Genomic DNA, 60,948 nt, shown 5'->3' on the forward strand with positions numbered 1-60,948 from the left:
ATGCTCCAGGGTTTCCCACTGCGATGGAAAAATATTGTTCCATCTCTAGTTCCTACAGTGTGTCTGATACTTCACTGTTGTGGAAATGTCCAAATGTTGTAAAATACCATCCACCATCACATATAATTTCTATGTTTCATCCAATCATGCCCTGCATCACCCAACATGCTGTGAAAACATTGAAATTCTAAGATTTAGATTTACTGCCCTGGTAATTATTTTCCATTTAACAGTCGTGAATCACTCGGTGTACATTTGAAATAGTCAACCAGTCATACAGCTGGATATTTACTGAAGCAAACCAGGTTACAAGGCCTTTTCAAAGTGCACAACAGCTGTATGGCTAGAGATGCATTCACAGTCCACCAGCAAGCCTCCAGTAGTCTCTGGTCTACATTTCAAACACTGAGGTAATATTACCATAATATTAAGTCAATCCATATTCCGTGATGTTTTTGATGGGAAATTCATCGAGCCTCAATTTCTCAAACATTCATAGATGAAGAAAATAATTTGCTTCGCGGGACAAAGGACTTGATCTTAAGGAATTGTGACGGGTTGTTTCCTGCACACACATTGATGCTGATATATTCATTTGATCATAAGCACACTGCACTGACATAATTGGGCAAACATACACTTGATAGATGAGATACTGTGATATCAGGCATGATGAATGCTGCCTGTCAATCACAGTCTCCTCCTGTTACGGATATTAGCCTCTGCTGAGAGAGCGTAACTGAAGAGGATCTAACACTTGATATGTAGACGGCTGCTATCCGTCCGAGTCAATTTGCCCTACTATTTCCCATCCTTTGACCATCTTGCTCATGTAACAGAGTTAAGAATGGAGGGGAGAGTGAGGTGTTCACAATGTTTTTACATTCAGTATCACTACATCAAGGAAAATATAGTATTATTTCTAACAAAGATATCTACATATATTTCTGGATGTTTTGTATCCCTGGAAATAATCCGAATGAATTAAACAGTATTGAAAACATAGCTTTTCAAAAAAGTGGTCTCGGCACAACTTACCCCCGGGTAAGTTGAGCATAGGGACAGGGTAAGTTGAGCCGCCTTGGGGTAAGTAGGCGATGGTGTCCTGTGACAGTGGGTGCTGGTAGGTCAAAGATTAATTCATGGAACGGGGTTGTGGTATATTGTATATCTTAAATGTACGTCTACATTTAGATATAGATCTCTCTGTTCAATATTACTTACCCTTCCATTTCTTGACCAGTTGTCTGGGACAAGGATGTTGTTTCGATGTACCAAATCGTTGAGGAACGTTTTCCACATTTGAAGTACAAAAGCTGAAGAACAAATGCACATTCAGGTACTTTTAGCAGGTTCTGGAGTTATGGGTGAATGCATGAAAAATTAAAAGGAAAACTTTGCACTGCCCCTATATATAGGACCTTCCACCCCCATCTGAGATATGGATGCCTGATGAAGACCTAAGGGGCAAAATGTAGTTATAATGAAATCACCTAGGAGCATGAGCAGCAGCGTGTTGCGTTTTTTTGGGGGGGGAGGGGGTTGAGATTATTCATATGTTTAACAAGCTCAGACTCCGTAGCCGTAGTTACGCCTTGCATTAACATGTGGTTGTCATCATCCAGTCAAGATGATCCGATCACTATGCGATCGAGATTTGTTGCGTCTACTCATGGTAACAAAATGTGTCTCTTATCTGCCCACATCATCTGTATTGTGACCAAATTACCTGGTCCCTCCCTGTATGCTAATGAACCCAACCTGCCTTGCACCTCCCCTTGTGGCACAAGCTGTATAAATCGACAGACAACAGCACACTTCCATAGTCAATAGTTCTATACTCTCATCCTTAGAGCCCACTTTTGTTATCCAATGATTTAAGACTGGGCGTCCACAGCAATGCAAATAAATATTCTGAGAATCTCTCCCATCCCTAAAACATTCAACACACAAATGAGCTGAGTATCTGGATGTGTAGCAACTGATATAGCAACTCAATTAGACTATACACCACCCTCCCACAGTTAATTTTAGATCTAACTTTAGTCATTTAGCAGATGCTGTTATCTAGAGCAACTTACAGGAGCAATTAGAGTTAAGTGCCTTGCTCATGGGCACGTCGGCAGATTTTTCACCTAGTCAGCTCGGGGATTCGAACCAACTGACTTTTCGGTTACTGGCCCAACGCTATTAAACGCTTGGCTAAAATTAGGCCTACACATTATTCCTTGTTATGCACTTGTCATTCAATGTGCTCTTCTACTGCAACTCCATCATTGTCCGTCCCATGCATCCCCAATACATTTCCAGTTCAGTTTATATTCTGCTATTACACTCCTTGGCCATTCTGTATGATGTTTTTAAATATTCGATTTTGCGCTGGCATTGGACGTGGGAATGCGAGAACCCTATTTATCTCTACGTAAATATATTTTTCTATATGCCCATTTTATTAAGAGCTGGACACGGTATTGGACTGTGGCATCCGTTCAAAGTGCCAGATGGTTTCTAATGAAGACTATGAACTTAATTCAACTGACCGATGGGATTTTTTTTTAGGGCAGGACAAATGTATGCGATCATAACCATGTCATAATATGTCATAAAAGCTAATATGGTCATAACACTTTCGTGACACTTACAGTCCATTCAATGGATTTTCTTTATTTGTACTATTTTCTACATTGTAGAACAATAGTGAAGACATCAAAACTGTGAAATAACACATATGGGATCATGTAGTAACCAAAAATAGTGTTGAACAAATCAAAATATATGTTATATTTGACATTCTTCAAAGTAGACACCCTTTGCCTTGATGAAAGCTTTGCACATTCTTAGCATATATGATTATGATGGTCATAATGCTTCTTGACAGTGTCGTGAAGTGTATTTTCTTAGTCCAAGTAAAGTGACACAGGATGGTCATAATGCTTCATGACAGTTATTTAAAATGTGATTTAAAAAAAAGCATGACTGTAAAGAGTTCATTACAACAACAAAGGATTTAAGGGTCCCGCTTTAAATGATGTCCAGCTTAGGCTTAATAAAACCTTCATAATGCCTTCATTAGCACTACATAAATGTCTTACAAAGCATCTATAACCATATGTCATGCTTTATAAAGGGTTCATCAATGCTGCGTAACTGTGTTACATAATCAACAATGTCAAATGTGACCTAACCCACTATGTCGAATATGACATAAAAATGTGCTTTATAAAAGTGTGACATGTTGTGCTGAAGGATGGCATATGCTCTAAAGGGATGTGATGTTAGTCATATTACACCTAATCTTGTTCCCAGACAGTGGACCAACGCATCAAACCTGACATTCATTAGTTAGGGTTAGGTTTAAAATCTGATTTCAGAAGATAAATTGTGGAAATGGGCAGGGTTTAGCAATCATTTTGACTTTATGACTGTGTTAAGTAGTGAAGATGACAAATACTATACTCAGTAAGGTCACTCCTATATAATTTTATGGTCACTCCCACTAAGGCCAATTTTGAATGGTTGATATCATAGGCTTATTCATTATGCGCTGTGTGTGCAAGAGCCTTGGGACGGTGTTACGTCATGAAACACTTTACCTTGATGAAAGCCCCCAAACCTAAAGAAATGTAAAGTGCCTTCTGGAAGCAAGTTACAAGTTCCTCAGTACACAAACATGCACACACCAAAAACAAGCCCTACCATAGGGTGCTGTTGGCACCATTGTAACAGATTGTAATCAAGCCCTGGTCTCCAGCATGGGAACAGAAGAGAATACCTGGTGCGGTAGTCTCAGGTTGGACTACTCTAAATCATCTTGGTTCTAACCAGTGGCGTAAAGTACTTAACTAGAAATACTTGAAAGTAATACTTAAGTCGTTTTTTGGGGTATCTGTACTTTACTTTACTATTTATATTTTTTGACAACTTTTACTTTTACTTCATTACATTCCTAAAGAAAATAATGTACTTTTTACTCCCTACATTTTTCTTGATACCCAAAAGTACTCGTTGCATTTTGAATGCTTAGCAGCATAGGAAAATGGTCCAATTCTCGCACTTATCAAGAGAATACGTGGTCATCTCTACTGCCTCTGATCTGGCGGAATCACTAAACACATGCATCGTTTGTCAATTTTGTTGGAGTGTGCCCCTGGCTATCCATACATTTTAAAAACAAGAAACTGGTGCCGTCTGCTTTGCTTAATATAAGGAATTTGAAATTACTTTTACTTTTGATACTTAAATACATTTGATCAATTACATTTACTCTTGATAGATAAGTATATTTAGAACCAAACACTTTACTCAAGTAGTATTTTACTTTTACTTGAGTAACTTTCTATTAAGGTATCTATACTTTTACTCAAGTATGACACTTGTGTACTTTTTCCACCACTGGTTCTGACACACACACACACACACACACACACACACACACATGTTTTACAGGTCCATCGACCCATTTAAATACCTCGAACACCCTACAATAACCTGTGGATTGCTCATGAGATCACCTTCATAAATCAGCAGAATGTTAATAACCTATTCATTGACACTTTATGTAGTGTCCTGTAATACTTTGTTTGAAGTGAGACACCTTCGGTCATTCATAACAAATCTATAAAGACTTAATGACACAAATGTATTTCTCTCATGACCCTGTACTTAATTTAAAGTCAGACCCCCTTGGTCATTTATAACACATACATAAATGCCTTGTATCATATGACTCTGTACTTTCTATAAATTCACACACCTTCCATAACACATACATAAAGGCTTAATGACGTAAACACAAATGCATTAACACTTAGGGAATTATTACTAACAGTCAAAACAAATAAACATTAAAGACATGTTTAAACTATACATTTCCTTTTATCTGTACATTTTTAAACAACACAAAACGTCCAGCAATGCAATTGCATTGAACATTACACAGGGCTGTGAATAGTGGAGGAATGGTTCTTGCCTCTCTTCCTGCTGGAGGTACTACATGTTGATTCCAACCTTAAAAGTAACAACAACGAAAGTTAGCAGGTCTGTTAGGAAATGCCTTTGTCACACTATTTGGATAAGGGTATTCTGTGCTGCGCCAGAAACTCAAAATGGGAAGATGGGAAACTTCATTCAATTCGTATGATTATATTCCTCTTTCATTGCCAAATCTCATGATGTGACTATGAGACGTGGCTGTATCTAGGGGGATTTGTATTTAGCTGAGCTTGATAGCGAGCAAAATTTCGGCTAGCTAGCAATTGCTGTGAAGTCACACGGAATTATTTGAAATAATGATTGAGTTAGCTACAGTATGTAATCTAACTCAACACTTAACTACTACAAACACATTTAAATGACAATAAATAAAGGTTAACTTACTTGCTTTTTGCTGTCCAGTGGCAGCCCAAGTGGGCATTTGATTTGCGAACTCATCACATGATCAGCGTCTCAACGGCAACACTAAAAAAGTACTTCTGGGTCATAGGATTTCAGAAAAGTGCCCCACATAATAGCAGAAAAGTGTCAATATTCATGAAATATTCATGAAATATAAAAAATAATTGTCTTACAATAACAATGATTCATATTTGCTCCTATTTAAGTGACATTTGCATTAAACGTGGGTTTTAAAACATGTTCCAAGATCAAATAAATGCCTCGCTGTGTATGTGTCACGTTCTGTCCATTGTTCGTATGTGTTTTAGTGTTGGTCAGGACGTGAGCTGGGTGGGCATTCTATGTTGTGTGTCTGGTTTGTCTAGTTCTATGTTTGGCCTGATATGGTTCTCAATCAGAGGCAGGTGTTAGTCATGGTCTCTGATTGGGAACCATATTTAGGTAGCCTGTTTTGTGTTGGGTTTTGTGGGTGATTGTTCCTGTCTCTGTGTTTTGCACCAGATAGGGCTGTTTTTGGTTTTTCCACGTTTATTGTTTTGTAGTGTTCATGTTTATCCGTTTTATTAAACATGAGTCAATATAACCACGCTGCGTTTTGGTCCTCCTCTACTTCACCACAGGAAAACCCTGACAGTATGGAATACATATTGGCTTAGAGCAATCACTATTCTGGATGCAGTAAAAGTATTGCAGGGAATACTCAGAAGGGTCTGTAGAATTGATTTATGGTGTCATTTCATGGGGCTCTGAATAATATGGAGTGTTGCTGGCCTTTTACTCCACCCATTCCATTGGTGGCCGAATCACATGTGCACTTACTGCACTACAGAGAACTCTTTAACCAGACAACAGTGCAGGTCATGCTCACTTAATTAAAGGGCAACTACACTCAAAACTACACTCCCAGTGTCAAAGGTGTGTACGGGAGGCGAAGTCAGGTGTAGGAGAGCAGAGTGTAGTGCTTTAATTCCGTTCCAAAATACACAGCACATAAAAACAATAACGTGCCAAAAACACGGAACATCAAATTTATTTATACAGTCCTTCTTACATCAGCTGATATATCAAAGTGCTGTACAGAAACCCAGCCTAAAACCCCAAACAGCAAGCAATGCAGGTGTAGAAGCACGGCGGCTAGGAAAAACTCCCTAGAAAGGCCAAAACCTAGGAAGAAACCTAGAGAGGAACCAGGCTATGAGGGGTGGCCAGTCCTCTTCTGGCTGTGCCGGGTGGAGATTATAACAGAACATGGCCAAGATGTTCAAATGTTCATAAATGACCAGCATGGTCAAATAATAATAATCACAGCAGTTGTCAAGGGTGCAACAAGTCAGCACCTCAGGAGTAAATGTCAGTTGGCTTTTCATAGCCGATCAGTAAGAGTATCTCTACCGCTCCTGCTGTCTCTAAAGAGTTGAAAACAGCAGGTCTGGGACAGGTAGCACGTCCGGTGAACAGGTCAGGGTTCCATAGCCGCAGGCAGGACAGTTGAAACTGGAGCAGCAGCACGGCCAGGTGGACTGGGGACAGCAAGGAGTCATCATGCCAGGTAGTCCTGAGGCATGGTCCTAGGGCTCAGGTCCTCCGAGAGAGAGAAAGAGAGAATTAGAGAGAGCATACTTAAATTCACACAGGACACCAGATAAGACAGGAGAAGTACTCCAGATATACTCCCGACACATAAACTACTGCAGCATAAATACTGGAGGCTGAGACAGGAGGGGTCAGGAGACACTGTGGTCCCGTCTGATGATACCACCGGACAGGGCCAAAACAGGCAGGATATAACCCCACCCACTTTGCCAAAGCACAGCCCCCACACCACTGGAGGGATATCTTCAACCACCAACTTACCTTCCTGAGATAAGGCCGAGTATAGCCCGCAAAGATCTCCACCACAGGGGGGGGGGGGGTGATCCACAATACCAAACAAACAATTACACACAAAGACATGATGGGAAACAGAGGGCTAAATACATGTAGAATGATTAGGGAATGAAAACCAGGTGTGTATGGGACAAGACAAAACAAATGGATATATGAAAAATGGAGCGGCGATAGCTAGAAAGCCGGTGACGTCGATCGCCGAACGCCGCCCGAAAAAGGAGAGGAGCCGACTTCGGTGACACCCAGACCCCAAAAGTCATCCCCTGAAGTGGTATAAGTGTTGTTGTGATCACAGAAACTTTTTTTTTCTATTAAAAATGTGTGAAAAAAACTGGGGGAAACAAGAAAAAAATGGGGGAAATTCGAAACCTGGAAAAACAAAACCGAGAAAATGGAATTTGGCAACAAAAAAACAGAAGTAGGCAAAACATACAAATTGATTTTAAAAGGCCCTACCAACTTTTGAGTGTGTGTCATCCTGCAGCACAGCATTTTGGGGGAAGTTGAGGTCAGGTCCAATGTTGACTATGCACCCAAGAGGGAAAGAGGTTGGGTCATCCTAGAAATGTTTTCGTGAAATCTAATATATAATATTTAGTAGATGCTTTTATCCAAAGCTTGAGTCATGCGTGAATACATTTTTACATATAGGTGGTCCCAAGAATCTAACCCAATATCCTGGCATTGCAATTGTCTAACAAGATGCATGACAGGGTTATAAATGCTTTGTGAAGCCTCCATTTAATATGATTTATAAGGCCTTTATTAAGCGGTGCTTATGACACTTTATAAAGCAGAGGTTTATTTGCCCTATAGGGCGGCGCACAATTAGCCCAGCGTCGTCTGGGTTTGGCCGGTGTAGGCCATCATTGTAAATAATAATTTGTTCTTAACCGACTTGCCTAGTTAAATAAAGGTTAAATAAAACGTTTTCTTTTAAATGTCATATTTGACAGTGAGTTATGTCACATTTGACATTGTTTGTTATGTCACACAGTTATGCCACATTGATGAACCCTTTATAAAGCATGTCATATGATTATAGATGCTTTGTAAGACATTTATGTAGTTCTTATCAAGGCATTATGAATTCTTTACAAGCTGGACGTAATTTAAGAGGGACCGATTTAAGAAACATACTTTCAAACTAAAGGAAACTTCTTGGCAGCCATAAAATAACGCAATATATGTCACGACAGGTATAAATATATAGGTCGTGACAGTGTTATGACAAGTTGTGTCAGCTGTCATGACCTATTATGACACGGTTATGATCATGTTATGACACTGGGTGTCAAGTAAAATGCTACTCTTTTTTTGTCAGGATTTGTTCACACTTCAAGGATATCCATACAAGATGTGTTTTCGACGACCTCCGGAAGTGGTCAGGAAGATCTAATCACGATCAGATCACAATTTATCTTTTGATTGTCTACACCTGTGTGCCTCTGCTACATAGCCTCTCTTTCTGACAGGTACATGTTATTTTCTTTTATTGTCAATGTAGCTCTTCAATGTAATTCAGTCTATTTTTTCATCCCTTGCTGTTACTCGAATGGACTTCTTCTCTTCTCTCACTTCCTTGGCTGCTATCTCAACAATCTCAAGGGGGGCCGGACCCCTGCTTGTTTAACCTTTCTAGCGACAACATTCCACTGAAAAGGCAGCGCGCGAAATTCAAAAATAATTTTCAGAAATATGTAACTTTCACACATTAAGTCCAATACAGCAAATGAAAATATAAACCTCTTGTTAATCTACCCATCGTGTCCAATTTAAAAAATGCTTTACAGCTAAAGCACAACATATGATTATGTTAGGTCATAGCCAAGTTGAAAAAACACAGCCATTTTTCCAGCCAAAGATAGGAGTCACAAAAAGCAGAAATATAGATACAAATTAATCACTAACCTTTGATGATCTTCATCAGATGACACTCATAGGACATCATGTTACACAATACATGTATGTTTTGTTCGATAATGTGCATATTTATATCCAAAAATCTCAGTTTACATTGGCACCTTACGGGCAGTAATGTTTTGATTCCAAAACATCCGGTGATTTTGCAGAAATACTCATAATAAACATTGATAAAAGATACAAGTGTTTTTCACATAATTAAAGATAGACTTCTCTTTAATGCAACCGCTGTGTCAGATTTTACATTTTTTTTACTGTCACGTCCTGACCGTAGTTCCTTTTTTATGTCTTTTATGTGAGTTGGGGTGGGCATTCTATGTTTTGTTCTGTTTTGTATTTCTGTGTTTGGCCTGGTATGGTTCCCAATCAGAGGCAACTGTCTATTGTTGTCTCTGATTGAGAACCATACTTAGGTAGCCTGTTCCCACCTGTGTTTGTGGGTAGTTGTTTTCTGTCTCTGTGTCTGCACCAGACAGAACTGTTTCGTGTTGGTCTATTTTGTTATTTTGAGTTAAAATAAATATTAACATGGACACTTACCACGCTGCGTTTTGCTCCCATCTTGACTATTCTTCCTCAGACGAAGAGGAGATTCGTTACACTAACGGAAAAAGCATAATCTGAGAACGGCGCTCAGAACCCAAAACAGCCAGAGGAATATCCGCCATTTTGGAATAAACAAAGTTAGAAACAACACCATAAATATTCACTTACCTTTGATGATCCTCATCTGAAGGCACTCCCAGGAATCCCAGTTCGACAATAAATGACTGATTTGTTCCATAAAGTTCCATCATTTATGTCCAAATAGCCACTTGTTGTTAGCGTGTTCAGCCCAGTAATCCATCTTCATGAGGAGCGAGCATTTCGTCCAGACAAAAACTCAAAAAGTTCCGTTACAGTCCTTTAGAAACATGTCAAACGATGTATGGAATCAATCTTTAGGATGTTTTTAACATAAAACATCAATAATGTTCCAACTGGAGAATTCCTTTGTCTTCAGAGAAGCACTGGAATGAGAAGTAACTCTGTTGGGAGCGCGCGTCATGAGACCAAGGCTCTCTGCCAGACCACTGACTCAGAGGTCTCATGAGCCCCTCCTTTATAGTAGAATCCTCAAACCAGTTTCTAAAGACGGTTGACATCTAGTGGAAGCCCTAGGAAGTGCAAACTCATCCATATCTCAATGTGTATTCGGTAGGCCAAGCTTTGAAAAACAACGAACCTCAGATGTCCCACTTCCTGGTTGGATTTTCTCAGGTTTTCGCCTGCCATAGGAGTTCTGTTATACTCACAGACATCATTCAAAGAAAAGAGTGTTTTCTATCAAATACTAATAATAATATGCATATATTAGCATCTATTCATCCAAAAGTGAAAATGCTGCCCCCTATCCCAAAAAGGTTCACGTTTGTAACACGGGGAATGATGATATCTGCTCTGTAAAAATACAAATGCACATCTTGAGTTCATATCTATGACACGTTACAAAAATACTATGCATATTATGCATAAAACTGACCAAATCCACTTGGTTTAGACACAAGCAATTTGAAACCTATAACACAATAAATTAATTTGGCGTCCTAGAAAATCAGTTTTGGACATAACTTGCTTACCACTTTTTCCATGTGGTTTCTTCCTTGACAAACTCCATGAAATTATGACCTCATCCTAAATATTTGGTCACATGATTAATTTTGTATATGGTTTCCTAGAAATAAGATGTGGCTCAACTAACCCTTTGGCTCAACTAACCCCACTCTCCCATACCATAAGCTCATGCCACAGCTAGCTTTAAAATGTCGCCGATGGAGCTATTGAATTAGATTTGATAGCTCAAATGGTTGGCATGTTACCAAAGAGGGCAGTCACATGTGCTAGCAAAGCAGAGGTCCTGGGTTCGAGCCTCGGTGTCAGCCGAATCAGGAGGAGGAGGCACTCGTTAAGCAAGCAGTATGATGTCTGTAACACTCACAAACCAGTCTTCAATTTCTGCTAACTGCCTTGCCTCCTAACAATTAAATGTAGCATAGCCTAGCATCTCCCCATAGCCTGGGCTTAACAACTCAGCACCTCTACTGAGCTTGACAACTCCATCCACCCATGAAACATCTTGGCTCCATCCATCCTTGCCTATCAGCTCCACACAGCTTGTATTTAGAGACCCTATTCCTCTCCGGCAAGATCCGAGGTATAGGCTGCTGGAGTGGTTAATGCTAACTCAATTAGTCTGCAGTTCAGTCGTTATGCTACTGTAGCTAGCTAGCTACCTCAGGTCACCTGCCCTTCAAAGAGCGGGAGAACATTCTATTGCACATTACAAGATTCCACACGCTAACTTCGGCACTCTCTCTGCCACATTGACCTTTCCGGAGCTTTTGTATTGTGTGACCTAATTAGCTTAGTGCAGCAGCTGCTTACAACCCACCATTTCCCAATCATCCAACTCAGCCCCATTATGAATATACCACTAATGCCTCAGATCAAAGAAGGCAACATTAGCACGTGCTAAAGGGTGGCGGCTGATAATTATTTTCGTCCACCGTGGCATATACCAATTGCTCTCGACCTCTTTGAGGTCCGCCAGATAACTCCTATCTACCGATGTGTTAATTGGTCTTTCAGCAGGAAGTCGGCTTATTAAAGCAGTCTGAGGGGCTAGTGTACACACCAGACCAAAGCCTCGGGAAATGAGACGTGCTTTGAGCTGACCTTCAGCTAATGTGCAGTCGAAAGGACAGTCTAGGACTGGATTTGCATACACAGATAGACCGAGTGGAATTAAATGCAGGGAAGAAGGAGGATAAACTAAGACATTCAGCCATTTGTAGATGTTAATGCAAATTGTCATTTTAACATTATATAAAAAGTTGGCATCAGTGGTGTACAGAGTTTTATTTTAGCTCGATATTAAACATTTTTATTTGTTTGCATGTTAAAGACATTATACATTTGTACATTTACATAATTCAACTGGCTGGTGAAGACCAGTGTAGGATCAGGACGTAACTGGGGTAAACAGTAGGCTACTCAGTACAGAGCTAAAATCAACACTACACAATGTGATCATAATGCCTACACAACCTAATAACAGTCTGTGACAACTGACTTGACACTTATGACAACTGACATGACACTGTTCTGATGTATAATGTTGTGCGATGTTGAACGAAACTATAAATATTCACCATATCACACAGCAAAACAGTGTATGTCATAAGTGTAAGGCTACACATAAGCAAGTTATGCAAGCATTGGGACCGCCATTTCAAGTGTCTCTAGACTACCCCTGTCATTATCTACATTATTGCACAGACAGACAGTGGGACCTAAGGCAGAGCTATTAAGCGTTCTTACAACCAATGGGAGACTGATGATTCACCCTTTGAGTGATCACAGAAAAGCTGCGCCCAGATTGAGGTCTATGAACCATCGATCTCTGACTATGGTCACCCTTAAATTGTGACATCTGACCAGGGCACTGCAGGACTAGCAGGTAGGTGTTCGAGAGACAATGAAGGACTAATTAAGATGAATTGGACATATTTTGACAATGTAATTAGTACAACAGATGTATTTACATAGCATATGTGATGGAATGAGACCGACTTTGATGAGATAGAGATAGTAGAACAGACGTACTGTATAATACGTAGTGACTTCAGAAAGTATTCATACCCCTTGATTTATTCCACATTTTTCTTTGTTAGAGCATGATTTCATATAGAATGAAATATTTGTTCCTCTTCTCTCCTACACAATACCCCATAATGACAAAGTGAAAACATATTTCTAGAAATTCGTGCTAATTTATTGAAAATGAAATACAGAAATGTCTCTTTTAAGTATTCACGCCCCTGAGTCAATACATTTTAGAATCACCTTTGGCTACAATAACAGATTCTTTCTGGGTAATTCTCTAAGAGCTTTGCACACCAGTACAATATTTGCACATTATTCTTTTTAAATTGTTCCAGCTCTGCAAAGGTGGTTGTTGATCATTGCTGGACAGCCCTTTTCCAATCATGCCATAGATTTTCAAGCCTATTTAAGTCAAAATTGTGACTAGGTCAGGAACATTCAATGTCGTTTTGGTCAGCAACTCCACTGTATATTTGGCCTTGTGTTTTAGGTTATTGTCCTGCTGAAAGGTGAATTTGTCTCCCAGAGTTTGAACCAGGTTTACCCTAGGATTTTGCCTGTGCTTTGCTATATTCCGTTTATTTTTATCCTAAGAAACTCCCTAGTCCTTGCCGATGATAAGCATACCCATAACATGATGCAGCCACCATAGTGCTTAAAAATATGAAGAGTGGTACTCAGTGATGTGTTGGATTTGCCCCAAACATAACGCTTTTTATTCAGGGCATAAAGTTAATTTCTTTGCCACATTTTTAGCAGTCTTACTTTAGTTCCTTATTGCAAACTGGATGCATGTTTTGGAATATTTTTTATTCTGTAAATGCTTCCTTCTTTTCAGTCTGCAATTTAGGTTCGTATCAATGCTTCTATCACAGCCATTCAAATTAAACTTTGAAACTGTTTTAAGGTCACCATTGGCCTCATGGTGAAATCCCTGAGGAGTTTCCTTCCGCTCCGGCAACTGAGTTAGGAAGGACCCTTGTATCTTCTAAGTGACTGAGTGTATTGATACACCATCCAAAGTGCAATTAATAAGTCCAGCTTGGTCAAAGGGATATTCAATGTCTGCTTTTAAAAATGTTTACCCATCTACCAATAGTTGCCCTTCTTTGTTAAGCATTGGCAAACCACCCTGGTATTTGTGGTTGAATCAGTGTTTGAAATTCACTGGTTGACAACTGAGGGACCTTACAGATAATTGTATGTGTGGGGTACAGAGATGAGGCAGGCATTCAAAAATCATGTTAAAAACTATTATTGCACACAGAGTGAACCCATGTAAATTATTATGTGACTTTAGTCACATTTTTACTCCTGAACATATTTAGGCTTACCATAACAAAATATTTGACTACTTACTGTCTCAAAACATTTCAGCTTTACATTTTTATTTAATTTGTAAACATTTCTAAAAACATAATTCCACTTTGACATGATGGGGTTTTGTGTGTAGGACAGTGACACAAAATATAAACTTTATCCATTTTAAAATCAGGCTGTAACACAACAACATTTGGATAAAGTTAAGGGGTTGTGAATACTCTCTGAAGGCACTGTATGTATATATATATATATATACACATGACTACATGACCAAAAGTATGCGAACACCTGCTCGTTGCACATCTCATTCCAAAATCATGGGCATTAATATGGAGTTGGTCCCTCCTTTGCTGCTATAACAGCCTCCACTCTTCTGGGAAGGCTTTACACTATACGTTGGAACATTGCTGCAGGGACTTGCTTCCCTTTAGCCACAAGAGCATTAGCAAAGTCGGGCACTGATGTTGGAATTAAGCTGGGCTCTCAGTCGGTGTTCGTTCCAAGTCATCGACAAACCATTTCAGTATGGACCTCATTTTGTGCCCCGAGGCATTGTCATGCTGAAACAGGAAAGGGCCTTTCCCAAACTGTTGCCACAAAGTTGGAAGCACAGAATAGTCTAGAATGACATTGTATGCTGTAGCATTAACTGTGACCTTAATTGCCTACCGTCTGTAAGCTGTTAGTGTCTTACCGACACTAACGTTCCCTTCACTGGAACTAAGGGGCCTAGCCCGAACCATGATAAACAGCCCAAGACCATTATTCCTCCTCCACCAAACTTTACAGTTGGCACTATGCATTGGGGCAGGTAGCGTTCCCCTGTCATCCACCAATCCCAGATTCGTCCATCGGACTGCCAGATGGTGAAGCGTGATTCATCACTCCAGAGAACGCATTTCCACTGCTCCAGAGTCCAATGGTGATGAGCTTTACACCACTCCAGCCGACGCTTGGCAATGAGCATGGTGATCTTAGGCTTGTGTGCGGCTTCTCAGCCATGGAAACCCATTTGTTGCTCCTAGACGTTTACACTTCACAACAACAGCAAATACAGTTGACAGGGTAGCTCTAGCATGACAGAAATTTGACGAACTGACTTGTTGGAAAGGTGGCACCCTATGACGGTTTCATGTTGAAAGTCACTGAGCTCTTCAGTAAGGCCATTGTATTGCCAATGTATAAATATATAAACTCAGCAAAAAAAGAAACGTCAAAAAAGAAACGTCCCTTTTTCAGGAGCCGGTCTTTCAAAGATAATTTGTAAAAATCCAAATAACTTCACAGATTTTCATTGTAAACATTGTTTAAACACTCTTTCCCATGCTTGTTCAATGAACCATAAACAATTTCATGAACATGCACCTGTGGAACGGTCATTAAGACACTAACAGCTTACAGACGGTAGACAATTAAGGTCACAGTTATGACAACTTAGGACATTAAAGAGGCATTTCTACTGACTCTGGAAAAACACCAAAAGAAAGATGCCCAGGGTCCCTGCTCATCTGCGTGAACGTGCCTTACGCATGCTGCAAGGAGGCATGAGGACTGCAGATGTGGCCAGGGCAATAAATTGCAATGTTCGTACTGTGAGACGCCTAAGACGGCGCTACAGGGAGACAGGACAGACAGCTGATCGTCCTCTCAGTGGCAGACCACAACACCTGCACAGGATCGGTACATCCGAACATAACACTTGCAGGACAGGTACAGGATGGCAACAACAACTGCCCGAGTTACACCAGGAACGCACAATCCCTCCATCAGTGCTCAGACTCTCAGCCTATTGCGGACAGAGGCTGGACTGAGGGCTTGTAGGCCTGTTGTAAGGCAGGTCCCCACCAGACATCACCGGCAACAACGTCACCTGTGGGCACAAACCCACCGTCGCTGGACCAGACAGGACTGGCAAAAAGTGCTCTTCACTGACAAGTCATGATTCTCTCTCACCAGGGGTGATGGTCGGATTTGCGTTTATAGTTGAAGGAATGAGAATTACACCGAGGCCTGTACTCTGGAGCGGGATCGGGCACTGCAGTAGTTAATTCTACCTGGTGGCCACACCAGATACTGACTTACTTTTGATTTTGAACCCCCCTTTGTTCAGGGACACATTATTCCATTTCTGTCAGTCACATGTCTTTGGAACTAGTTCAGTTTATGTCTCAGTTGTTGAATCATGTTAAGTTCTTGCAAATATTTACACATGTTAAGTTTGCAAAAAATAAAACGCAATTGACAGTGAGAGGACGTTTCTTTTTTTGCTGAATATATATATATAAATATATATATATTTTCAGTTGAAGTCGGAAGTTTACATACACTTAGGTTGGAGTCATTAAAAGTTGTTTTTCAACCACTCCACAAATTTCTTATCAACAAACTGTAGTTCTGGCAAGTCGATTAGGACATCTATTTTGTGCATGATACAAGTAATTTTTCCAACAATTGTTTACAAACAGATTATTTCACTTACAATTCACTGTATCACAATTCCAGTGGGTCAGAAGTTTACATACACTAAGTTGACTGTGCTTTTAAACAGCTTGGAAAATTCCAGATAACTGTTTGGCCATAATGACCATTGTTATGTTTGGAGGAAAAAGGGCGAGGCTTGCAAGCCAAAGAACACCATCCCAACGGTGAATCACGGGGTGCTTTGCTGCAGGAGGGACTGGTGCACTTCACAAAATAGATGGCGGAAAAGGAGGGAAAATTATGTGAATATATTGAAGCAACATCTCAAGACATCAGTCAGGAAGTTAAAGATTGGTCGCAATTGGTTCTTCCAAATGGACAATGACCCCAAGCATACTTCCAAAGTTGTGCAAAATGGCTTAAGGACAACAAAGTCAAGGTATTGGAGAGGCCATCACAAAGCCCTGACCTCAGTCCTATAGAAAATGTGTGGGCAGAACTGAAAAAGTGTGTGCGAGCAAGGAGGCCTACAAACCTGACTCAGTTACACCAGCTCTGTCAGGAGGAATTGGCCAAAATTCACCCAACTTATTGTGAGAAGCTTGTGGAAGAATACCCGAAACATTTGACCCAAGTTAAACAATGTAAAGGCAATGCTACCAAATACTAATTGAGTGTATGTAAACTTCTGACCCACTGGGAATGTGATGAAAGTAATAAAAGCTGAAATAAATCATTCTCTCTCTTATTATTCTGACATATCACAATCTTAAAATAAAGTGGTGATCCTAACTGACCTAAGACAGGGAATTTTTACAAGGATTAAATGTCAGGAATTGTGAAAAACTTTGAAATGTTGAAATGTATTTGGCTAAGGTGTATGTAAACTTCCGACTTCAACTGTATGTACAGTACCAGTCAAAAGTTTGGACAGACCAACTTATTGCAGGGTTTTTCTTTTTACTATTTTTACTATTTTCTACAATGCAGAATAATAGTGAAGACATCAAAACGATGAAATAACACATATAGAATCTTGTAGTAACCAAAAAACTGTTAAACAAATGAAAATATATTTTATATTTGTGATTCTTCAAAGTAGCCACACTTTTCCTTGACAGCTTCACACACGCTTGGCATTCTCTCAACCAGCTTCATGAGGTAGTCACCTGGAATGCATTTCAATTAAAGGTATGCCTTGTTAAAAGTCAATTTGTGGAATTCTTTTCCTTCTTATTGCATTTGAGCCAATCAGTTGTGTTGTGACAAGGTAGGGTTGGTATACAGAAGATAGCCCTATTTGGTAAAAGACCAAGTCCATATTATGGCAAGAACAGTTCAAATAAGCAAAGAGAAACAACACGCCATTATTACTTTAAGACATGAAGGTCAGTCAATACGGAACATTTCAAGAACTTTTAAAGTTTCTTCAAGTGCAGTGCAAAAACCATCAAGCGCTATGATGAAACTGTCTCTCACGAGGACCGCCACAGGAAAGGAAGACCCAGAGTTCCCTCTGCTGCAAAGGATAAGTTCATTACCAGCCTCAGAAATTGCAGTACAGATCAATGCTTCACAAGTAACAGACACATCTCAACATCAACTGTTCAGAGGAGACTGTGTGAATCAGGCTTTCATGGTCAAATTGCTGCAAAGAAACCACTACTAAAGGACACCAATAAGAAGAAGAGACTTCCTTGGGCCAAGAAACACGAGCAATGCACATCAGACCGGTGGAAATTTGTGCTTTGGTCTGATGAGTCCAAATTTTGGTTTCAACCGCGACGTCTTTGTGAGAGTATGTGAACGGATGATCGCCGCATGTGTGGTTCCCACAGTGAAGCATGAGGAGCTGTGATGGTGTGGGGGTGCTTTGCTGGTGACACTGAATTCTAAATAAATCACAGACAAGGCACACTTAACCAGCATGGCTACCACAGCATTCTGCAGCAATACGCCATCCCATCTGGCTTGCGCTTCGTGGGACTATCATTTGTTTTTCAAAAGGACAATGACCCAACACACCTCCAGGCTGTGTAAGGGCTATTTGACCAAGAAGGAGAGTGATGGAGTGCTGCATCAGATTACCTGGCCTCTACGATCACCCAACCTCAACCCAATTGAGCTGGTTTGGGATGAGTTGGACCGAAGAGTGAAGGAAAAGCAGGTCACAAGTACTCAGCATATGTTGGAACTCCTTTAAGAATGTTGGAAAAGCATTCCAGGTGAAGCTGGTTGAGAGACTGCCAAGAGTGTGCAAAGCTGTCATCAAGGCAAAGGGTGGCTACTTTGAAGAATCTAAACACTTTTTCAAATGTAACACTTTTTTGGTTACTACATGATTCCATTTGTGTTATTTCATAGTTTTGATGTCTTCACTATTATTCTACAATGTAGAAAATAGTATAAATAAAGAAAAACCCTTGAATGAGCAGGTGTGTCCAAACTATGTATACACACACACACATACATACATACATACATACATACATACATACATACATACATACATACATACATACATACATACATACATACATACATACATACATACATGTGAAGACGGCAATTGCCATGAGAACTCATGGCTAGCAGGGTGGTGTTGTTATTCATACTAGGGAGGTGTTGTTGCAGAACAACCAGACAAGTCAATTATGTTTGATGTTTTGGGAGTGGACAGGAGCTGAGAAACTAACCAGAAAAACACTGACTGTCACTATAGCAACAGGGATGATGGTCTGTCATCATTGAAAGGAAGGGAAGGGTGAGACTCACTAACAAACAAACACATACACACACAAACACACACCTGTAAGACATGACAGTAGCGGCAGCTTAGCAGATAAATAGAGACAAATGCTCGATAAAGCAGCATACGGAGTGCTTTTTAGATGCTTATCTAGCACATGTGGATGTTTGAAACTTACACAGAACCCAAACCGGCTGCGTGCGTGCTCCCTCCTCCATCCTCCATCCTCCACCCCCCCCCCCCCCCCCCCTCACACCAGACTTGCAGCGCGATCTGCGTAACAAATAGAACTGACTTCTATTTTAGCCCTTGGCAGCACAGATGCTTGTTGGCGCGCACGAGCAGTGTGGGTGCAATGTTTGAATAATATAGATTTCAACATTTATTTTGCAACACTTGTGCACGCGAACGCGAGCGGTGTAGTCGGGGTATTACTCCTCAGCCTGTAGTGTCCCCACTTGCGCCAGCAAATAGCTAGCTTTTTGCGTGGCGCCGACGGGTAAGACGCTCCAGGAGAGCGGTGTGTGCAGAGGTCCTGGGTTTAAGGAGGAAGTTGTACTCACTAAGCAAGCAGCGTGACGTCCTTTGCACTTATGTAACTCATTTTCTTTTTTTCCCCCCGTGAGATGAGACTCTCGCCATGCAACGGCCTCTATTGATCATCAGCCCACAGCATGCCAAAGGGGAGAGAGAGAGAGATCATCCCACCAGACAACACAACATGGCTCAGAGACTCATTCGCAGGAGAAAGACAGGCAGATGAGAGGGAGGAATGAGCGAGCGAGAGAGAAAGGAGAAAAAGGTGAAGGACAGAGAGTAGGAAAAATTGGGTGGCTGGGGATTTGTGGAGCCTGGAGTGAACATGGGATCTTTGAACACTTGTGGTGGAATTGCTTTGGTAATGTTATGCAGTATGTATGTGTGCAGTAATACAGAAAAGCAGTAATTCAGTAAAGTACTTGATTGAATTGAGTTGTGAGTAAGGCGAAGGGGACTATTGATGGTCAAGATGTTGCTCAGGTCATGATGGGGTCACGGTGTTCAGAATGTGCTCGGGGAGAGACATTACCAGTGTTAAACAGTACTATTCCAATGGGCCCTGGTCCGATCCCTCCCACACTCTAAAGGCTGCTACTGTCCACCAAATATCGTCTTGGGTTTCTGCACCATGATTCACCACTACAGAGCATTATCTTTTTATAGCTTTCCTATACTGTACATACTTTGCCATATTCCTTTGCTACATACAGTGCATTGCTCTAAAAAGAACATAAAATCCCTCCCAGTAGTAAAACTAAATTAGTAAAGCTACATGGTTGAACTACCTGACGATGATACAGTGTACCACTTCACATATGAAATATTTACAGTATAAAGTCCATTTTTCCTTTTAACATTTCTCCCCCATTACAAAGAGTGATTTAGTTGTTCAAACACACACATATACACCCATATACATACACACCCACAGTCCCACACACAAATAGCGGGTATAAAATAAGCAATCGCTGGACTCTATTCTATAACAGCTTCCAAGCATTTGAATGTCAATATAATAAATCATTTATTTTCACACCTGAAGATACCTGTGCCTGTATGAACCAATGAGCACACTGTTACTGTATGAAATGTGTCCTTTTAAACTGTTTGTCTACCAGAGGAAATCACTTGTAACCCTAATAAGGAAGTCATTGTGAGACAGGAGGTGACCCGCTAAGATGTCCTGAGATAATGGGGGAATCTCATTTGGATTTGCTCAACTCCTGTGTCCTCTCTCCTGCGTCCTCCCTCTCTCGCTTACTATATATGAAACAAGACTCTTTCTCCACTCGCGCAATATTAGACAAATTATGTTTACAAGGGTGGAATCATAGAGATATATGTTATATATCCATGGGTGGAATCCCCAAAATAAATGTTTGAAGTGATTAAAAACTAATTTAGATAGTTGTGCAAGACATTTTATAGATAAAAGGATAAGTAGCATATCGTTCTTAAATGTTTGCATGCTTTTCACCTTCAAGAAAACAACAGCTGATTCAAAGGGGCAGGTATGAAAATACTTCGGCGCTTGCCACCACGAGGATACTCCTGTGCTTCCTCTGCAGAAGTAGGTAATCGAGGAGGTGAGCAGGCTCCTTCGTTCGCCTACTAACGAATTGACACTCTCCTCCACTTATCGGTTTTCGGATCATGGAGAGAAGAGACGGAGGAGTCGAGGAGAGGACGAACTTTTACCCAAATTAGAATCTCCCGATGTCTGACAGCAAGGTCCTATCTCAGTCCAGACAGTCTAGATGAGCAATGTCCTGTCGTCATAGTAACTGCTCCATTGGAGAGTCACTTTCACATATTTTCTTCTTTTGAAAAACGATCGTTCTCCCCTATTGTCCATAGCCATTTTCACACTTTAGAAATGTTCAGAAAATCTGTGAGATCCCATTGGTTCAGCGATATGTCAGCTAGAAGATCAGTTTTCCCTATTGGATTACTGGCCCTCAGATCAGCTAGTTTTCTAAAGAAAGTCACCTGACCAGCTAACGTTTCGGCCTCCCCAGGTTAAATGTATTCATTGAGAGAGCGAAGTGGAGGAAGAAAGAAAAAAAATTGAGAAAGGAGGGAGAAAGGAGAGAATAGATGTGACATCAGAGCATTGCGTGTTTTTACCAAACTCCTTGTTTAGAAATGGCTAGCGTTGTTTCTTTCGTTAGCATCATTAGCAGTCTTACTGTGTGGGCTCAGAAGCAAAATGGCTGAACAGCAGGACGAGTTGCTGTGAGAAACGGTGACAGTCAGTGGACTCTTGAACGTTGCTTCTCCAACTCTTAGGTCACAAATCAAAATGACAAACGCATGCTCTAGTGATGACTCGTCCTATAGTACGCTGTTGTGAGTGATGACACCAATTTCTGTGGCACAGTCAGGATTTTGACATTGGGGTTCTTCTCGGCAGCGTTGTAATACGTCATCCTTTCACTCTAGTCTCGATGGCAGTCGCTATTACTTTGCACAGCTTCCGATCGCTGTGGCAACAGCCACAAACACTGCTGCTCATCCCCTCGTTCTCAGACACAGATCTCTATGGCAGTAGCCATCACCATCTGGCTCTTGGTCTTCTCCCGGCCCGGAGATGAGTGGTGCTGGCCAGGAGACTCCTCCTGAGGGGAATGGGTGTCAGAGAGGACACTCCTCTTCAGGGGCGCTGGGCGCAGGAGTGAGGTCGTCCCAGGGGGGGTGGAAGGCTCTGGGTGTCTGTGGGAGCGTGATGAGGAGGAAGACGAAGAGGAGTTGGAGGTACAGCTTGCGGAGCATACGCCAGACGAACTGGACCTTTCGCCTCTCTTGGCCCGGCAGGAGGCGCGGCGTCGGAGCTCGCTGACCAGTTCGTACTTGACAAAGCAGAAGACGTCCTTCACGCCACAGCGCTTCTCTGGCTCGGCGGCGAGCAGCCGCTGGAACATGCGTAGGGCGTCATCAGTGAAGCGGCGCCACTGGGACGGGTAGGCCGCCGTTGGGCACCCTGCTCGCTGCCAGCGGCGGAATTCCTCGTAGAAGGCATCGGCGGGCAGCGCTGCCTCCCAAGGGAAGTTACCCGTCAGCATGCAGAAGACGAGCACACCGAAGGCCCACACGTCTAGACTGGTGGTCACCAGGAAGCCTTCGGCACGACTGGCGCGGCACACCTCTGGCGCCGTGTACGGGATGGTGCCACTCACGCGCTTCACGCGACAGCCCACGCGCCGTGTCATGCCGAAGTCAGCCAGCTTGATGCGTCTGCACTCGCGGTCGAAGAGGAGCACGTTCTCGGGCTTGACATCACGGTGCACAAGATTCTTGCTGTGCATGAAGTCCAGAGCCAGACCCAGCTGCTGCATACAGCGCTTCACCATCTCCTCCGGAAGACCAACCTACAGGGAGGAGGATAGGAAAGTGAACAGATTTGTTTTAGTGTACAGTGGAGGGGAGGAAAACCAAGTGCAATAAATTAAATGAGATAGAAACGGAATAGAGGTGTAGAGGGAGTAAAGTGGGACCAAATAGGTTTTGTTAAGCATTATATTTGCACTCATATTTAACAACCTAGAGTAAGAACCTTTGAGTCAAAGGTAGCCCTCCACTGAAAAGCACTGGAATTAAATGAGAGCCTTACAGTACACACTAAAGGAGCATGCAGCTCAAATCTGAGTAGGGACTTAGACAAGGCGCCAATTCCAGAAGGGCTTGTTAAAACCACATTGCTTTGAAACACTGCGCTTGATTGGCTAAGGTGTGGGAGAACAGGGATTGGTGGGCAGATGATAAGCATGATCCAGTACAGTACCTGGGGGGGAATGATGTCGAACAGGTCTCCCGCGGGGGCGTACTCCTGTCCGAAGACGTAGCTATCCTCGGTCTCGAAGAGTACATCCAGGACTTTGATGATGAAGGGGCTGCAGCTCAGTGTGCCCGTCAGGCTGTACTCCCTCAGGAAGCTCTTCAGCTTCGTCTTGCTCTTTGTCACAAACTTCAGAGCCATTTTGGTGCCTGATATGTTCACACAGAGAAGAACAGAATGAATGAATGAATGAATGAATATTTTAATGTCCCATGGGAAAAGTTGTTTGGCAACACTTCAGAAGACAGACAGACTGTATCAAAATACTGTACAGTATCAGAGCAATATTTTAGAGTCAAGGCAAACGTATAAACTAAACTGACATTTATTAAGTGAATTTAACTAAATATGCCTGTGCAATCTGATTCTGTGTATCTGAAACCTCCTCCACTCCCTTCTCTGTACCAGCTGCCTCTGTGCTCTGAAACACACCCTCAGCTGTTGACTAAAGCACACAGCTGTGCAATCAGAGCATATTAGAAAGCTCCCACTGCACTTTTACCCAGTCTAGTGCCCTCTTCACCTTAATGGCATGTAACCTTTTAATGAACTCTCAACCTAAAGAGCCTTTTCACCCTGAAGTCTTACACTATTGTGACCTTTGACCTCACAAACGCCCTGTCACTGTAGTGCCACGTTTAATTGAACTCTTGATTTAGCCTACATTCTATTGCACCATCTGGCTCTCTGGTTCTGTTGTGGTATGACCGTGTAAACTCTATTGAAACCTTTGCTCCCAACAAAGTCCCTTCACCACACCCATGCATGCCCTCTGACTCACCCTGTGTGCGGTGTGCCACCAGGTCCACCTTGCCATAGGTGCCCTTGCCCAGCTTGCGAATGTGCTCGTAGTGTTTGGCCACATCTGCAGCCGACAGGGAGGTTATGGCCAGAGCCTGCATGTCCTCCACAGGCACACCGCCACCACCGCAGTAGCCCACCTTGGAGGTGGGAGAGCCCCTGCCGCTGCCCACCTGGCCCGGCCCCGACGGAGACAGAGACAGGCTCGCCTTGACGCTGTGGGGCACACTGGGGACAGAAGAGAACACACAAACATAACATTATGTAACATTATGTCATGTCTGAGACAGTAAAGACTAGGAGAGTTTCATGCTAAATACAGCAAGCTTATTGGCGATCAAACACACACACGTGACAACTTTGACTTGTGTGTGTGTGTGTGTGTGTGTGTGTGTGTGTGTGTGTGTGTGTGTGTGTTTGCCTATGTGCAAGTGAATGACTACACTGAGGTGAGAGCTATGATCCCTTATTGATGTCACATGTTAAATCCACTTGAATCAGTGTAGATGAAGGGGAGGAGACATGGATTGTGTATGTGTGCTATTCAGAGTGTGAATGAGTAAGACAAATGATTTAAGTGCCTTTGAACAGGGTATGGTAGTAGGTGCCAGACGCACCTGTTTGAGTCTGTCAAGAACTGCAACGCTGCTGGGTTTTTCACGCTCAACAGATTTCCGTGTGTATCAAGAAAGGTCCACCACCCAAACGACAGAGCCAACTTGATACTGTAGGAAACATTGGAGTAAACATGGGGCAGCATCCCTGTGGATGCTTTCAACACCTTGTAAAATCCGAATTGAGGCTGTTCTGAGGACAAAAGGGGGGTGCAGCTCAATATTGGGAAGGTGTTCCTAATGTTTTGTCCACTCAGTGCACAACCGACAGGTTCGAGTACATCTTCATTTGCATACAATCAATGCAGTGACAGGGGAGTAGAAGGGGATTGGGTTGTGTGCCTGGTAGTGGAGGCTGGTGGGAGGAGCTATAGGAAGACAGGCTCTGTGTAATGGCTGAAATGGAATTCATAGAATTGAATCAAACATGGTTTCTATATGTTTGATGTGTTTGATACTGTTCCATTGATTCCATTCCAGCCATTACAATGAGCCCGTCCTCCTATAGCTCCTCCCACCAGCCTCCTTTGGTGCCTGGTAAACATATTTGACAGAGTCCCTCTGGGAAGTTAGCCATGTGTCTTAGACTGGGTCTAAGGGTCGCGGATCTTCTAGGAACTCATGCAGACTATATTGACCTTGACAGTACACGAGTTGGATGTAGGGATAGAAACAGCTGACAGAAATGGTAAAGACAGTGGTGGATATAATATAATGATAATAATATAATCCAGATTATACTCAAGTGCCTTTTCCAATAGAAATGCATTTCCATACAATCCATAGCGTGAAGGAAGAAAAAGGGATTACTTTAGTTGTGCCCAGTAAATATTATTTGGCTTGTAGTGGCTCTGGACTTGCTGTTGGAATGTTGGTTGTCGACTCAAGTTGCTGAACCCTGAAAAAGTTGTCGCTGAGATGTTTGGTAGGACTTTGCAATAGGGCGGAATGACCATTGGAAGACATTGTGGTCGTATAGGGCATCAACACTTCATTACACTCTTTGACACAATAGATAAGCTTATTCGGAATGCAAGGCTGACCTAAAAAACTAACAAATGTATACATCTCTACCATTGTCATTATGTGTGACTGTTTGTACGTGCTGGGTGTTTACTTGTACTGTACACACAGAAAGGGTTATTGATAAGGCAAGGCTGATCTCACATGGAGATGTCGTCTATTGTGCATGAATATCAACACACACACAAACCCCAACAGTGTGTACTTCACACAGAGATGGACCATTGGGCCTCCCGGGTGGCGCAGTGGTTAAGGGCGCTGTACTGCAGTGCCAGCTGTGCCATCAGAGACTCTGGGTTCGCGCCCAGGCTCTGTCGTAACCGGCCGCGACCGGGAGGTGGCCTACCCCGGCCTCCCCTAACCCAGAAGATGCTGGGCCAATTGTGCGCCGCCCTATGGGACTCCCGATCACAGCCGATTGTGATACAGTCAAGGATCAAATCAGGGTCTGCAGTGACGCCTCTCAGGAGTGACGCCTCACTAAGTATCTTCCATAAGAATACTAATTTATCAGTCACGATTAGACATATACTGTAAGTCGGAGCATGTCTTCTGCCTAAGAGTGAAAACTGTACAGTTTCTCATTTGTTGCTATCAAAAAAACTGCTTTGAACAAGTTTGGTTCAATTGCCCAAATAGCCTTTGAAAGTTAGAAACAGATTGACTAGACCGGATCCCCGCTCCTGATCCATCAATCATAATGAATGTTTGTTTACTGGCTCTCCTTCAGCTCTAGCATGCTAGTCGCAGCCACCTAGGGCTCCACGGGGAACATGTAACGCTCCGCCATCAAGTCTAATCGCATTACTCAGCCTCCACTAAGACAAAAACATCCCGAACCAAAGACGCTGCTACCTCATTTCCTGTGCAGAGCATGATTAAGAGGCCCAGAACGTGATGAGGGGAAGAGATGCATCAGCTGCACTCTAAAGTTCTAAATAGGAACCAGGAAATGGGAACCTGCAAAGTGCTTTGTGAGTGTGTTGATGGAGGGTTATGTGTGAGTCTGGGTTTGGATGAATGTGTGTGTGCATAAGTGTGTGACCGAGCTACGTTTGCATGTGTATAGGTTTTTGTGTGAGCGTCTGTCTATGTGTGTCTGTGCACTCATTTGCGTATGTGTGTGTGCCCCCCGTACACACAGTCCGGCAGTGACACTATCAAAGGGCCATTGTGTTTTCTATCTCTCCCAGAGAGCAGCTGCGGCGCTGCATGAGGGAGGCAGAGCGTCTCCACCGGGTCTCTTTCCTCACGACTCAGCGTAAATGTTCAGTTAAGGCCACATGCCATACTGTGCTCTCATACTGCTCTCTGATCCCACTCTGTCTTCGGCAGCTATAACAGAGTGGCACCATGGATATATACGGATTTCACTGGTGTGAGATCCTTATGTCCCTTGCTTTATTGAGCCAATGTAGATCATTAAAATAACTGAATAGAGTCTGCACACTCAAATGATCCATACACACATGTACATTTGAAGTCGGAAGTCTACATACACCTTAGCCAAATACATTTAAACTCAGTTTTCCACAATTCCTGACATTTAATCCAAGTAACAATTCCATGTCTTTGGTCAGTTAGGATCACCAATTTATTTTAAGAATGTGAAATGTCAGAATAATAGCAGAGAGAATGATTTATTTCAGCTTTAATTTATTTCATCACATTCCCAGTGGGTCAGAAGTTTACATACACTCAATTAGTATTTGGTAGCATTGCCTTTAAATTGTTTGACTTGGGTTAAACGTTTTGGTTATCCTTCCACAAGCTTTCCACAATAAGTTGGGTGAATTTTGGCCCATTCCTCCTGACAGAGCTGGTGTAACTGCGTCAAGTTTCAGATCTGCCCACAAATTTTCGATAGGATGGAGGTCAGGGCTTTGTGATGGCCACTCCAATACCTTGACTTTGTTGTCCTTAAGCCATTTTGCCACAACTTTGGAAGTATGCTTGGGGTCATTGTCCATTTGGAAGACCCATTTGCGACCAAGCGTTAACTTCCTGACTGATGTCTTGAGATGTTGCTTCAATATATCCACATAATTTTCCTCCCTCATGTTGCCATCTATTTGGTGAAGTGCACCAGTCCCTCCTGCAGCAAAGCACGCCCACAACATGATGCTGCCACCCCCATGCTTCACGGTTATGATGGTGTTTTTCGGCTTGCAAGCCTCCCCCTTTTTCCTCCAAACATAACGATGGTCATTATGGCCAAACAGTTCTATTTTTGTTGTATCAGACCAGAGGACATTTCTCCAAAGTGTACGATCTTTGTGCCCATGTGCAGTTGCAAACCGTAGTCTGGCTTTTTTATTGCTGTTTTGGAGCAGTGGCTTCTTCCTTGCTGAGCGGCCTTACAGGTTATGTCGATATATATGACTCGTTTTACTGTGGATATAGATACTTTTGTGCCTGTTTCCTCCAGCATCTTCACAAGGTCCTTGTTGTCCTTGCTGTTGTTCTGGGATTGATTTGCACTTTTCGCACCAAAGTACATTCATCTCTAGGAGACAGAACGCGTCTCCTTCCTGAGCGGTATGACGGCTGCGTGGTCCCATGGTGTTTATACTTGCGTACTATTGTTCGTACAGATGAACGTAGTTCCTTCAGGCATTTGGAAATTGCTCCCAAGGATTAACCAGACTTGTGGAGGTCTACAAAAAAATATATATTTTGATTTTCCCATGATGTCAAGAAAAGAGGCACTGAGTTTGAAGGTAGGCCTTGAAATACATCCACAGGTACACCTCCAATTGACTCAAATTATGTCAATTAGCCTATCAGAAGCTTCTAAAGCCATGACATTTTCTGGAATTTTCCAAGCTGTTTAAAGGCACAGTCAACTTAGTGTATGTAAACTTCTGAACCACTGGAATTGTGATACAGTGAATTATCAGTGAAATAATCTGTCTGTGAACAATTGTTTGAAAAATGACTTGTGTAATGCGCAAAGTAGATGTCCTAACCGACTTGCCAAAACTATAGTTTGTTAACAAGAAATTTGTGGAGTGGTTTTATTATTTAATTTTATTTATCCGTTATAAACTTGAAAAACAAGTTTTAATGACTCCAACCTCATTGTATGTAAATTTCCGACTTCAACTGTATCTACTATGATCAAACCACTTAAATAAAGGTATGTTAGTTAAATAATACAGTTTGACTGCCATTAAAATGGGTGAGCGGATTGCAGTGAGAGATCTATTCCAGTTTATCATTCCCAATTCATGTCATTCTTAGCACCTCGCAAGCCCTTAATTTGCTGCTCGCAGTGATTTTCCCATTTTCCATTCACAGTACATAACAATGATACAATTTCAATTCAATGTGTTTAATGCAGGCCTGAATCACTTCACTGAATATATCTATTGTTCCCTGGACGGCAGTATAGCACAGCTGTTGAACAGTAAGGCCGAACTGGAACGTTTGCCGAAATAAAACGCAACTGTTCAGCTACAGCGATCTACTCATATCAGTTTGCTACTAGCTAATTTTGCAGTCTGGCGACATGGATCGATTTATTGTAAAAAAGAAACGTAAATCTACTGACAATGAAAATGAGGGGGAAGAGCTGGAGAACAACGTGACAGCTATGAACAAACAACCACCGGAGAACCAGGAAAATGAGGAAGATGGCGGCAGGGAAATGCAGCTAGCTAACGTAGCTAACATAGCTAATGTGGCTTCGATGGCTAAGAGAAGGAAATCGACCGAAAGTTCCAAGAGAAATGGACAGACAAGTATTTTTGTAACTGCATGATGGGACCAGCTCACTTTGTCTTATTTTCCAGAAGGCAGTCAATAGTTTTAAACGAGCAAATGTAGAGTGACATTTCCAGTCACATCATGCCCACTTTGACAAAACATATCCGCCACAAAGCAACATCAGAAACAACCAAATAGCACAGCTCAAAGGACAACGACAAATGATGGACAGATCTAGCACTGTTGCAGAGATTGCTTGGATATTCGCGAGAAACAAGGCCTTCACAGACGCAGCAGAGATTGTCAAATAATGTTTTTTTGGCCTCAGCCCTAAATATTGTATGCTGATTTCACAAACAATGAAGCTATTTTAAAGCAAATTAAGGGACTGCAACTCTCAGCCTCGACAATAACAAAACGGATAGAAGATATTGACGAGGACATCGGTAAGCAACTGATTACTGACATATCCGTGGCGCTGTGTTTCAGTATTGCGCTTGACGAAGGCACTGATGTAAGTGACATTGCCCAATTATGTGTTTGGGTCTGATTCCCTCAAAATGAGTCATTCAGAGAGGAACTTCTATGCCTCTTTAGGGACAAACATGAGGAGAGGATATTTCGAAAGTCCTTGTTACATTGTTTGCTGATAATATTGACTGGTCAAATCTGGCATCTGTGTGCACTGACGGAGCCCCAAACATGTGAGGAAAGGAGAAAGGACTCATAGGCCTGATGAGAAAGATAGAGGATATTCCCGAATTTGTGGAAACACTCAAAGACTGTGACTTACAGAATGTGATGCAGCAAGTCGTGTGCGTGGGTGAACATTATTATTGCGAGGGCACTGAATCACCGGCAATTCCGCGAGTTGCCGGAGGAACACCAGACAGAATACGAAGACTTGATAATTCACAACGAGGAGAGATGGCTGTCTCGTGGCAGAGTTTTTGGAAAGATTTCTCTCCTCCTTTAAATCTGCAAATTTGTTGCAAGCAAGGGGAGAGACGAGCCAGAGCTGGATGATCCACAGTGGATACTGAAGCTTTCTTTTTTAACTGACATCACCTGCCACCTGAACACGGTGAATCTCCAGCTCCAAGGGAAAGCTAAAACTCCAGGCAAAATGCTGCGTGTGGTCACAGCGTTTCAAAATAAAATCACCACACTGTTTGTTTGACAGACAGTTTGTTCATTTCCCAAAGCTCAGAGCAGTCACCACATCCAACCCAGACATACTGCAATATTTTAGCTATGATGTATTTGTGCGTGTGTTGGAAGAGTTGAAGCTGGAGTTTGAGTCAAGATTCAAGAATATCATGGAGTACAAGGAGTTTTTTCAACTTCATTGAGAACCCCTTTCATGTGCCAGTGTCTCTGACCCCAGTCATCACAGCCCTCTGTCCTGACCGTGCTGGAATAGAGAGCGAGGTAGTGTCATCTCTGACCCCAGTCATCACAGCCCTCTGTCCTGACCGTGCTGGAATAGAGAGCGAGATAGTGTCATCTCTGACCCCAGTCATCACAGCCCTCTGTCCTGACCGTGCTGGAATAGAGAGCGAGATAGTGTCATCTCTGACCCCAGTCATCACAGCCCTCTGTCCTGACCGTGCTGGAATAGAGAGTGAGATAGTGTCATCTCTGACCCCAGTCATCACAGCCCTCTGTCCTGACCGTGCTGGAATAGAGAGTGAGATAGTGTCATCTCTGACCCCAGTCATCACAGCCCTCTGTCCTGACCGTGCTGGAATAGAGAGTGAGATCGTGGAGCTGCAGGCACATGACACATTGCAAGGTGAACTAAGATCAGGTGTTACTCATCTCTGGAGCCTTGTGTCAGACACAGAGTATCCACTTCTGAAGCAGTGTGTGCAAAAGGTAACACAATTTCTGGTCAGCACTTATTCATGTGAAGCAACATTTTCAACAATGAACATTGTAAAACAAAAACAGAAACAGACTGACGAATGCACACATGGATTGCCTCACAAGGATAACAACAACAGACTATACATTTAGAATGAATTCAGTCAATGAGCAGAAGGGACATTTTCGCTCATCCAACTACTGAGGTAACCCTTAATATGGGTTTTATACATGTGATGTAGCCTATTTGATTTGTGTACAGTGGGGAGAACAAGTATTTGATACACTGTCGGTAGGTTGTCCTACTTACAAAGCATGTAGAGGTCTGTAATTTTTATCATAGGTACACTTCAACTGTGAGAGACGGAATCTAAAAGAAAAATCCAGAAAATCACATTGTATGATTTTTAAGTTATTAATTAGCATTTTATTGCATGACATAAGTAATTGATCACCTACCAACCAGTAAGAATTCTGGCTCTCACAGACCTGTTAGTTTTTCTTTAAGAAGCCCTCCTGTTCTCCACTCATTACCTGTATTAACTGCACCTGTTTGAACTCGTTACCTGTATAAAAGACACCTGTCCACACACTCAATCAAACAGACTCCAACCTCTCCACAAAGGCCAAGACCAGAGAGCTGTGTAAGGACATCAGCGATAAATTGTAGACCTGCACAACTCTGGGATGGACTACAGGACAATATGGCAAGCAGCTTGGTGAGAAGGCAACAACTGTTGGTGCAATTATTAGAAAATGGAAGAAGTTCAAGATGACGGTCAATCACCCTCGGTCTGGGGCTCCATGCAAGATCTCACCTCGTGGGGCATCAATGGTCATGAGGAAGGTGAGGGATCAGCCCAGAACTACACGGCAGGACCTGGTCAATGACCTGAAGAGAGCTGGGCCCACAGTCTCAAAGAAAACCATTAGTAACACCAGGCTGGGAAGACTGAATCTGCAATAGGTAAGCAGCTTAGTTTGAAGAAATCAACTGTGGGAGCAATTATTAGGAAATGGAAGATGTACAAGACCACTGATAATCTCCCTCGATCTGGGGCTCCACGCAAGATCTCACCCCGTGGGGTCAAAATGATCACAAGAACGGTGAGCAAAAATCCCAGAACCACACGGGGGGACCTAGTGAATGACCTGCAGAGAGCTGGGACCAAAGTAACAAAGCCTACCATCAGCAAGGGCATTGAAGATGAAACGTGGCTGGGTCTTTCAGCATGATAATGATCCCAAACACACCGCCCGGGCAACAAAGGACTGGCTTCGTAAGAAGCATTTCAAGGTCCTGGAGTGGCCTAGCCAGTCTTCAGATCTCAACCCCATAGAAAATCTTTGGAGGGAGTTGAAAGTCCGTGTTGCCCAGCAACAGCCCCAAAACATCACTGCTCTAGAGGAGATCTGCATGGAGGAATGGGCCAAAATACCAGCAACAGTGTGTGAAAACCTTGTGAAGACTTACAGAAACGTTTGACCTCTGTCATTGCCAACAAAGGGTACATAACAAAGTATTGAGATAAACTTTTGTTATTGACCAAATACTTATTTTCCACCATAATTTGCAAATAAATAAATTAAAAATCCTACAATGTGATTTTCTGGAGAAAATGTCTGTCATAGTTGAAGTGTACCTATAATGAAAATTACAGGCCTCTCATCTTTTTAAGTGGGAGAACTTGCACAATTGGTGGCTGACTAAATACTTTTTTGCCCCACTGTATGTCATGCAATAAAATGCAAAGTAATTACTTAAAAATCATACAATGTGACAAATTAAAGATCTGTGCGGCCCTCTGAATGATTGTCTCAACCCAAAGTGGCCCCCTTACAAGAAATAGCGAGTAACACTGTTCTAGACTCTAGAGATCACCACATGCAGCCATTTAGTATTTTCTGCAATGTTTCCTGTGTTGTGAACTGAAAAATGACCTCTAGCAGCAATCAGCGCAGAGGTCGTCTACTTCGCTAACCCTAACAGATAAGACATCCCCTTTAAAGCACAGAATGCCCTAACAGACAAAAGCATACCATTTAAGATCCAGAATAGTCCACACTAACAGACAGAAGAAACTGCGTGAACCACACACACACACCAACATTTCTGCTAAATTGCAAAAACTGTATTATTATATCTAAAATGGTCTACAGTAACAGCCTGGACCTCCATATGCCCAGACACGAGATGGCTAGTGAAATAGCTAGACGACCTTTACTGAACAAACTCTTGGCTTGAGATGAGAATAGAGATGAACCCTCCGAGACTAATGCCAAAATGTTTTATTTTTTGTCTCAGTTTGTACGGCTGGGCCACTCAAGGACTTTCACATTCTTGTTCTGATGCCAATCCAGCATTGCTTTGGCTGTATGCTTGGGGGTCATTGTCCTGTTGGAACATAAATCTTTTTCCCAGTCTAAGGTCGTTTGGACTCTGAAGCAGGTTCTCATCAAGGATTTCCCTGTATTTGGCATTCATTGTTCCCTCTATCCTTACCAGTCTCCCAGTCCATGCCGCTGAATAATCCCAATAGCATGATGCTGCCACCTCCATGCTTCACAGTAGGGATGGTGTTAGACGGGTTTGCATTCAGGCCAAAATGTTCAATAGTATCGTCAGACCACAGAATATTTTGTCATATCTCAGAGTCTTTCACGTGTCTTTTTGGAAACTCCAGGCGTGCTGTCATGTGCCTTTTTCTCTGGAGTGGCTTCCGTCTGGCCACTCTCCCATAAAGCCCAGATTGGTGAAGTGCTGTAGAGACTGTTATCCTAGCCAAGAAACTCTGTAGCTCTGTTAGAGTGGTCATTTGGGTTCCTGGTCAACTCTCTGACCAAGGTCCTTCTTGCCCGGTTTCTCAGTTTGGGCGGACAGCACAAGGCAGAGTCTGCGTAGTTCCATTTTTTTTTTCATTTTTCATATGATGGAGACCACTGTGCTCTTGGAAACTTTGAATACTCTAGAAATGGTTTAATAGCCGTCCCTAGATTTATGCATCATCCCAATTATATCTTGGAGATCTACGGACAGTTCCTTGGACTTTATGGGGGTATATTTTCTGCTCTGACATGCACTGTCAACTGTGGGACCTTATATAGACAGGTCATGTCCAAACAATTTAATTTACCACAGATGGACTCCAATCAAGTTGTAGTGAGTGACATCTCAAGCATGATCAAAGAAATTGGATGCACCTGAGCTTAATTTGTGGTGTCGTAGCAAAGAGTCTGAATACTTATGTAAATAAGGTATTTCTGTTTTTAATTTGTAATAAATGTGCAAACATTTCTAAAAACATGTTTTCACTTTATCATTATATGGTATTGTCTATAGATGGATGAGAAGTTTTTTAATCTATTTAATCCATTTTGAATTCAGGCTGTAACAGAACAAAGTGTGGAAGAAGTCCAAGGGTATGAATTCTTTCTGAACGTGCTGTATATCTCCTTTGTTCTTTACTAAACTTAGCGTTGTTTTGTGTAAAGATTGTTTGGTCTTGAATCTATAATTGATCCCTCGTGCCTCATCTCATCCTTTTCCCATATTCACTGAAATGTTCTATCTGTACAATATTGGCCTCGTGTTTGAGTGCCCATTCATCTCCATTCATCTCAACATGAGAACACATCAATAATTAGGCTCTTTTGTCTTTCATATTGGTGTTAAATTAAAGGCCCAGTGCAGTCAAAAATATGATTTCCTGTGTTTTATATATATTTCCACACTATGAGGTTGGAATAATATGTGCAATTGTAAAGATGGATGATGCCATGTTAGTGTAAGAGCTGTTTGAAAAGACCGCCTGAATTTTAGCCTGTTTTGGCAGTACATTAGTTAATAGAACAATGGGAAAGAGAGTTTCAAACCTCTCTGCCAATAACAGCTAGTTTTTCGTTTTACCCTCCCCACGCAGACCACCCACTGGGCACAGATGTCAGTTCAACGTCTAGTTTTGATTTACATTTGGTTGAGTTGTCAACTAATGTGAATTCAATGTGAAATCAACCCCAAAAAATAGGAAATTCCCTTACGTTGATGCGTTTTTGAAAATTCAATCAGTTTTCCACATCATCACCAAATACATCATGCCCATAGGGGGCACAGGGGCACATGCCCACTCAGATTTGTCCTGTTTTAAAAAAATACTTTTATTTGTATATTTTGGTTGTTGTTTATCTGTAATATTACTTGCCACCTAGCAATTTTATGAAGTTTCCTTTAGGTAGCCCAGATTAGTTCCCAATTTCTCAACCTCATAGCTGGCTACCAAGAAGCCATTTCAGACTATCAATCAAGTTAGAGTAGCTGGCTTGTCGAACTATCTTAGCTGGCATGCCTGCTGACAAGGTTGGTAGACTTTAGAAAAGCAATTACAAAATGTACTGAATAGGATTCACATTCCGTTCAATCATTTACAGATTTTGCAAAGATGCAGAGAAACATATTTAGTTTCTAAAAATAAAAATAAAACACCAGTCAGGAGGATACAGACAGCTCAAGCGGTATGCTTAGATATGCAGAAAAATACTTATTTTTTTAAATGGAATTAAGCATAACGGTTTTGTCTCTAGATAGCAGGAAAAAGGTGTTTCAGATGTTTGAAAAATGATGCCCCTGGTCATCACAATGAATTTTGGGTTGAAATGACTGGAAACAATGTTGATTCAACCAGTTTTTGTCCAGTGGGCACTCCCAGACAGTCCTAGCAAAATTCTTGCTTGAGAAATTGCTCTTTGCAAAGAAGCTATTTTTGTTTATTTTTGACCATTTTAATTGAAAAAAATCACAGTAAGGTACTTAATACTGACATAGAAATGATTTGATATTGAGATAAAAACGGCTGCATTGGACCTTTAACATTACATTTCCATGGGAACCGTTTCCCCTGATAATAGACGCAGCTTGGCAACTTCAAGTGGACATCTCTCTCTTACACTTTAATACTGCAGTAGGGATCTCATCTACACAGTAGCATCCTATACTCTGAATCTGGCCATTTAATTAAAACTGTATGAATAACGCAATCAGAGTTAATTGTAGCCTGTGAGAAAAAAGTTCTGTGATGAATGTCATGTCATAAGCTTGAGTTGAGCCGAATCAGCCAATATACAGAATATTTTAAAAAAGCTTTATTTAAAAGGTATTGCTTTGGACAGCTCACGTTATTCAATCATAGCTGTATTAATGTCATCATTAGGTCTGCTTGTCACGCCCTGGCCATAGAGAGGCTTTTATTCTCTATTTTGGTTAGGCCAGGGTGTGACTAGGGTGGGCATTCTATGTTCATTTTCTATGTTGTTTGGCCGGTGTGGTTCTCAATCAGAGGCAGCTGTCTATCGTTGTCTCTGATTGAGAACCATACTTAGGTAGCCTTTTCCCCACCAGTGTGGTGTGGGTAGTTATTTTCTGTTTAGTGTGTTTTGCACCTGACGGAGCTGTTTCAGTTGTTCTTTTGTTACTTGTTGTGTTCAGTTTAATAAATAACATGAACACGTACCACGCTGCGCTTTGGTCCTCACCTTCTTCCACCAACAGCCGTTACAGAACTACCCACCACCAAAGGACCAAGCAGCATGGTAAGGAGGAGCAGCGCTATCTGGAGAAATGGACATGGGAGGAGATACTGGAAGGCAAGGGACCCTGGGCACAGTCTGGGGAGTATTGCCATCCACAGGAGGAACTGGAGGCAGCTAAGGCTGAGCGGCAACACTACGAGGAGTTGGCACGGCTGGCAAGGAAGCCCGAGAGGCAGCCCCCCCAAAAAAACATTTTGGGGGGTTAGATCTCAGCTCCCCGCATCTGCCGGGCTAGGGTGAGGATCCAGCCAGGACGGCTGGTGCCAGCCCTGCTCTCCAGACCTCCAGTGAGCCTCCTCGGGCCAGGATATCCTGTGTCGGCGCTGCGCACTGTGTCTCCCGTGTGTCAGCACAGCCCAGTGCGTCCTGCGCCCCGCACGTGCCGGGCTAAAATGACCATCCAGCCAGGACAGGTTGTGCAGGCCCGTAGTTCGAGACTGCCAGTGCGCCTCCACGGCCCGGTCTATCCTGTGCCTCCAAGGACCAGGCTGTCTCTCAGTCTCCTCCCTCCGTCTCCTACGGCCTGTCCGGCGCTGCTAGAGCCTCCCGCCTGTCCACGTCCCACACCAGAGCCGCCGCCATAAAGAAGGCCCACCCGGACCCTCCCCTTTAGAGTCCACACCTTGGGGGGGGGGGTACTGTCACGCCCTGGCCATAGAGAGGCTTTTATTCTCTATTTTGGTTAGTCCAGGGTGTGACTAGGGTGGGTTTTCTATGTTCATTTTCTATGTTTTGGATTTCTGTGTTTGGCCGGGTGTGGTTCTCAATCAGAGGCAGCTGTCTATCGTTGTCTCTGATTGAGAACCATACTTAGGTAGCCTTTTCCCACCTGTGTGGTGTGGGTAGTTATTTTCTGATTAGTGTGTTTTGCACCTGGTGGAGCTGTTTCAGTTATTTTGTTACTTGTTGTATTTAGTGTTCAGTTTAATAAATAACATGAACATGTACCACGCTGCGCTTTGGTCCTCACCTTCTTCCACCAACAGCCATTACATTACTTTAGATGCTGTGTTAGAGGGGTCAAAAACCTTCAATGAAATGAAACATGGCCGCTCTTTACAATCCATTCTGAGGACTTGGCCTACTGATTCTAAAAAGTGGGGGCGTGGGTGTCTGACACAGCAAATCAATATGGAGAGTTTGTGCTCTTCATAGCTTCTAAAGTCCACCTCCTCAATTCCCTCTTCTCTATTCTTGAGAAATGTAAACAGGAGACTAATGAAATAAATAATTTGATTGCATCGTCTGACTCACTTCTCTCTCCCAGGCTCTAATGGACTCTACATTTTGTCTCAGCTGAAAATTCATAATCTCTCACACACGCGTGGGTAGGTGGGTTTTCTATTACAGCATATTGGATGACCATCATTCATATGACATTGATAGGTTTAGGCTACTCACATTTGCCGTATACCCATCATGCGGTTGCTACAACCTAGCCTACAAATAAAAGTTCATAATGTAGTTGCACAGGTCGAGAGACAAATTGGAGTAATCAAGGTGAGACAGTGACGTGTTCAATACCGTTTTGCACACTCTTGCCTGTATCTAGCTGATCTGAGGGGTAATCAATAGTCCAAGGAGTTGCATTCCGTTTTGCAACTAAAACGAGAGTTTCTATTGGACAAATTCAGGTAGGTTCATCCAAGTTTCGTTCCGCTTCTGTTTTAAGAAATATTTTGCAACCGAATCGGCAGAATGGATACACCCCAGATAACCCGCACACACCTTTCACTTTCATAGGATCCACATACAGCATCACCACTTTGCTCGTATAATTCTCTCACATCTACGCACTCCTCTCAGCTTTTCCCTTCACTTGTGGATTTCAGTGCACAACACAACGAAATATAGCTAGCTCTCTCACTCTGCATCTCCTTAATTTTGAAAGATCAACCATTTTGAGCAAATTAATTTAACTATTGTCCTCTCTCTTTGAGTCAACAACTCACCATACTGCAGTGCTAGCTAGCTGTAGTTTATACAGCTTATGCTTCCGGTAATAGAGTAATTCTCTGAACCTTTGATTGCTTGGACAACATTTCAGTTCATGCTGCAAGAGCTTTGATAGGTCGGAGGACATCCTCTGGATGTGGTCATAATTACTGTAAGCCTATGGAAGTTGGTGAGAACCATGAGCCTCCTAGGTTGTGTATTGAAGTCTCCTACCCAGAGGAGGACGGAAAATAGCTGTCCTCCGGCTGCACCATTGGTCTACCCTAGAGGGTGCTGTTGAGGCTACTGTAGACCTTCATTGCAAAACAGTGTTTTAACCAGTTATTTGGTGACGTGAATATGTTTAGTATAGTTTCAACTTTACATTAAAAAAAATGAAATTCACTGAGTAGGATGGTCCTTCCCTTCCTTCTCTGAGGGGCCTCCACTGTCACACACACACACACACACTGTATCACAGTTTGTGAGCACTGAGGACATGCTTGAGAGGAACAACAAAACACTTTATTCAATATAACCTCAATAAACAACTTGTTCAATAGGAGCGCCCTGTGGGTGTTATCTAGCTCCGCGGTCCACCACTCAGTAGTAAATAACTGAATCATCTACCTTAACAGCACGAGTGCCAGTAGAGCCAGGTAGGAGGAGAGCTAGCTACAGTAGCACTCCTCAGTTTTCCTCACACAGGCCCATAACATTGGAGACTTCCTGCTGGCCGGTGATTGGACAGACCAGCAGCCGGGGCCACATCCACTCATTTTGACAAATCACCTTCACTCTGCTGATCCGGCTCTCTCTTCTCTGTCCTCCACCCCCCCACTGAGCCTCTGAGCCATGCGGGTGCCACTTGACTCCCTCTCTCTTTCTCTCTCTCATGCCCGCCTCAACACCTGCTGCTTCTGCTGAGAGCTGTCAGGGACGGTCAGGGACAGTCAGGCACAGTAAGGCATCACCTCGCCACCACGAGTGGGACTGGACAACACAGACCGCAGCACAGAGCGGTAACCCTACCCGAGGGTAAACACCCAGAGAGCAGTCAGCTGTCCACCTATTATTGCTCTATTGTGAGCAGAGCAGCTAGATTCAAAGAAACTAGACTGTGTGCTACTGCTAATTACAATGGATTGAACTATAAGGATGTAGAGCACCATTCCACATGAAATGTCTAGTCTACATCATGCAAAAGCAATTATCAAAACAGTAGAGCCACACAAAACCACTCAACAGTCAAAAAGCTGTGCTCAGCCAGCCAATAGGAAAATATACCGTATGCCCCCTCACCCTGTATGCACACTACAGTGTAGGAATGTTTCATGTCATGACTGACACTATAGGGTTGAGGACATGAAATGGGAGCGAAACACAGCAGCCTTCCCCAAGGCAGGGAGGATAATTAATCTCTTTGATATGAAATGGATGGGTAACCGTGACTCCACAGCTGTACTGACAACAACTGTAGCAGACTAGAGTCTAGAAGAGTCTACAACAGGCTGGGAGAGACACAGTTTGACTGTATTATGATGATGAGGAGGATCTAAAGAGAAACTTGGCCATTGGCTGGAGGGGACCACTGTAACCAGAGAATCAGGCCTTGATGTATTACCATGATGGTGGGGGGATCCTACCGCCAAACGCCAACCCTGTGGTGACATCAGGCTGGATTGATTGCTGAGGCTGCTGAGATCACTGAACCAGATGGGCTGAAATCCAATCAAGTCCAATCCTCTCACTCGTTCCTTCCCCTTTCCTCTGGCCTCATTGACTTCGGATGGAATGCCTCCGCTGTAGATGCCTCCGCTGATCTAACATCACGCCTATCCATTCAGTTAAGCACATCAATTTACCTGCCACCGAAGCGTGTCATGATTTACCAGCCCACCAGGTCTGTCGTGTCCAACCTTCCCCCTGTCTACACGCTACACATGACACAGGCTATACAGTAGGTGTACTGCTCAGTGCACTGTGTTAATTGCAAAACAGGGCAGAGTGGTGTGCATGCTGTCGACAGGACAGCGTGTTCTATTATATATATGGTACGCTACAGTGTATGATAGGCTACCATGAATTATACAGTATGGGATTTAACAATTTTCCAGTATATAGAGTGAATCTGTACTGTGATTTATTCATATAGTACAGTAACGTACTGGCTTCACGAAGTGGTTAATGAACACTTTGCAACGCTGTTAGTGAACAATGGTCCTGTGATTGCCCTGCAAGGTCAAGGAAGTAACGCTGTTTCATCAAGCAATACATGGTGAATAAAATGAATGTCCAACTCTTCGCCGTCATCATGTTTCATTTAGAGTCCATTACACCCCAGACGGCCTGCTGCTTTTATTGATTTTTGTTCAATACATGCCATTATCAGTGAGATATTTACGCCACTGACCAGAGTGTACACACGCTTTATGGTGCTTCCGAGAGCCCATTGTGTTACTCTATTAGTGCATAATGGTGCTAAATAACAAATGCAAAGTGCTGGCTGGGAAAGGAAATCCTGCCTGATTTAAAATGTACATGCACTATGGAAATGTGTGGAGGAAAACTCAATCACATCCACCTAGAGAGAGAAACACACATTCAAGTTCACCTGGAGAATATACTGAATAGCCCGTCTACCTTGAAGGTATGTCTGTGCTCATCAAATCGTTTAATTGTAAAAAAATATATAAAAAAATAATACGTTTTTAAAAAAGACAGGTACAATAGAGACCATTTTGAAGATGTCACCTTTTCCTCAAAGAAAACATATTGCTTAGGTGAATAGGTGAATAGTGAAAGAAATATGGTTCTTAAAATCTATGTGAAATAATGATCACAATTTGTTGAATGAATTGTCCACAATCCACTTGCAAATAAATAAAGACCACTGAAAACCTTTAGAGACTAGGCTACACTAAAAATGATGCACATTGCCTAAAGCACAATACATAGAAACAAACGAGCAAACACAGACTGACCAATAAATAACGGTTCATTGCGTTTATGATTCAAGTTGCCATTGCATCATATTTCCCAAGATGTGTGCATATGCTAATGAGGTAACTTTCACACGATCTGTGTGATAATGAAGTCCGATCAGAGGTTGCAACTTAACTCACCTGCTGGCGACCTGTCTGTCTCCTCCATGGTCCTGCATTTGCGCAGCGCGAGGAGCCCCTGCGCTCTTCAAATGACCGGTTGATTCACCGGGGTTTGGTGGCAATAAACCGAAGAGATCTCCTGTTTTTTTTAACTGTTCTATTTTAAATTAAATGAATCATATTTCAACATCAACTAATGAGTCCATATATTAAAGTTTTATTTTTAAACTGCAGTTGTGTTTTTGTTTCAACTATGCAGGGTTCTCTTGTCTGAAAAATGAATAGCCTATAGTGTGAACTGACTTCAGGTCCGTCTTTGTGTCTTGTTTTCCCCTCTGTGTTGGTAGTAATTCTCTGTTTGGTTCCGTGCGTAAAGGCGCTCTTCTATTTAGGGTTATTCGGTGCCAATGGAGAATTGACTCCGTTATCTTCTATGGTTTTGCGAATGGTCGGTAAGATTGCCCGTTTGTCTCTTGAAAGCGCACATACACCCTCAACCTGCGAGGCAACTAGAGGCGGGTGTGTGTTTATCTTTCGCTCTTCTTGGGGTCTGCATGACCCAATTCAACACCACACCAAATCCATTCATTTGCAGCATACTTTTCAGCCTGCGTGGAAAATGACCAGACTCTCTATCTGCACCTATTCACCGTTTCTCCATGTGTCCTCTTTGAATCAGAGTGCTATTGTTGCTTTTCGCTCTCCTTTTCACAGCTGTTCCAATCTCTCTGCTGCTTAGCACTACCAGCCAGCTCTTTCATTGTTCCCTCCCGTCTCGTCGTCTCCACCACTCCACCTTCTGGCAGCAGAAGCGTGCTCTCACGTGCTCTGGGTCCTAGTGCCTGGGGTTTGTTCCCAATATGTCTTTGACTTACCACACCAATGACTGTTGCGTAATTCAGTAGTTTATGGCCTCAAGTACTGTCAATGAATTTACTGGTTGGTGGTTCCCTGGCCTTGTTTAACAACAGGCAGGCATGCAGGCATCTTTGTCATCCTGAATAGATTGGATTGGTGGAATGGGATTAGAATAACAGGGATAACCTTATCAATCTTAGCGCATAGTCGCCCACTAATCCTTCGTGAGCAGTCATCAGAAATCACGGATCAGAAAGGTTGACGAGTAGAGGAGTTGAACGGTTGGGAACTCGTCGTAGCCATATCCCCCTCAGGCTGGCCATTTGTTCCACTCAAGACCCACTGCTCCAGAACTAAGACAGCCTAGGCCTACAGGGTGCGGAAGATAAGGTGGTTACACACATAACCAGGACTGGATCAGCCCACGGGAAGAGGAAAGAAAAAGGAGCTTCAGCCTCTGTAACAACTACACGGCCAGTTTATTAGGTACACCACCCCGTTCACGAAAATGGATCGCTCCTACAGACAGTGACTCGCCTGGCCATGGCTTGCTATATAAAGCAGGCAGACAGGCATTGAGGCATTCAGTTACTGTTCGATTGAACATTAGAAGGGGGAAAAAGAGTTGCCTAAGTAACTTTGATCGTGGTATGATCGTCGGTGCCAGGCTCGCCGGACCCAGTATCTCAGAAACGTCCGCCTTCCTGGGATTTTTACGCACGACAGTGTCAAGGTGTTACCGAGAATTTTGCCACAAACATAAAACATCCAGTCAGATGAGGCCCTGTGGGCAAAAACAGTTTGTTGATGTCATAGGTCTAAGGAGAATTGGAAAGAATCGTGCAAGCTAACTGGCGGGCCACAAACAGACAAATAACGGCGCAGTACAACAGTGGTGTGCAGAATGGCATCTCGGAATGTACAACGTACCTAATAAAACTGTTCGGTGAGTGTATGTCAGTACTGAGAGTATGTCTGCCTCTACCTATGGCTTGAAACAATATCAGTGACCTCAGAGTATTCTATTGCAGTCTTTTCCTGTTCAAGTAACATGTATTGAAAAGACAGTTATTTGATAAAGTATCATCAGCTCGATGATCTCACCTTTTGAGAGGTTCAAGACTTCTCACACTCTTTGGGAATTGGGCAAGAAGCAGTGAGGCAGAGAGTGAGAACTAGGCTGTCATAAATCATGTTGAAGGTCAAGTACTGTGGACTGACAAAAGGGAGCGGTGTGGGTCAAGTAAGTCCAGGGGGGCTTGAGCCGTGAACAAATAGAGCAACACTACTTGTCTGCTCTCCCCTCTCTCCCTCTCTCTCTCTCACTCTTTCTCTCTCCAGAGAAGTTGCTCTGTATCCTTCCTTCCTTCCTCCATCTCTCTCTCTCCTCTTTTTTCAGACACCAGACCTTCATTGCTCTTGTCCTAGTTTTCACTTTTGTGTGTCACCTCTTCCTCTCATTTACAGGGGTGGCCTCCTTTCTCTCTGTTCTCAAACTTGTTTTCTTGTTCCCCAAAGTGAACTATAAAACAGTGGACTGTTTCACTGCACTGTTTTTCTTTCTAAAAGGATATAATAACATCAGTGGCCTGTCATTCTTACATTTGTTCTCTAATTCCTCTGAAAATAAATCAAAGCTTGGCAAAAAATGTCATCATGAAATGTAATCTTCCTAACCTTTATTGTCTCTCTCTATTTCCTATTGCCAGTGCAAGAAGGTCTGTGGATATCCATCCTTACCCCATACATTGTTTGTAATGTCCCAGTGTTATATAACAAGAGGAGAGTGTTCAAGGGGAGGGTGGTCTAGATATGGAGAGCTTAGATGTGTGTTATATACAGGGGTGCAACTTTGGTTTTAGAAGTGGTGGGGGACATCATTTTTTAAATATATATATTTTTATCCAGTCGGATAAACACTCCAAACAGCCTATTCGACCGCTCGGGGGTGTCCGCATGGTCCTAAAACACACCGTTGCCTCGTTTTGTTATCACATTCCAATGATAAAACTGGGGGAGACGAAAATGCAATTTCAGAATGTGGGGGGGACATTTCCCCCCTGTCCCCGGTGAAAGTTGCGCCCCTGGTTATAAATGTGGCTCAGACACTGAGCTGTTCTGACAGCATAGGAGACTTGTTTACTCCACTGATGTTGGGTCAGCTTGAGAGGACGTGTCTGGGATCATCAGCATCTCTTTAGAGAACATCAATAAGACATGTCCTAATGTACAATGCAGACAGGGGGTCACCCTGTACCAGAGAGAGAGAGAGAGAGAGAGAGAGAGAGAGAGAGAGAGAGAGAGAGAGAGAGAGAGAGAGAGGTCATAATAATGGCGTTAGAGCCATAATAAGGAAAGAATAATAAAAGCCAAAAATGTATTTTGTTTGCACTGGACCAAAGCCCTGTGTGGGTGTGACTGTTAAAGTTTTTTTTAAAGGCACTTACCAGAGAAAGTGTATCACCTACAGTAGAGGTTAGTACAATAACCACCTATTCAAATCAAATGTTATTTGGCACATGCTTCGTAAACAGCAGGTGTAGACTAACAGTGAATTTCTTACTTACGGATCCTTTTCAAACAATGCTGAGCTAAAGATAAAAAAATATAAATAGTGACATGAGGAATAAATACACAGTGAATAACGAAAAACAATAACAAGTAAAAAATAACATGGCTTTATACAGGGAGTACGAGTACCGAGTTGATGTGCAGGGGTAGGAGGTAATTGAGTTAGTTATGTACATATAGTAGTGCTAAAGTGACTAGGGGACAGGAACGATAATAAACAGCAGCAGCAGTGTGTGGTGAGTATGAAAAGTGTGTGTGTGTGTATGAGTGTGAGTGTTTGTGTGGCGTCAGTATGCATTTGTGCATGTTATATGCGTGTGGGCATATGTAGTGTGTGTGTTTATCACAGGAGGTTGGTGGTACCTTAATTGGTGGAAAACGGGCTCGTGGTAATGGCTCGAACGGAATAGGTGGAATGGTATCAAATACATTAAACACATCGTTTCCATGTGTTTGATGCCATTCCATTTCCTCCGTTGCAGCAATTATTATGAACCGTCCTCCCCTCAACAGCCTCCAGCGGTGTGTCAGTGTAAGTATGTGTGAGTGTGTAGGTGGAGTCCAGTGTGTGTGCATAGAGTCAATGCAAGAGAGTTAATGCAAAAAAATGGTCAATAAAGGTATTCTGGGTAGCCATTTGATAATTTATTTAGCAGTCTTGTTTAGCGGTCTTATGGCTTGGGGGTAGAAGCTGTTCTGTTGGTTCCAGACTTGGTGCACTGTTACCACTTGCCGTGCGGTAGCAGAGAGAAAATTCTATGGCTTGGGCTGCTGGAACCTTTGACAATAGTTTGGGCCTTCCTCTGACACCTCCTGGTATAGAGGTTCTGGATGGCAGGGAGCTTGGCCCCAGTGATGTACTGGGCCGTACTCACCACCCTGTGTAGCACCTTGTGGTCGGGTGCCTTGCAGTTGCCGTACCAAGCGGTGATGCAGCCAGTCAAGATGCTCTCAATGGTGCAGCTGTAGAGCTAGTGCTACACTTTCACAAAGATTAATGATAATTGATGGTTGTTCTTAAAAAGCACAAAAAACTGACATCGATACAAAAAATGAACAGTTGGGAAACATGTACAGACACGGGTTTATAACCCATCACAAGAGTGGGAATATCAAAATGTCACACCGCATTTCAGGCTTCTGCAGGGGTATTCGTCAGTTGGGACACCTAGTCCAAAGACTTTGATTTAATACCAAGTAAGCCTAGTTCTTCTTAATTTGCCGAATTAGAATGTTAACATCATAGAGATCCTATTAAGTATTCTAATGACTAATTATGTGGTTAAAGCTGCAATAATGGGCCTCGCTCTTCCTCTTCCTCTCTAGCTGATGAAGATTATGTCATAGAACAAAATGTATAAGATCTCCTAAGCCTGTGTTGACCACAGACCTTAATTTCGGGGTTTATCCTACAAAACGCCATTAAATTCCCCATAAACTTTGTCCAACTGACCATTGTGGAGTTAGTGCCTACAAAAATACGTAATTACTATTTCTCTCCATAGCACTTTCAACATTTTGTCGTACAAGATAGTAACGCAGTTATAATTTTTAAAAAGTATTACACTATAAATCCCATAATGCTATTGGCGAATGTTTTCGTTGTGATTGGTCAGACGCCTGTGAACTGGTTGACGTGTATTACCGTGCGCCTTTAACCTTGTCCATGAGGATATTATGAAAGTCTCCGGTTTGTTCGCAGTTTTATAACCTGTCTTATGTTATTTGTGTGTAAACCTTCGAAAAACGATGAGCAAATATATTCTGCCCGTCTCGGTCTTTGGAACAGTGTTTGGGTCCGCTGTTTTATTGAAGTGAGTCGCCAAAGAAATTCCTTCTCAAAAAGCTAGAAGAATCCTAACAACTATACCTTTTGCCATCCGCTGATGCTTCTGTAGTCTTATGACAAAGCTCCCCAATCCATCAGGGGTTTGATGTAATGAAACTGCCAGTGTCACAGTTAAAGATATAATAATGCATAGTGCTATTTAACATTGCATGTTGTAATGTGTAGCCAAAACCTTTCTAAACCATCTCTGAATTATGATTGTGTCATTCTCCCCATAGGAACCATGTTACTGGAGGCCCTTGTCCCAGTAAGGTTAAAATTCCAGGGAAGACCGTGGTCATAACAGGAGCCAACACTGGGATTGGTAAAGAGACAGCCAAAGAACTGGCCAAGAGAGGTACAGAGAATTAGGCTACATCATAGCGACAACTAACCACTTATTTTACGCAAGGGCTTATTAGTAGGCTACAGAGCACCTATTTAGACAATGCAATTATATTCCATTTTGGTCACTGTGTAAGGGATCTCGTCCTCCTCTTCTGAGGAGGAGTAGCGAGGAGGATCAATTTGCAGCATGGTAAGTGTTCATGATGTAATATTTAATTAAGCAAACTGAACACTGAAATACAGAAAACAATAAAGTGAACGAACGAAAACCGAAACAGTCCTGTCTGGCGACATACACAAAGACAGAAAATAAACACCCACGAAACACAGTTGGACAACTAATGACACCTGCCTCTGATTGAGAACACAGAAACCAACATAGAAAAACAAACAGACTGCCCACCCCAACTCACGCCCTGACCATACTAAAACAAAGACAAAACAAAGGAACTAAGGTCAGAACGTGACACACTGGCTATTATTATAGTTCTACTATTATTAATGTTTGTCTTTACTATTGTGTGATTGGCTAGTTGTTACAAGTAATTCAAGCAACCATAATTGCTTCAGAAAACAGCCAGAACGACCTTAGTATCAATTATGAGTTACCTACAGTTGAAGTCGGAAGTTTACATACACCTTAGCCAAATACATTTAAACACAGTTTTTCACAATTTCTGACATTTAATCTAAATGACAATTCCCTGTCTTAGGTCAGTTAGGATCACCACTTTATTTTAAGAATGTGAAATTTCAGAATAATAGTAGAGTGATTTACTTCATCTTGTATTTCTTTCATCCAATTCCCAGTGGGTCAGAAGTTTACATGCACTCAATTAGTATTTGGTAGCATTGCCTTTAAATTGTTTAACTTGGGTCAAACGTTTTGGGTATCCTTTCACAAGCGTCCCACAATAAGTTGGGTGAATTTTGGCCCATTCCTCCTGACAGAGATGGTGTAACTGAGTCAGGTTTGTAGGTCTCCTTGCTCGCACACACTTTTTCAGTTCTGCCCACAAATTGTATATGGGATTGAGGTCAGGGCTTTGTGTTGGCCACTCCAATACCTTTACTTTTTTGTCCTTAAGCCATTTTGCCACAACTTTGGAAGTATGCTTGAGGTCATTGTCCATTTGGAAGACCCATTTGCGACCAAGCTTTAACTTCCTTACTGATGTCTTGAGATGTTGCTTCAATATATCCACATAATTTCCCTACCTCATGATGCCATCTATTTTGTGAAGTGCACCAGTCCCTCCTGCAGCAAAGCACCCCCACAACATGATGCTGCCACCCCCGTGCTTCACAGTTGGTATGCTGTTCTTCGGCTTGCAAGCTTCCCCCGATGGTCATTATGGCCAAACAGTTATATTTTTGTTTCCTCAGACCAGAGGACATTTCTCCAAAAGGTACGATCTGTGTCCCCATGTGCAGTTGCAAACCGTAGTCTGGCTTTTTTATTGCAGTTTTGGAGCAGTGGCTTCTTCCTTGCTGTGCGACCTTTCAGGTTATGTCGATATATGACTCGTTTTACTGTGGATATAGATACTTTTGTAGCTGTTTCCTCCAACATCTTCACAAGGTATTTTGCTGTTCTAGGATTGATTTGCACTTTTCGCACCAAAGTACGTTCATCTCTAGGAGACAGAATGCGTCTCCTTCCTGAGCGGTATGACGGCTGCGTGGTCCCATGGTGTTTATACTTGCGTACTATTGTTTGTACAGATGAACGTGGTACCTTCGGGCATTTGGAAATTGCTCCCAAGGATGACCAGACTTTTTTTCTATAGTCTTGGCTGATTTCTTTTGATTTTCCCATGATGTCAAGCAAAGAGGCACTGAGTTTGAAGGTAGGCCTTGAATACATCCACAGGTACACCGCTAATTGACTCAAATTATGTTGATTAGCCTATCAGAAGCTCCTAAAGCCATGACATAATTTTCTGGAATTTTCCAAGCTGTTTAAAGGCACAGTCAACTTAGTGCATGTAAACTTCTGACCCACCGGAATTGTGATACAGTGAATTATAAGTGAAATAATCTGTATGTAAACAATTGTTGAAAAAATGACATGTCATGCACAAAGTAGATGTCCTAACCGACTTGCTAAAACTATAGTTTGTTGACAAGAAATTTGTGGAGTGGTTGAAAAATGAGTTTTAATGAATCCAACCTAAGTGTATGTAAACTTTCGACTTCAACCGTAGCTACTCTTTCCCATTTCCTATCCTTTTCCATCCAATCAGGTGGTCGAATCATTATGGGGTGCAGGGATATGGAGAAATGTGAGGCGGCTGCCAAAGAGATCCGGGGGCAGACACTGAATCCTCATGTTTACGCACGCCACATAGACCTGGCCTCCATCAAATCCATCCGCCAGTTTGCAGAGAGCGTCAACCAAGGTCAGTTAAAATACGCACTGGAGAGACATCAACTCAAATGAGACCAATTGGAAGTAACGGCCACTTTATGAGTTGAGCTACACCCTATTCTCAGACAATGGTGTGTGTGTGTGTCTCTCTCTCTTTCTCTCTGTGTTTCTCTCTGTGTCTCTCTCTGTGTGTGTTTTCGTCATGTCATTGCAGAGGAAAAGCATGTGGATGTGCTGATAAACAATGCAGGCGTAATGAGATGTCCAGCAGGGAAGACAGTGGATGGGTTTGACATACAGTTTGGAGTGAACCATTTAGGTATGTTCCTGACAACTCCCAAGTAGTGTGCACTTTCTGCAGGGTTTTATTTCGTACTGTTGCTTTACATTGTATTATAAATACATAGCTATAATATAGGAGAATATGGGCATTGTCATATGTTCATGTTACTGTGTTCCTCTGTTTCTTCAGGTCACTTCTTGCTGACCAATCTGCTGCTGGAAAAGCTGAAGGACTCTGCCCCTAGCAGAGTGGTCAACCTGACCTCTCTCGCCCACATCGTCGGGGAGATCGATTTCAACGACCTCAACTGGGACAATAAGAAGTTTGACACCAAACGGGCCTACTGCCAAAGCAAACTCGCCAACGTTCTATTCACAAGAGAACTGGCCCAAAGGCTAGAAGGTAAGTCCAGTAGCTCTGTGTATGTGTGTGTGTGTTCTCTGTGTGGGTGGATAGGTTTGTCCTCTGTTTGGGTAGGTTTGTTATTTTTGTATTTTCCATTGATTACAGTATTGATTACTGTGTTGTTAATCTTTGTTGTGACAGGTACTGGGGTCACTGTGAATTGCCTACACCCTGGGGTTGTTGCCACAGAGCTGGGGAGACACACTGGCCTCCACCAATCGCAGTTCTCCAGCTCAGTGCTCAGTGAGTCCGCCGCCTTCTCATTGTCTATTACACTTGGAGATCCACTCACGTGAAAATGTTTGCTAAACCATCATATCAGTTTAGATTAATAGGCTCAGTAGGTCATAGTTGAAGCTCCCAATCTCTCAGGAAAAGTTATTCACAAAATGCTTCAAATGACCCCTAATGTCTCTGCCTCTCCCTGCAGGTCCGTTCTTCACCCTCCTGGTGAAGGGGCCAGAGCTGGGGGCACAGCCTAGTGTCTATCTGGCCGTGGCCGAGGAGTTGGAGGGGGTTACGGGCTGCTACTACGACGTCATGATAGAGAAGGAGCCAGCACCCAAGGCCCTCGACCAGGAGGTGTCCCGGAGGCTGTGGGAGGCCAGTGCCAGGCTGATGGGGCTGGAGCAGGCAGCATCAGCAGCAGTGCCAGCCTCAAATAGGGCCCAAGAGAAGCCCAGCACAGACCCAGACACAAAGATCATAGCCAAGCACTCACTGTCAGTGCTTGAGCAAACAGGAATGAACCCTGGAGTATGAGCCCTGATATGGAAAGAAGTCACAGTGAACGGTTGACTTTGCATAGGCGCCATTTTCTCTTGACAAGAGCATGTACAATATGAAATTGGAGCTAGCTGGAGATTTCGATTATGGCTCGTGAGACATATGCATATGCTACAGACTAATGCTTGATTTCACCTGCTTGTCCAATGTCCATACATCTGGAGATGTTATCGAGGCAATGATACAGGAGTGACTTGTCCAACAGCACAGTGAGTGTTGGCTAACAGCCAGAAGAGGACTGGCCACCCCACATAGCCTGGTTCCTCTCTAGGTTTCTTCCTAGGTTTTGGCCTCTCTAGGGAGTTTTTCCTAGCCACCGTGCTTCTACACCTGCATTGCTTGCTGTTTGGGGTTTTAGGCTGGGTTTCTGTACAGCACTTTGAGATATCAGCTGATGTACGAAGGGCTATATAAATACATTTGATTTGATTTTGATTTGATACAGTAGGTTCCAGAGGGAGCAGGTTTTCATTCCAACCAATGTCAAGTTATATTTTAATGAATAATTATGGAAACCTTTCATGCCCAGATACTCTGAGACAGAAGGAGATGGAAATCACTGTTATTAAAACAGTTGTAATGTGTTATGAACTGAACACACAGGCTCAAGTTCATAGCATGTATTGTAATGAGTAAAGTATAATGTTGCCTCATCTGGCCATGACAAGGCTCAAGGGAAATGGTTCCCCTGTCATATTATTTTTTACATTTTTAACATTTATTTAACTAGGCAAGTCGGTTAAGAAAAAAATATTATTTACAGTGACTGCCTTCTCCGGACGACCATGGGCCTCCCAATCACAGCTAGATGTGATACAGCCTGGATTCGACCCTGGGACTGTAGTGGCGCCTCTTGCACTGAGATGCAGTGCCTTAGACCACTGCGCCACTCGGGAGAAGCAGTTGCTTATCATTGATTATACTATTATTCACTGAGCTAATCTAACAATACTAGAGTGGAAGTCTGAATCAGAAAAGTGGAAACGCAATAATGACCTAGAGTCGCATTATAGATCCCAAACTTTAAAAATATATATATTCTCGGATTTCTCCCACAAGACATGATTAAGATAAGCACATACTGTGGAATCTGGAGCTGTATTTATGCTTTAACCCTGTCATGTTTGTTTGGGCTGGTTTATGTATTATTAATCGTTTGTGAGGAAGAGGGTTAGCATTCTACAGGCTTTGCTAGTGTTTTAAAAACTGTAATCTGGCTATTACCACCACCTGGTGGTGAGCTATCAAACTGAGGGCAACACATTTTGACCACTTATGTAATGAAGAAAATGGAGACCAAATAAAACATTTCTTACCCCCCCACAAAGCTTTGACTGCGTCTCACCAAAAATATGTTACTTACATGTCTTGATGTTTTCCTGTAGCTACATTGTTGCTTTATAACAACACATCACCTCACTATCTGGAGTCAGAAAACTGTTGATAAAATTGTCCAGGCTGGCATGCATTAATGGATACTGTTGGCATACACACAGCCTAAGTGCTTTGGATATATTAGCCCTGAACTGAGGGATCCATTTCACAGGGCACTTCCTGTCAATAAAATCCCTAAATTCAGATTGAGAGAAAGACATCCACCATCTGAATGTACTCTGATGAGCATCGATCCCTGGAAACGAATACCGTTCACCAGCCAAATCTGGTGTCAGTTTACCAGCAATGACACTCCCTGGTGCCACCCTAAAAAGCTGAGGGTAATAGGAGATCAAGGGTTTTCCACATCCCTCTGATTTGGAAAAGCAGGTAATATTTTGTAAAGTGGAATACCAGAAAGACTTTAACATATGGTTGTGAAGGGCCATAAAAGAGACACTGTTATTGCTCTCCCTAAACATGCACAGATACATTTAGATTATAAAAAACAAAATCATATTCTTTAATGGCCACCTAGAATATGGTGTTATGGAAACACTTGACAAATGAAAACAATGACCTTTTTGTTTCTGTATCTTATCTAAAGGTTCTGCAGTGATTTATTCATTCTTGCCTTGAGGTAGAATTTAGAAACATGTCTATCATGTCTGTGTGAGCCTTGAGGTATTTGTATACTGTACAAAAATGTAAACGCAACATGTTTTGGTCCTATGTTTCATGACCTGAAATAAAAGATAACAGAAATTTTCCCTATGCACAAAAAGCTTATTTTTCTCAAATTGTGTGCACAAATTTGTTTACATCCCTGTTAGTGAGCATTTCCTTGCCAAGATAATCCATCCACCTGACAGGTGTGGCATATCAAGAAGCTGATTAAACAGCGTGGTCGTTACAGTTGCACCTTGTGCTGGGGACAATAAAAGGCCACTCTAAAATGTGCAGTTTTGTCACAACACAATGCCACAGATGTCTCAAGTTTTGAGGGAGTGTGCAATTGGCATGCTGACTGCAAGAATGTCACCCAGAGCTGTTGCCAGAGAATGTAATGTTAATTTCTCTACCATAAACCTCTTCTAACATAGTTTTAGAGAATTTGGCAGTATGTCTAACCGGCCTCACAACCGCAGATCAAGTGTAACCACCTCAGCCAAGGACCTCAACATCCGGCTTCACCTGACACCAGTCATCCAAATTAAACTGAGGAGTATTTCTGTTTGTAATAAAGCCTTTTTGTGGAGAAAAACTAACACCCATGGCTGCGTCCCTGTCCAGTCATGGGAAATGTGTTTAGTAGACTTTAATTTTTGCCAAAGTTTATTTTTTTAATGGTGTTGTTTAGTAGTGCAAGGGCACTTCACAGACTATTGCACACGAGCACTTCAAACTGCCCCCCCCAGGTCAACCCATGGCTGCACCCCTGCCCAGTCATGGGAAACTGATCAATTAGAACCTAATGAATTCATTTCAATTGGCTGATTTCCCTATATGAAATGTAACTCAGTAAAATTGTTGAAATTATTGCATGTTGCATACATATATATATAGTATAGTTTAAGCATCTTAACAGAAAAAACAACACTAGATATTCTATCCCAGTATTTTTATGAATAAGCAAAGAACACATTTTCTATCCTCTGCATGGATGACAGCATGAGTATGACGTTTGCGCTCTTGAACAGACCCTCTTGAACTACATATCCCAAAATGCACTTGTCGTTTCACAAAAAAATAGGTTCAAGGTACAGTATTTTCATGACCAGAGAGCAAATTTGCTGTTTGACAATTTAGTGAATTTGTAAACGTCTTGGGTCGCAATTTGTGAAGTTACTCTGCAACAGAGTGCATTTGGTCGTCAAGAGACGTTTGTGAGGCGGTGTCATTACAGAGGAGAAGCTACAACAGGAAAAACACAACAACACTGTCGGTAAGTGCAACTTTACCATAGAGAGAACAATGAGCCAGATGTTTTACCGGATGTAGAAATCTGAAGCATCCTGTTGGCGTTTCCACTCAACACCAAATATGGTGATGAGAGGAAGCCCAGTGGCGGGCAGTGGGAGAAGACGGAGCGAGATGAATTTTGGACGAGATTCTGCAAATTTCCTCATCGATGAAACGTTTGATCTCAATACAGTTTTCTGTTCCCAAAACTAAAATATGTTACGAACATAGTACTTTTTGCCAAAGTTTCAAAAAAACTTTGGTTTTGTATGTGCAAGGGCGAATTGAGATTCAGGCTAAGCGTTCCCTAACTAAAATATGCAAATAAATGCTAGAACGCGCCAATAGGATCTCGTTAGTTCGTGCTTGTTCTGCCGACTATGATTAATTTTCTACCATTGGAAACGATTGGCTGTGGTCTATCTTGGGGTTATAAAAAAATCTTTGACTTTACTTTGTCAACTTTAAATTCTTCCATGCATCTTCCGCTGCAGTCTGCAATGCAGCATATGTCCCAGCGATTGCTACATAGCACAAAGTGTGCCTTAGAAGTGTAATAAATGTATATTTTTGTTCCAGCCAGGCACCTTTGGAACATCAGTATGGCAGAGCCACAGAGGGTGAGAGATTTGCCTGAGGATGTAGACACAGATGACTGCATGACTTCATACACTCACATTTACAGTCCAGATTTACTCAAGTAAGTGGAAATACAACCTTAACGTACCAACTGTACTTGAGCTGTGCATTGTCATTTGGAACAAAAGCAATGGCCAGTATATTTTATAGGGAAATGTTATTACCTTAAGTGATGTAATTGGAAAAGATGACATAGGGCACTCTGTTTAATAGTGGTACTGTACATAATTTTTTAACAATATCTTTTCACAGAGACCAAGTGGCGTTCATAACTGGAGGGGGAACTGGAATTGGACTGCGCATAGCTGAAGTGCTCATGAGGTACTGTACCTGGAGTCTCTTGACGTACTACTCCATGCTCCCTGAGACTGTACCTTAACCCTCTGGTTGGGTTATCACTGCCTATCTTCTTTGACCTATAGAGCATGTTACTCTTCACCTAAGACCTTGAATGGTGCATCTGTCACGCTTGGCTTCCTGGTACATCACATGATCTCAGCCTTAACCTTGCACCTTTCACTTGACATGTCCCTGCACCCCTCACCTATCACATTCCCTTGGCCTTTACCCTGCCTACACCTGGGACTGCTCACCTCATGCCACTGTGTTCTACCAATAGCTTCCTTGTGTCATCCGCAAACCACCATTAGAGGCAACTAAAACCTTATGCCGCATGTCATCACACACGGAACACCTTGCACCTCACCCCTAACCTCTCACCTCTCGTCTCTTTCAGGCACGGCTGTGACACAGTGATTGCCAGCAGAAACTTGGAAAAGCTGACAGAGGTCTGCTACCCTTATATCGTGTAGTAGACCAAACAAAAACCATGTGGATTAAATGTTGAATAAATGTTGATTTATCATGCTGATGTCTCGTCTATGTTTTCTTCCAGGCTGCTAAGAAGCTGATGGCAGCGACGGGACGCCGCTGTCTCCCTCTGACCATTGACGTGCGACAGCCCCAGACCATCTCCGCTGCCGTGGACGAGACGCTGAAAGAGCTGGGCAGGATTGATATCCTCATTAATAGTATGTAGAAGACACACGTGTGCACAGACAAACATGCACATGCACCCATACAACAACATTGTAGGTATGGGGGGGAAATTAAATTGGCTCTGCTGTGAAATTGTGTGCGACATTGATTTTAATGAAGCCATGTCGCGGTGAAAGCAGTGTGATTTTGTTTAAATTATGACATTTTCTCAAGCAATGTCAATCTCTCTTTATCAACTGTTATCATATAGGCCTGTTTCAGATCACAAAGTCATCATCTGTTCTGGCTTTTATCGTTTTTGTAACGTTTATAACTTGATTTGCACAACATTTCAATCTCAGTCTTTCTTTACATTTGTACATTTTCTTTTTAATACCCAATTTTGAATTGAAACGTGTTAACGTTGGTTGTTTGAAATAGGTATATCTCTCTGGTCACCCCCAAAACCAATTCTTCCTTTGGCCGCCTCTCCTTCCAGTTCTCTGCTGCCAATGACTGGAACGAACTTGAAACTGGAAACACTTATCTCCCTCACTAGCTTTAAGCACCAGCTGTCAGAGCAGCTCACAGATGACTGCGCCTGTACATGGCCCATCTATAATTTAGCCCAAACAACTACCTCTCCCCCTACTGTATTTATTTATTTAGCTCCTTTGCACCCCATTATTTCTACTTTGCACATTATTCCACTGCAAATCTACCATTCCAGTGTTTTACTTGCTATATTGTATTTACTTTGCCACCATGGCCTTTTTTTTCTTCTTTTTTTTACCTCCCTTATCTCACCTCATTTGCTCACATTGTATATAGACTTATGTTTTCTACTGTATTATTGACTGTATGTTTGTTTTACTCCATGTGTAACTCTGTGTTGTTGTATATGTCAAACTGCTTTGCTTTATCTTGGCCAGGTCGCAATTGTAAATGAGAACTTGTTCTCAACTTGCCTACCTGGTTAAATAAAGGTGAAATAAATAAATGAATGTAAAAAAAAATATGTAAGGAACTGTCTAGCGATCTATTTTATTTTATAGATGCTGCTGGAAACTTCCTGTGCCCTGCAATCTCCCTCTCCTTCAATGCCTTCAAGACAGTCCTGGAAATTGACACAATGGGTACATTTAACACCAGCAAGGTGGTCTATGAGAAGTGGTTCAAGGTACGGTACACTCTCAGTATGCACTGAGATTTTTCAATCAATTTCCTTCAATCTAACTACCTACCTTTTCACATGACTTGCATGGATATTCCTGTTTGTTTTTCATTGTTGTGCTATTACCTCAGATAGTCATACTTCTGGTAAAATGTATGGATAGATAGACTTGATCATGTCTGATGTTTGTGTTCAGGACCACGGGGGTGCCATTGTAAACATCTCTGCCACCCTCGGCTACAGGGGTCAGGCTCTCCAGGTGCATGCTGGCTCTGCCAAGGCTGCCAACGGTAAGAAACGTTACAGTGTTATAACTCTATGATTGTAACTATATTGTTGTGTTTTTATGTTGTTCTATGTATTTGGTAGAAGTAGCTGTAGTCTTTTGGTGAGTCAGCACTATTTCGCAGATATAACAGCAAGCCCACTAACAACTTCCCCTCTCTTTATTCATCTCACTACTCTTTTTCTTTTCACGTCTCTCTCCCTCAGATGCCATGACCAAGCACCTGGCTGTTGAATGGGGACCAAGTGGGGTAAGGGTTAACACCCTGGCACCAGGTCCTATTTCTGGGACAGAGGGCTTCCATAGACTGGGTAAGGATCTGTGGCTGCCTGGCTGTGATTTGATAAACATGTTTGGATTGATTAAGCCATAAGCCAAACTCACACATGGCCATACTTTTTAGTGATAAATCTTGCCACTCCTCTCTACCTTTTTAATGAAGTATGTTTTATTATACACTTAAGTAGATCTGGGTAATTATGTGTTATTTCTCTGCTAGTGAGGTCAAAGTTATCAAGAGCAGAGCCTTAGGGGCTTCCCGGGTGGCGTAGTGGTCTAGGGCACTGCATCGCTGTGCCACCAGAGACTCTAGGGTTCACGCCCAGGCTCTGTCGCAGCCAGCCGCAACAATTGGCCTAGCATCGTCCGGGTTAGGGAGGGTTTGGCCGGTAGGGATATCATTGTCTCATCGCGCACCAGCGACTCCTGTGGCGGGCCAACCAAGTGCACGGTGTTTCCTCCGACACATTGGTGCAGCTGGCTTCCAGGTTGGATGCTCGCTGTGTTAAGAAGCAGTGCAGCTTGGTTGGGTTGTGTTTCAGAGGACGCATGGCTTTCGACCTTCGTCTCTCCCGAGCCTGTACGGGAGTTGTAGCAACGAGACAAAATATAGTAATTACTAACAATTGGATACCACGAAAGTGGGGAAAAAATATATTTTAAAAAAGAGCCTTAGGAGAGGTAAACTAAATTAAGTCCTCTTCAGTCTCATTTTTCTTTGCCCTAAATACTTGTTCTCACCCTCCCCTCTTGTCTTCAGGTGGCAACATAGCAGACAGCATGGGCGCCTTCTCATCCATTCCGCTGCAGCGGGCAGGCAACAAGACTGAGATGGCCCACAGCGTGCTGTTCCTGGCCAGCCGCGCCTCCTCCTATGTGACGGGCCACATCATGGTGGCTGACGGCGGGAGCTGGCTCACCTCAGCCAATGACGTGTCCATGCTGCTCGGTATAGCTTCCTCTCAGTCTGCTAAACTCTGACACGGCCCCTCTCCCCGTCCCAGGTGTGTAGTACAGGGAAGGAGGTGCAGCTGTAGGTGTAGGGGAAGAGGACGTTGTGAAGTGTGTTGTGGATAAGTAGAGTGCATTTATCTTTCATCTAGAAAAAATATTCTTCTGCACTTTGTGACATCGGCTGATGTCAAATTTGATTGGTTGATTGGAGTAAAGTGGCATAGTTATAGGGGTAGTGTTTTGCCCTGAGTTGGGCATAACTGATTGCTTAATTTGTCTGGCTTGTGTTTCATTTTCTTCTGTGGCCTTTCGCCTAAGGACACTTTAGATAGAGAAGCATAAACTTATTATGTGATATGCAGATACTGTCTTCAAATTAAATTGTGTTTATTTTGCTTTCAGGCTATTGGTCAGCTGAACTGAAGAGAGATGAGTAGATGGTGAAGAAGAAGTGGCAGATTTGGAATAATCTGCAAAATATAAATCAATGGATTTGCCATGTATGATCTTTGAGACTGGAAAGCTACCATAGCTGATAGTGGTTAAGTGGACAATAGGAGGTAAACACAAATATTGACTGGAAATTATTGACCTAAAAAGACACATCACAGCCACATGTTGAAAACGGGATAGATTGGCCCAATCATGTTTCAAGCGTTGGATAATGAGTTAATCGACACCATTTAAAAAAATTGTAATTACTAAATACAATAACTACTTTGGATTAAGAATCAATATGTTGATGAACGTGATTAGTAAAATCGCCTTTTGTAGTTGTTGAATCATGTAGGCTAGTTGTTGAAATTACATTGTAAAACACTTACAATTTCCATACACAATGTCCAGAAATGTTCCTAATAAACCTTGACATAATGACATTTAAAAACTCTGCCTCCATTTCAAACATCACAACACTTTTCTAACCTCATCATACATGTACTGAACTTGAGTATTCAAAATGACTCCTCCAAGCAAACACTGAGTTTTCACATAGCATGCCCTACTGTTTGACCATATTGCTCTAGATAAATGGCGAATGAAACAGTAACACCAATAGTATAGCCAGAAAGATAATACATTATTAATATGCATTGACTAAAATCTGCCAGAGGGGGGCGCCAACGTACAATGCAGTAGAAATCGGGACCTTTTGCTTTGGATTCAATGTGTGTTGTGTTGCTAAGATGTTAAACTTGCCAATATAGCCTTTACATTATTCGTTCACCATTATTATGCTAAACAAAGCCCAAGAAAACCAAGAACATTTAATCTATTGCCTACATGAGAAAGGCTGGGTTCCACTCACAATCACTGTTGGTGCTAGTTGAAGTCTTTTGGAGAATGTACATGGCCATGGATGTAAAAATACACTACATTACCAAAGGTATGTGGACACCTGCTTGTGGAACATCTCATTCCAAAATCATGGGAATTAATATGGAGTTGGTCATCCCTTTGCTGCTATAACAGCCTCCACTCTTCTGGGAAGGCTTTCCAC

General features: G+C 42.5%; 3 protein-coding genes across 5 annotated transcripts; 2 read left to right on the top strand and 1 right to left on the bottom strand.

Annotated features, from left to right (window-relative positions):
- Positions 1-20,522: 20,522 nt before the first annotated feature.
- On the bottom strand, positions 20,523-43,113 carry sbk1 (SH3 domain binding kinase 1). Its single transcript, XM_029629446.2, has 4 exons — positions 42,373-43,113; positions 24,499-24,746; positions 23,664-23,866; positions 20,523-23,250 (listed from the first exon to the last, which is right to left on the bottom strand). The coding sequence occupies exons 1-4, from the start codon at positions 42,408-42,410 to the stop codon at positions 22,408-22,410; spliced, it is 1,332 nt and encodes a 443-aa protein (XP_029485306.1). The 5' UTR covers positions 42,411-43,113; the 3' UTR covers positions 20,523-22,407.
- Positions 43,114-47,412: 4,299 nt separating this feature from the next.
- LOC115106187 (retinol dehydrogenase 13-like) lies at positions 47,413-53,134 on the top strand. The gene is made up of 7 exons (XM_029628753.2): positions 47,413-47,597; positions 47,851-47,969; positions 50,206-50,361; positions 50,545-50,649; positions 50,803-51,015; positions 51,160-51,261; positions 51,449-53,134. Exons 1-7 carry the CDS (start codon positions 47,533-47,535, stop codon positions 51,778-51,780), a joined length of 1,092 nt encoding a protein of 363 aa, XP_029484613.2. The 5' UTR covers positions 47,413-47,532; the 3' UTR covers positions 51,781-53,134.
- A 1,776-nt stretch (positions 53,135-54,910) lies between these two features.
- decr2 (2,4-dienoyl CoA reductase 2, peroxisomal) lies at positions 54,911-60,328 on the top strand. Of its 3 annotated transcripts, none has more exons than XM_029628756.1 (10): positions 54,911-55,123; positions 55,720-55,840; positions 56,032-56,100; positions 56,516-56,567; positions 56,675-56,810; positions 57,813-57,937; positions 58,128-58,221; positions 58,424-58,528; positions 59,257-59,500; positions 59,853-60,328. In XM_029628756.1, the coding sequence occupies exons 2-9, from the start codon at positions 55,743-55,745 to the stop codon at positions 59,475-59,477; spliced, it is 900 nt and encodes a 299-aa protein (XP_029484616.1). In that variant the 5' UTR covers positions 54,911-55,123; positions 55,720-55,742; the 3' UTR covers positions 59,478-59,500; positions 59,853-60,328. The 3 variants fall into 3 exon arrangements, with proteins under 3 accessions (XP_029484616.1, XP_029484614.1, XP_029484615.1); XM_029628754.1 differs by having other exon boundaries at positions 59,257-59,445; XM_029628755.1 differs by having other exon boundaries at positions 55,724-55,840; positions 59,257-59,445.
- The last annotated feature ends 620 nt before the right edge of the window (positions 60,329-60,948 follow it).

The sequence above is a fragment of the Oncorhynchus nerka genome, linkage group LG23, assembly GCF_034236695.1.
Source record: "Oncorhynchus nerka isolate Pitt River linkage group LG23, Oner_Uvic_2.0, whole genome shotgun sequence".
Taxonomy (NCBI): Eukaryota; Metazoa; Chordata; class Actinopteri; order Salmoniformes; family Salmonidae; genus Oncorhynchus; species Oncorhynchus nerka.

Coding starts and splice junctions, on each gene's coding strand:
- sbk1 (XM_029629446.2), bottom strand. CDS start 42,410: ATGCAGGACCATGGAGGAGACAGACAGGTCGCCAGCAG. Junction 24,747..42,372: donor GACAGACAGGTCGCCAGCAG/GTGAGTTAAGTT, acceptor TTCTGTCCCCAG/TGTGCCCCACAGCGTCAAGG. Junction 23,251..23,663: donor TCGACATCATTCCCCCCCAG/GTACTGTACTGG, acceptor TCCTCCCTGTAG/GTTGGTCTTCCGGAGGAGAT.
- LOC115106187 (XM_029628753.2), top strand. CDS start 47,533: ATGAGCAAATATATTCTGCCCGTCTCGGTCTTTGGAACAGTGTTTGGG. Junction 47,598..47,850: donor GGGTCCGCTGTTTTATTGAA/GTGAGTCGCCAA, acceptor TTCTCCCCATAG/GAACCATGTTACTGGAGGCC. Junction 51,016..51,159: donor ACTGGCCCAAAGGCTAGAAG/GTAAGTCCAGTA, acceptor TTGTTGTGACAG/GTACTGGGGTCACTGTGAAT.
- decr2 (XM_029628754.1), top strand. CDS start 55,743: ATGGCAGAGCCACAGAGGGTGAGAGATTTGCCTGAGGATGTAGACACA. Junction 57,938..58,127: donor TCTATGAGAAGTGGTTCAAG/GTACGGTACACT, acceptor GTTTGTGTTCAG/GACCACGGGGGTGCCATTGT. Junction 58,529..59,256: donor AGAGGGCTTCCATAGACTGG/GTAAGGATCTGT, acceptor TCTTGTCTTCAG/GTGGCAACATAGCAGACAGC.